Source organism: Haliotis rufescens, unplaced genomic scaffold (assembly GCF_023055435.1).
Source record: "Haliotis rufescens isolate VD_foot unplaced genomic scaffold, xgHalRufe1.0.p SCAF_64, whole genome shotgun sequence".
Classification (NCBI taxonomy): Eukaryota; Metazoa; Mollusca; class Gastropoda; order Lepetellida; family Haliotidae; genus Haliotis; species Haliotis rufescens.
Genome location: NW_025964355.1, coordinates 754,891 through 826,979, shown reverse-complemented (window position 1 = coordinate 826,979; position 72,089 = coordinate 754,891). Strand labels below are relative to the sequence as shown.

The following is a 72,089-nucleotide window of genomic DNA, read 5'->3' as shown; positions in this document are numbered from 1 at the left end:
TTTCAAGCCACACAGTTACCAAAACGAAACATACAAATCATATTCGTGGAATGTTGATGCTAATTTTTTTCAGTAATAAGAGATTCTTCAAAATCGTTTTGCTCTTCTGAGATTTTCGTAATGCAGATCACCCCTGATATTTGTTCATTTTGTTTTTAAAAGAGCTGACAAATATTAGGGGAAAAATATATCTCATTTCGCTAAAGTTAACCGGTCTATATTTTGTAAGAATATACTCTTCCGCATTGAGCGATTATCTCCTTTAGCTATAGGCGTATTTTTGAGCTATATCAAACACTGACCTCGCAATGCTGAACAACGTATCTTATTCAAGCTGTATCACTAAGAGAGAGTGATTATCTATCTCCCTTTCCCTAACAGCTCTATTGCGAACTCCTTTTGCAATGTATCTTCTGTTATTGAGGCAGCAATCGAGAGAAGGTCAAAGGAGGAATTTAGGTCAAGCCTGTCACGCGCACTAATTCTTTCAACTTCACATTGCTATTGCAACATATTATTCAACACGATTAAATACCAGGCTTCTATAAAGTATGACTTTGTTCCATAAACAACACATGTAAAACAACGGGTTTGATATGAGAAATTTGTAATTAGTTGTCTTCATAATCAAATGTATGGCGCTTGCTGTGCACAGTTGAGCACAGTTTTGTTTCAAATAGTTCACTGTATGTAATGTATGATTCATACCGTTTCATGCGGCGGTTTACGGTTCTGCATGGTTTACTGCTTTGATAGTTTTCGTGTTAACATCCGCCAGAGATAATACATCCGTATATGTTGTTTGCTTCTGGATACAAAGGAAATCAACAGATTGGCCTGTTGGTGGCAATTATTTTCCTAAAAGATAATACGGTTGCATGATATCTTCAGGATGTTTGGGTTGAACATAGTAACATTCTTCTAAGCAAACTTCAATTCTAAACCGGAAGCAATCACAACACACACCAAATGGAACCGTACACAAGAGTGAGTAAGTGAGTGGATCACTTGAGAAAACTATATGTTATTAACTTGCTGCTAGATAAATGGGAACCCATTAATGAATACGTGAATTTTTACATTTGAACTGAAGTTTATTTACAGTGGATTCATTACATTTTTTTATGTTTATTATTTAAAAAGTTTGTTTTATTTAACCCAACCAACATTTGGACCAGGAATATTGATATTTGCTGCAAAAGCATTTTTTCAGAATGACATTTGTTGTGTTATCTATATAGGACTTGAAATCATTTTTTATTGGTACTAATAGTGGATATATGTCAAGTTGTGCCTGACAGGCCCAGTTTTCTTGCTTAGGTTTTCTTTGTGCAGACCATTTAAAGACACGGTTTCTTTTATTGTGCTTTCCAAAGTCAACTACATTAATAACAACCAATTTGTACTTAACGCCAAGTCTCTCCTCCCATAGCTTACACTGCCTTCCTCTGCACAGAGAATTATATTGCGGGGAACAATTGATGCTCTTGTATCAATCTTGACTTGTACTCACATGATTTAACGGATTATCAGCAGCAGCCGTATTCATTGTGGTGCACTAGTGAATGTAGGTATATATTGCTGGGGCAGGATATTGTCCCGGCTGGAACTGAGGAGTCAACCTTAGGTCAGGTAACCTAATATAAAGACAAACCACAGGAATGAGATTGATTTGGAATGATTTATTTGTGAGCCCAAAGGGCCCTCATGTGGGCTGCGTGATGACTATTTTAGAAATGCTTAGGAGTAGATGGGAAATCATTTTTTGGAAATTCGGCATTGTCCCCTACTTCTAGTAGATTAAATCAATATTTCTCAGAATTGGGTTTAGTGCAGTATCTTCCTGGAATATATGCAATTTATCTTTGCCCGACAATTTCTCGACAGCGTCTTTCAGCTGCAACGATTATATGTTGTTTTCCGTTCTTCGGGGATGTACCTTCTATTGGGGGGCACGGGTGGCCCAGTCGTCTAAGGCGCCGCGATTTGCTGTGCAGAGTTTCGTCCCATGGGCACGCCAGAAACCTATGATTGTGGGTTCGAATACGGGTTCGTCCCAATTATGTTTCTAGGTTTTTCAGCATCATACCCGTGCTCGTGGGTTTCACCGAAGTGGTAAACGTCTGAGATGAGCATCACTTCGGGCTTTCCTCCCACATTAAGCTGACATGCCGTGATATAACTGAAATACTGTTAAAAGCGGCGTAAAACCCAACTCACTCACCCATCAATCACTGGATTGTCTGGTGCAGACTCGATTATTTACAGACCACCGGCTGGAATATTGCTGGGTGCGGCGTAAAACAAAAAATAAATAAATGGAGTCTCTTTATACATTTTAGTGATTAAGAAACAATCAATGATACCTGTGTCATGATGTAAACGTGCACATTTCAGGTCTAAACAGTGAAGAATACAAAAAGGAAATCCGAGACAATCTGGAAAACAGCCTTAAGTACAGACTGGACAATCACCAGAATCTCATGTACAGAATTCTCGGAGAGTTTCCTATTCAGGTAAGTGACTACCATTGCTGTCTCGATAAGGCTCTGCTTGTCTTGGTCGTTGGTTCAGCTTTGTGTCACTGATTGCCTTGTCCAAGCTCGATTACCTACCATCCGGAATTGTCTGAAAGTGGAAGATTGCATAAAAAACACCCACTCACTCACTTCAATGAATTATCAAAAGCTCACTTTCCAATTCGTGTCTAGTATTTAAGTTGTGCCTTTTAAATGATTGATTGACTATTGATTATGGTTGTTGTTTTCCTTGTCGATTATGTATTTATGGAGGCTGCCGCAATACAGATAAAATGTATTATCATTATTATTTTGCAAATATTGCCAAATGAAGAAATGTCAATAACAAAACACAAACGTAAGTAATTGTTTAGCTGATCACTTGTTTGCAGCTGTTCAATGACCTTCGTTGATCCGTTGCGACTCAGTGGGGCGCACATCGAAAATGATAATATCCTGACATGATTTGAATTTGCTATTGTCCAAATGTTTAGCCAGAAATAGGTATATGATGCTTAAGAACATAGAAACTAGCTGAATAACTTTGACATCACCTGGCAACGCCTGTAAAACTGGTCATCTGTTAGACTAACAATGACATCTCTAAACTTTATAATCAACTTTTAATGCTATCCGTGGTAGAAAGCCATAGCATCGACCCACGCTAGCTCCCAATCATCAAGATTATTGTTACCATTGTTTCCTCTTAGTCGATGTTTACTACAAATATGGGGTACTGGAAGCTCAACAGTCTCAGCTTCATGGATACAGTTTACAAAAACAAAATTGGAGCTATTGTTTGTACGAGGTAAATCCTTTCATATTTTGGAAAAACGATGTAACGTTGCAATGGGATACAAATTTAATTCAAGAATTTGATTGTTTTTCTTAACATTGAAATAAACGTGATTTTGAAATTAATGTAATGAATAGCACAGCGATCAAGCTGAAATTGTATGTAGTGGATAATGATGGTAATTACGTCTCAAGGCATCATCTGTTTTCAGTTTGTCCTGTTACGAACATAGATACATTATATTAAATCTACAAAACTGTTGTGACAAAAGCACGCGCCTCAACTGGTAGCTCAAAATAAGTTGTACCTTTGTACATTGTTGTGTCGGTATTTTATAACATATTTTTGTTGTTCATTTCGGGAAAACTACGAGTATATGGTAAGCTATTCTTGTGAAATGTTAAATTCATCTCAATTAGAAAGGTCTGTTGCAAATTATTTATACTGATTTGGAATTGTTCTAATGATATGGTTTATAAAAATGTCACAGTACCCGTGCTTCATGAACGTTTACTATGAGTAACCATTGAACCAAGGTGGGAAATTGAACTCTTTTTCAGACGAGCGTACGCTTTCGCCTCCTGATAACCTTACTTTCAGCTGTTGGCTATTTTATATTATCCCTTGCGGCGCGATTTGAGGGGGTATTAAATGACACCGTCAATCCCTTCGTCCATCCGTCAATCTATGCAAGATTTCCGGAGCAGATCTTGAAAAACGTATACTATGTCTTCACCAAACTTTGCACGGAGATAGGTCTTGTGGTGAACTGGTGCCTTTTGATAGTTGTGGTTTTCGGGGGAAAATGTTTTCGAGGTTTTAGCGTGAAAATTTTGACGTAGGCTGGATATGGTGGAAGTGCCCTTTTCCGGAAATCTTAAACAACGTTCAATAATTCTTCGCTAAACTTGCAATATAGACAGGTCTAGTGGTGAATCTTTTGATAGTTTCTGATTTTGCGACAGAAATGTTTTTCCATGGCAACAACATTCTGCCATAACGCCAAGAGCACTTTGAAAACGGTGCTTTCTTGGAATGCGTACTTAAACATGGGCAAATAGGCTTACCATTTCAGGAGTCACAGTGACATTCATAACAAACTATTAATATATGCTCAAGCGTTGCTGATACCATACATTATCAAGTCCTGAAACACTGACCAGAATCATGTTTACAAACACGATTACATATTGTTGATGAAATTCGGACGTCAGTACATTTTTGTCTTCATGACATTATGCCAAAGCAGGTTCAATACATCGACCTGGACAAGATCATGTCGATCCTTACAACTATTAACCAATTTTCCTGATTAGCTTCTTCTGCAAGTCCATGGAATGCACGATCATTAATCGATTAGTATGGAAACCAACAACCCAATTATAAAAAAAACCCAGGAGTACCATTGATCGTTACGTTCGTTAAGAGTCATTTTCTTTAAAAAAGGAAATAGTGAGGGGGTTATTTTTTGATGCCCCATCGGCTATATTTCCGCCATATCGCGAGGAAAAATATATAAATAGGCAACATGCAGTGTCTATATTTTTAGATCTAGAAAAGCATAATACACTGTTTGGATAAAATAAATAATGACACGTTTTTATCACACACACACACAAGATAAAGATCATGTGGGTTGTACCCTGTCTGATCATTTAACTGGGATCAGGGTATCCCACAAGGCAGAATTTTGTCTTTCAAGTTGTTTTGTATAAAACATTAATAGCCCCTCTAACGTTTTGAACGACTCTATTGATGGATGTTCTTTGTAGATGTCTTAACACTCCCTGAAGTGGGTACGAATATGAAAATTCGCAAAAGGTTCCGAAAGAAAAGACTATCTGAAATACATAAATGGTAATTAGAAACTGGGATTAGATTAATACGAATACCCTAACCTAGTATTGGATGGCATTCCTTTTAAGATGAAAGGCATTTGAAAGCAAGTTCTTTGGCATTATTTCCCACCATTATTTAACCTTTTTATCACAAAGTAAATATTTAAAGAAACAATGCTTGTGGGCTCTGCAAATGCAGAGTGGGAAGGGCACCCAAAACTCCTCCTCCAATAATACAGAGTTCTTATACGCTCCAAACTGAATTATGGCTTCATCGTTTATGGAGGAGAGTGCAAAGGTAATGTAAAACACCTTGAATCAGTGCCTAAGACTTTGCCGTAGTACCTTCCGAACATCTCCAAATATAGTCTGCATGTGGACGCTGATGAACCTCCCGTTAAAGAACGCCGCCTGAAACTATCTTTCTAATGTATGACAAAACTATATTCAAGTAAATCTAATCCTGCGTATGATTGCGTTTCTAATTCATCTGATAGGACCTATACAATCGAAAACCACACATTCCCTCACTTGGAATAACAATAAAACCTGCCATTCCTGCTGCCCATATCAAACTCGAAACTATAGCTCCGCCTAAGCTTCTGTCTTTTCCTCCATGGCAGTTGGGACAACCATATTTTCTGAATCAAAGAAACCCTAAAAAAATCAAATAATCTACCAACAAGCATATAATCAGCTAAAAACAACACGCGACACTTATAAATCCATGTTTGATTCCATTGGTGGTGTCACATTCGCTAGGACCATTGCCACTGGATCCAGCACTATATCATCGAGATAACCCAATGACAGTTCAATTTTTAAAGCAGAATCCAAGATAATTTTAACGGCTTTAAACGTAATGTTTCATACTCTCTATACTTAATAATTCCAAGCATTAAAAAAATACACGCTCTTTTTGTTGCTGTTGATTTTTAAATATAATAATTATGTGGTGCATTCTGATGAACACAGATAGTAAAGAAATTGGTAGTAAAACAATTATAAACGAGTTTGGTCGTGGCTTTGCCATCGATGGGGAAGTAGTGTACAAATAGTGTCTTCCTGAAAGGGTTTTGTGAAACCATATACATGTATGTTTATTTGTACCACTTATTAGACTAGCGGGATCGGGTGGTCAGGCTCGCTGACTTGGTTGATGCATGTCATCTATCCCAATTGTGTGGATCGATGCTCATGATGTCAATCACTGGATTGTCTCGTCCAGACTCGATTATTTACAGACCGCCGCCATGTAGCTTGAATATTAAACGGCGTTAAACAACCAACAAATAAACATACAAACAGACTACTAATCGACGAATATTTGTTCATTTTAATTTTCAGCTGGAGGGACGGTGTAGGGGAAGTTCGTCCCTGGTATGGTTGCTAAACATTTGCAAACACCTTTTGTCATCGATGTTATTCAGTGATTCGTTTATACCATTTTGACCGTTTATTTTGCCTATTTTTGCTGGTGATCTATATTGTTCTGTCAAATAATAGTCATAACTTTTAACTGCTCTATATACGAGTTTTACATAAAATCTGTGATAATCTAATTTGTATACTGTTCATCGTAGATATTGTTAGTGTACAATTTGTGCTTGTCACTGTACAGCTGGAATATGTAAAAGTTAAACTCACTCACTCAATCAGTAGGATTTGGGTGTATTAATGGGTTAAAGTAGTTTGGGAACATGAATTAATTGTAGTACATAAATTATACAATAACGGTATTTTTTTACAACAGTGCCTTTGCATATTGGCCGATTGCTAAATCTTCAGAGACATACATACACTTTAACTACCTCTCTATAAGTGCTGTTTCCACTCCGTAAGTGGGTAAGGCCTTTGGTATATGTGTAATGGGTTACTTCATTGTTTGCATGTTATATTGTTTGGCAGAGTCATATACACGTATAAAGTATATGTCATCCCCGAGTTAAACTTCTCGTCCCCAAAATCGTCACATTTTCATGTACAATACGTACTAACTGTTTTTTACGTTATCATCAAACATGAAATATCTCTTTTAAAAGTGCTCACTGATTAGCTGCATTGAACTAACTTCAGGGAAGATAATATAGGATGTCAATGTCATTCTTGACAAAGTACCTAGCTAGAAGGAAAATTAATTAAAATGTCAGGATTGGTCCTCTAGATCTGTATGATTAACTACCTTGCAGATTGCAGTTAAACCAGTGGCGTTGTTAATTATATGGTTTACAAAGGACCAATGCTGAAATTTCAATAATGCTCTTGAGACCCATGGGCATTCTGGATTTAGAATACAGTAAAGTACGGTTATAACGAACCCAAGGGGACTACTAATTTGAGTTCGTTATAACCGTAGTTCGTTATAAGCATATATACAGCATAACTACAGCAAATAGTCGGGACCCAAAAAGTAAGATCGTTATATCCGTCAGTTCGTTATAACCGTAGTTTACTGTAGGTCCTTTGCAAACTATGCTGGTCGTAAGAGGCGACTTCATAGATCGGTAGGCTTGGTTACACTCGGTGACATTGTTTCCTCTTGCCAACGAACCCCAGCGACGTGGATCGTTGCTCACAATATCAATCTCAGGATCGTGTGATCCAGATTCGCTTATTTACAGGTCATACAGCTGGAATGTAGCTGTGCATTGTAACCCGTTCCATGGTCTGATGAAGAAACATTGTAAGATTCATTGTAACGCTAAGTGGAAAGAAGATTTTCAGATGTTGAGAGAATGTATCCTGTGTTTTCTGTGGGAGTAACAATTGCCAACTGAAGCTAAATTTACTGTCTGAAACTGACGTCTTTAATGCAAAAGGTACAGATTTCTACTGACAGCCATTAAGATAGACGTCGAGGTTCTGCACCATGGTCGCCTTTGTTGTGTAAATGAGTTTCTGGCGGTTAAAGCGCCAAAGAACAAGCTCAGCATCCTCTGGTTTCTGGACCTCAAAGTACATCATCTACAAAAGAAAAAGAAAAAAACATAATCAGTATTTTTTCACTTTTTAGACGATGACGTGATTACAATATGTTTTCGTTGATAGTGCCTAAATTAATTATGAGTTAATGTGTTCATTAAATACTGGACGCGAGTTGGAAATTGAGCTGATTGAGAAATCTACTTGGGTTCATTGAAGCGAGAGTGGGCGGGTGTTGTTTTATGCAATCTTCTGTTTTTGGCATATTCCGCATGATAGGTAATCGAGTTTGGACCAGGCAATCAGTTAAAGAAACGAGAACAAACGATCCAGACTCAAAGACAAGCAGAGCCTTATCAAGACCGCAATGGTAGTCACTTACCTGAATAGGAAACACTCCTAGAACTCTGTACATGAGATCCTGGTGATTGTCCAGTCTGTACTTAAGGGTGTTTTCCAAATTGTCTCGGATTTCCTCTTTGTATTCTTCACTGCTTAGACCTGAATTATATATGTTAACACAATAACATAGGTATGATTGTTGGTTTAAGCATTAAAATGTATAAATGGCCGCCTAACAAATGAAATAAACCATGACACCAATTATGCCGTAGACGTAAGACCTGATTTGTACCGTTGAAGCACAACAATGCAACCTTGTACAGTGAAACTGGTGTTAAGTTTTACCTTCCATTCTGAATGTGGCATCCCGAAGGTAAATGAAGTCTCCAGTCAGATTGGTTGGAGGTGGGGCACTTGCAATGAGGGTTTTGTTTACCCCCAGATCCTCGGCAAGTTTTTCACCCGGGAAAAAAGAGACTTCACAGTGATGTCCAGATTAGCTGCGAACAACTGCTCCTCGAGAGGACGTAGATCGCACAGAGCGGCAATATTCAGAACTGGAAAATAATTAAAGAGACTTAATAATTTAGTGAGATATGGTCATCTTGACCCCGAAACATGTAATCCCAACTTACAAAAAATCTTGAAATAACAAAAGAGAAACCATGTTTAACTTGCCGACTCGTTTCGATAACCTCTTTTGTTTCTCTCCAACATAAATCAGTTACTTTGTTACAGTTACAACATGGAACAACGATAGAACCAAACATTTCGTCAATATGTACATGCCTATTCACAAAAACCAATAGCCTGCAATGTGTGATACCCACACTATGACACTACTGTCCCAATACCGATCATATTAAAGCATTGTTGCCCTGGCATACCATTCGCCATATGCAAGTTGATCAAAAGTATCCATAAATGTGTCGAGTGTGTATCGCCCAACATGGTGGACACACCAGATATTGACACACAGATAATTTAACACATTCATCCTCATAACACCAGGTCGTTTACTATCATTTCTTCAGTTCCGGTACTTTTTGTCGCATAATATGTAACTTGAAAAGGCATTAATAAGATCAATAATTTAATATTTGTGTCGATGTCAGAATATTTTCGGAACATATGGTCAAAATAGAGAATTGAATCGGACATGATTTTGAGACGAATACATCAAGTTGGAAACACAATCTTACAACGTCAGCAATGGTGTCGTCACATAGAATAGGGCTTACAGTGTCGACAAATCAAAAGCAAACTCTATCTTTATGCTAAAAGTAAACATGATGCATTGTTTTGGACTAAAAAGGTTTTACTTTCCACTACTTTTAGAACTATGGCTTGCCATGCAAAATGTCAATCACACATTCATTCATTCAGTAATTGATCTTGGCGCTAATTTCCGATTGGCTCCACATATGACAATGTGGGGTCAAAAGCTTCCAAATATGTCAAAAAATACTCTTTATGATCTCACCACACTCATTATCAAGCGCACACATCAGAATGTGTCTGTTGTTTAACACTCAGCAATATTTCAGCTATATGAGGCGCTCTGTAACTAATCAAAGCTTGACCAGCATCGATACGTGCAATTAGGATACGATAACATGTATCAACCAAGTCAGCGAGCCTGACCACCCGATCCCGTTTGTCGCCATAGTTGCAAGCATGGGTTGCTAAAGATCTATTCTACCCGGATCTTCACGAGTAAAACACACCAGAAAAGCGAATCAAGGAAGTATGAAGGGGACCCCATTGACTTGTTTTCTGTGAACAACAAAACTTCCAATTTTCTGATAGACTGTCAAGTTTGTACTTACTTACTAATACTCTTGGTTCACCAACCTCCTGCAATAAGAAACGAAGACGCATCATTGTGTATTGTAAAACCTGTTCACCTCTTCAACATGATTTGCAGTGATACATCCATAGATAAATTAAAATGAATTTGAATTTACATTCTTCAAAATTCATACAGTGCATTTTCAGCAAATAAAGTATATCAATTTGAACCAACCTTGAACATGAATTCAACACCCTCTGTTTTGTCCAAGATGCTCTTTACAGTGGCCATGGTGGTCTTCACATCAGCAACACCTCTTGGCTCAACGATGTCAACAAGGAAACGAGTGTGCTCTTCGCATCTGACAGGGCCCAACATAAGCAGTACAGCTAATACGACAAGCCCGAGATTTTCCATCGTTATCTGTTGCAATTGAACAACCGATTCACTGCTTCATCACAGCTAAATCCCCCTTTATGTATAAAATTTATGAATAGGTAGGTCCATTTACAGAAAGGGTGGTTAGGTACGTTGATGTGCAAACAATCAACGTTATTATAGAATCACACGAGGAGATGCCCATGGAAGTTGTAATGAACTCTACCTATCTACATCGAGTATGAGCAACCATTGGTCAGGCCATTGCTTTGCCAATTTGTGACCACAACCAATCACATTTCGAAGTTTACAGTATGTTGCCTGCTCGCGCAATCAAACCCGTGTAACGAAATCGACGTTTGGTTCATAGACTGCAGATTTCTGTCGATTTGCAAGCATGTGTAGCATGTGGCCGTCAACATATATTTTCTAAATGTTTTCATGCTTTTAATGAAGGTGCTCTCCTGATTTAATGAATTTTCATCCATTATCTGCTTGTTATCTATTACTGTTGTTGTCTATGTTCAAGTGCTGCTTATCACAACATGTCATGCACATATAAATCACATCACTTGGTTGTTTTCACTCCAGTTTGATAACGGTGTAAGAATCTACATCGAAATGTTGTTATATGCATGAACCAGAAGTTGTTATCCATAGATTTGTTGTAAATTTTCCATACTTATTTGCCCACTTCTAGAATGCCAATCAAACTGTTAGAATTAACAACCAACCTAAAGAAAAAAGTTTTCCATTCTTTGTACTGGAAATTGTTGATTTTCTTGATTTTTTTAAACGATTTTCCTGCTGATCAATATATTGACCTATATTAAACAACAATATCAATGCAAACATTTCATTATCTTTTCAGATTCGTTGTCTTGACTTCAGGCACTTAAAAGTCTCTCCTCAAATCATCCTATAATCCCAGACATTTCAGAACTTTGCAATGATCTTTCTCCTGGCCTTTCTGACATCGTCCTTAGCTGGTCGCCAAGTCATGTTAGGCATAATAGTTGCGTCACTCTTTATCCCGTACAACGAATTCAAACCGACCATCAAAACATATTACTCAGGAATTCATGCAAAAGAGGTGGGACAATAGACTTCATGAAAATAAATCAATAAATCGTACCTACTTGGGTTGTTAGTCAAGACATGATGAGGTCGTTATTACGACTATGTCGTATTAGCTACAGTCGGTTTACCCACGAATATAGATGCAAACGAACCTACTAAGTGTATCCATTGTGATGAAAGATTCACCATCAAGCATATATTGCTTGACTGTGTGGACCTTGCATTTGCAAGGGTTTTACGTTATCCCACAGTAAATCTGAAACATCTCTTTTCTGGTGTAATCGGGCACCTCATCTTAAGTTACTTGAAAGAAATTGGTGTGTATCATTAACTTTAAAAAATGTATGTGAATAACTTACTGCTTGATTATTTTTTTTAAATCTGGAGTGATGATCAACCAGTGTTTTAAGCCACCTCACTGCGAAGTATTCTTTAATATTGCCTAGTATTGTGCACAACCACCTGAAGCCAAAATGATGACGTAAATCCTGCCAGGGTATCGTGCAGGAAGCTGAGGCACCGTAAGTCTCCATGATCCCCAGCAAGGTTTCCTTGCTTTGGTTACTGGTGGCCTATACCCCGTGTTTTATTCTGCAAAAAATAATATTGTTATGCTGAAATAAAAGTAAATATTTAAAGAAACAATGCTTGTGGGCTCTTCAAATGCAGAGTGTGAAGGGGACCAAACACACCTCTTCCAATAATACAGAGTTCTTATACGCTCCAAACTGAATTATGGCTTCATCGTTTATGGAGGAGAGTGCAAAGGTAATGTAAAACAACTTGACTCAATGCCTAAGACTTTGCCGTAGTACCTTTCGAACATCTCCAAATATAGTCTGCATGTGGACGCTGATGAACCGTCCGTTAAAGAACGCCGCCTGAAACTATCTTTCTAATGTATGACAAAACTATATTCAAGTAAATCTAATCCTGCGTATGACTGCGTTTCTAATTCATCTGATAGGACCTATACAATCGAAAACCACACATTCCCTCACTTGGAATAACAATAAAACCTGCATTCCTGCTGCCCATATCAAACTCGAAACTATAGCTCCGCCTAAGCTTCTGTCTTTTCCTCCATGGCAGTTGGGACAACCATATTTTCTGAATCAAAGAAACCCTAAAAAAATCAAATAATCTACCAACAAGCATATAATCAGCTAAAAACAACACGCGACACTTATAAATCCATGTTTGATTCCATTGGTGGTGTCACATTCGCTAGGACCATTGCCACTGGATCCAGCACTATATCATCGAGATAACCCAATGACAGTTCAATTTTTAAAGCAGAATCCAAGATAATTTTAACGGCTTTAAACGTAATGTTTCATACTCTCTATACTTAATAATTCCAAGCATTAAAAAAATACACGCTCTTTTTGTTGCTGTTGATTTTTAAATATAATAATTATGTGGTGCATTCTGATGAACACAGATAGTAAAGAAATTGGTAGTAAAACAATTATAAACGAGTTTGGTCGTGGCTTTGCCATCGATGGGGAAGTAGTGTACAAATAGTGTCTTCCTGAAAGGGTTTTGTGAAACCATATACATGTATGTTTATTTGTACCACTTATTAGACTAGCGGGATCGGGTGGTCAGGCTCGCTGACTTGGTTGATGCATGTCATCTATCCCAATTGTGTGGATCGATGCTCATGATGTCAATCACTGGATTGTCTCGTCCAGACTCGATTATTTACAGACCGCCGCCATGTAGCTTGAATATTAAACGGCGTTAAACAACCAACAAATAAACAAACAAACAGACTACTAATCGACGAATATTTGTTCATTTTAATTTTCAGCTGGAGGGACGGTGTAGGGGAAGTTCGTCTGGTCCCTGGTATGGTTGCTAAACATTTGCAAACACCTATTGTCATCGATGTTATTCAGTGATTCGTTTATACCATTTTGACCGTTTATTTTGCCTATTTTTGCTTGTGATCTATATTGTTCTGTCAAATAATAGTCATAACTTTTAACTGCTCTATATACGAGTTTTACATAAAATCTGTGATAATCTAATTTGTATACTGTTCATCGTAGATATTGTTAGTGTACAATTTGTGCTTGTCACTGTACAGCTGGAATATGTAAAAGTTAAACTCACTCACTCAATCAGTAGGATTTGGGTGTATTAATGGGTTAAAGTAGTTTGGGAACATAAATTAATTGTAGTACATAAATTATACAATAACGGTATTTTTTTACAACAGTGCCTTTGCATATTGGCCGATTGCTAAATCTTCAGAGACATACATACACTTTAACTACCTCTCTATAAGTGCTGTTTCCACTCCGTAAGTGGGTAAGGCCTTTGGTATATGTGTAATGGGTTACTTCATTGTTTGCATGTTATATTGTTTGGCAGAGTCATATACACGTATAAAGTATATGTCATCCCCGAGTTAAACTTCTCGTCCCCAAAATCGTCACATTTTCATGTACAATACGTACTAACTGTTTTTTACGTTATCATCAAACATGAAATATCTCTTTTAAAAGTGCTCACTGATTAGCTGCATTGAACTAACTTCAGGGAAGATAATATAGGATGTCAATGTCATTCTTGACAAAGTACCTAGCTAGAAGGAAAATTAATTAAAATGTCAGGATTGGTCCTCTAGATCTGTATGATTAACTACCTTGCAGATTGCAGTTAAACCAGTGGCGTTGTTAATTATATGGTTTACAAAGGACCAATGCTGAAATTTCAATAATGCTCTTGAGACCCATGGGCATTCTGGATTTAGAATACAGTAAAGTACGGTTATAACGAACCCAAGGGGACTACTTATTTGAGTTCGTTATAACCTTAGTTCGTTATAAGCATATATACAGCATAACTACAGCAAATAGTCGGGACCCAAAAAGTAAGATCGTTATATCCGTCAGTTCGTTATAACCGTAGTTTACTGTAGGTCCTTTGCAAACTATGCTGGTCGTAAGAGGCGACTTCATAGATCGGTAGGCTTGGTTACACTCGGTGACATTGTTTCCTCTTGCCAACGAACCCCAGCGACGTGGATCGTTGCTCACAATATCAATCTCAGGATCGTGTGATCCAGATTCGCTTATTTACAGGTCATACAGCTGGAATGTAGCTGTGCATTGTAACCCGTTCCATGGTCTGATGAAGAAACATTGTAAGATTCATTGTAACGCTAAGTGGAAAGAAGATTTTCAGATGTTGAGAGAATGTATCCTGTGTTTTCTGTGGGAGTAACAATTGCCAACTGAAGCTAAATTTACTGTCTGAAACTGACGTCTTTAATGCAAAAGGTACAGATTTCTACTGACAGCCATTAAGATAGACGTCGAGGTTCTGCACCATGGTCGCCTTTGTTGTGTAAATGAGTTTCTGGCGGTTAAAGCGCCAAAGAACAAGCTCAGCATCCTCTGGTTTCTGGACCTCAAAGTACATCATCTACAAAAGAAAAAGAAAAAAACATAATCAGTATTTTTTCACTTTTTAGACGATGACGTGATTACAATATGTTTTCGTTGATAGTGCCTAAATTAATTATGAGTTAATGTGTTCATTAAATACTGGACGCGAGTTGGAAATTGAGCTGATTGAGAAATCTACTTGGGTTCATTGAAGCGAGAGTGGGCGGGTGTTGTTTTATGCAATCTTCTGTTTTTGGCATATTCCGCATGATAGGTAATCGAGTTTGGACCAGGCAATCAGTTAAAGAAACGAGAACAAACGATCCAGACTCAAAGACAAGCAGAGCCTTATCAAGACCGCAATGGTAGTCACTTACCTGAATAGGAAACACTCCTAGAACTCTGTACATGAGATCCTGGTGATTGTCCAGTCTGTACTTAAGGGTGTTTTCCAAATTGTCTCGGATTTCCTCTTTGTATTCTTCACTGCTTAGACCTGAATTATATATGTTAACACAATAACATAGGTATGATTGTTGGTTTAAGCATTAAAATGTATAAATGGCCGCCTAACAAATGAAATAAACCATGACACCAATTATGCCGTAGACGTAAGACCTGATTTGTACCGTTGAAGCACAACAATGCAACCTTGTACAGTGAAACTGGTGTTAAGTTTTACCTTCCATTCTGAATGTGGCATCCCGAAGGTAAATGAAGTCTCCAGTCAGATTGGTTGGAGGTGGGGCACTTGCAATGAGGGTTTTGTTTACCCCCAGATCCTCGGCAAGTTTTTCACCCGGGAAAAAAGAGACTTCACAGTGATGTCCAGATTAGCTGCGAACAACTGCTCCTCGAGAGGACGTAGATCGCACAGAGCGGCAATATTCAGAACTGGAAAATAATTAAAGAGACTTAATAATTTAGTGAGATATGGTCATCTTGACCCCGAAACATGTAATCCCAACTTACAAAAAATCTTGAAATAACAAAAGAGAAACCATGTTTAACTTGCCGACTCGTTTCGATAACTTCTTTTGTTTCTCTCCAACATAAATCAGTTACTTTGTTACAGTTACAACATGGAACAACGATAGAACCAAACATTTCGTCAATATGTACATGCCTATTCACAAAAACCAATAGCCTGCAATGTGTGATACCCACACTATGACACTACTGTCCCAATACCGATCATATTAAAGCATTGTTGCCCTGGCATACCATTCGCCATATGCAAGTTGATCAAAAGTATCCATAAATGTGTCGAGTGTGTATCGCCCAACATGGTGGACACACCAGATATTGACACACAGATAATTTAACACATTCATCCTCATAACACCAGGTCGTTTACTATCATTTCTTCAGTTCCGGTACTTTTTGTCGCATAATATGTAACTTGAAAAGGCATTAATAAGATCAATAATTTAATATTTGTGTCGATGTCAGAATATTTTCGGAACATATGGTCAAAATAGAGAATTGAATCGGACATGATTTTGAGACGAATACATCAAGTTGGAAACACAATCTTACAACGTCAGCAATGGTGTCGTCACATAGAATAGGGCTTACAGTGTCGACAAATCAAAAGCAAACTCTATCTTTATGCTAAAAGTAAACATGATGCATTGTTTTGGACTAAAAAGGTTTTACTTTCCACTACTTTTAGAACTATGGCTTGCCATGCAAAATGTCAATCACACATTCATTCATTCAGTAATTGATCTTGGCGCTAATTTCCGATTGGCTCCACATATGACAATGTGGGGTCAAAAGCTTCCAAATATGTCAAAAAATACTCTTTATGATCTCACCACACTCATTATCAAGCGCACACATCAGAATGTGTCTGTTGTTTAACACTCAGCAATATTTCAGCTATATGAGGCGCTCTGTAACTAATCAAAGCTTGACCAGCATCGATACGTGCAATTAGGATACGATAACATGTATCAACCAAGTCAGCGAGCCTGACCACCCGATCCCGTTTGTCGCCATAGTTGCAAGCATGGGTTGCTAAAGATCTATTCTACCCGGATCTTCACGAGTAAAACACACCAGAAAAGCGAATCAAGGAAGTATGAAGGGGACCCCATTGACTTGTTTTCTGTGAACAACAAAACTTCCAATTTTCTGATAGACTGTCAAGTTTGTACTTACTTACTAATACTCTTGGTTCACCAACCTCCTGCAATAAGAAACGAAGACGCATCATTGTGTATTGTAAAACCTGTTCACCTCTTCAACATGATTTGCAGTGATACATCCATAGATAAATTAAAATGAATTTGAATTTACGTTCTTCAAAATTCATACAGTGCATTTTCAGCAAATAAAGTATATCAATTTGAACCAACCTTGAACATGAATTCAACACCCTCTGTTTTGTCCAAGATGCTCTTTACAGTGGCCATGGTGGTCTTCACATCAGCAACACCTCTTGGCTCAACGATGTCAACAAGGAAACGAGTGTGCTCTTCGCATCTGACAGGGCCCAACATAAGCAGTACAGCTAATACGACAAGCCCGAGATTTTCCATCGTTATCTGTTGCAATTGAACAACCGATTCACTGCTTCATCACAGCTAAATCCCCCTTTATGTATAAAATTTATGAATAGGTAGGTCCATTTACAGAAAGGGTGGTTAGGTACGTTGATGTGCAAACAATCAACGTTATTATAGAATCACACGAGGAGATGCCCATGGAAGTTGTAATGAACTCTACCTATCTACATCGAGTATGAGCAACCATTGGTCAGGCCATTGCTTTGCCAATTTGTGACCACAACCAATCACATTTCGAAGTTTACAGTATGTTGCCTGCTCGTCCAATCAAACCCGTGTAACGAAATCGACGTTTGGTTCATAGACTGCAGATTTCTGTCGATTTGCAAGCATGTGTAGCATGTGGCCGTCAACATATATTTTCTAAATGTTTTCATGCTTTTAATGAAGGTGCTCTCCTGATTTAATGAATTTTCATCCATTATCTGCTTGTTATCTATTACTGTTGTTGTCTATGTTCAAGTGCTGCTTATCACAACATGTCATGCACATATAAATCACATCACTTGGTTGTTTTCACTCCAGTTTGATAACGGTGTAAGAATCTACATCGAAATGTTGTTATATGCATGAACCAGAAGTTGTTATCCATAGATTTGTTGTAAATTTTCCATACTTATTTGCCCACTTCTAGAATGCCAATCAAACTGTTAGAATTAACAACCAACCTAAAGAAAAAAGTTTTCCATTCTTTGTACTGGAAATTGTTGATTTTCTTGATTTTTTTAAACGATTTTCCTGCTGATCAATATATTGACCTATATTAAACAACAATATCAATGCAAACATTTCATTATCTTTTCAGATTCGTTGTCTTGACTTCAGGCACTTAAAAGTCTCTCCTCAAATCATCCTATAATCCCAGACATTTCAGAACTTTGCAATGATCTTTCTCCTGGCCTTTCTGACATCGTCCTTAGCTGGTCGCCAAGTCATGTTAGGCATAATAGTTGCGTCACTCTTTATCCCGTACAACGAATTCAAACCGACCATCAAAACATATTACTCAGGAATTCATGCAAAAGAGGTGGGACAATAGACTTCATGAAAATAAATCAATAAATCGTACCTACTTGGGTTGTTAGTCAAGACATGATGAGGTCGTTATTACGACTATGTCGTATTAGCTACAGTCGGTTTACCCACGAATATAGATGCAAACGAACCTACTAAGTGTATCCATTGTGATGAAAGATTCACCATCAAGCATATATTGCTTGACTGTGTGGACCTTGCATTTGCAAGGGTTTTACGTTATCCCACAGTAAATCTGAAACATCTCTTTTCTGGTGTAATCGGGCACCTCATCTTAAGTTACTTGAAAGAAATTGGTGTGTATCATTAACTTTAAAAAATGTATTTGAATAACTTACTGCTTGATTATTTTTTTAAAATCTGGAGTGATGATCAACCAGTGTTTTAAGCCACCTCACTGCGAAGTATTCTTTAATATTGCCTAGTATTGTGCACAACCACCTGAAGCCAAAATGATGACGTAAATCCTGCCAGGGTATCGTGCAGGAAGCTGAGGCACCGTAAGTCTCCATGATCCCCAGCAAGGTTTCCTTGCTTTGGTTACTGGTGGCCTATAGCCCGTGTTTTATTCTGCAAAAAATAATATTGTTATGCTGAAATAAAAGTAAATATTTAAAGAAACAATGCTTGTGGGCTCTTCAAATGCAGAGTGTGAAGGGGACCAAACACACCTCTTCCAATAATACAGAGTTCTTATACGCTCCAAACTGAATTATGGCTTCATCGTTTATGGAGGAGAGTGCAAAGGTAATGTAAAACAACTTGACTCAATGCCTAAGACTTTGCCGTAGTACCTTTCGAACATCTCCAAATATAGTCTGCATGTGGACGCTGATGAACCGTCCGTTAAAGAACGCCGCCTGAAACTATCTTTCTAATGTATGACAAAACTATATTTAAGTAAATCTAATCCTGCGTATGACTGCGTTTCTAATTCATCTGATAGGACCTATACAATCGAAAACCACACATTCCCTCACTTGGAATAACAATAAAACCTGCATTCCTGCTGCCCATGTCAAACTCGAAACTATAGCTCCGCCTAAGCTTCTGTCTTTTCCTCCATGGCAGTTGGGACAACCATATTTTCTGAATCAAAGAAACCCTAAAAAAATCAAATAATCTACCAACAAGCATATAATCAGCTAAAAACAACACGCGACACTTATAAATCCATGTTTGATTCCATTGGTGGTGTCACATTCGCTAGGACCATTGCCACTGGATCCAGCACTATATCATCGAGATAACCCAATGACAGTTCAATTTTTAAAGCAGAATCCAAGATAATTTTAACGGTTTTAAACGTAATGTTTCGTACTCTCTTTTGTGTCTTTATGTCATGTACACATCCACCTTTTACTTGAAATTGTCGAATTATTTAACGATCTTGCTACTGGTCAATACGGTTGTTACCCAGCCATGCTGGAATCATTGGTAATGCAATGACTGATGCTGTTGGACAAACTGCACTTAACATATCAGTGGCATCACGATTCCGATACACTGATATCAAATCTGTTATTAGATAAATCAGAGATTAAATGCAAAATGGGTAGATATAAACAAATTACATGAAATTAACTTTTCCAGGCGAGATGTATAGACTATTCGCGTTTTTCACATGGATATCTTTTGAAAGGAGAGGATCCTCATATGTGTAACCCATGTTATGACAGAATATAAATAATGGTGGGAAATAATGCCAAAGAACTTGCTTTCAAATGCCTTTCATCTTAAAAGGAATGCCATCCAATACTAGGTTAGGGTATTCGTATTAATCTAAACCCAGTTTCTAATTACCATTTATGTATTTCAGTTAGTCTTTACTTTCGGAACCTTTTGCGAATTTTCATATTCGTACCCACTTCAGGGAGTGTTAAGACATCTACAAAGAACATCCATCAATAGAGTCGTTCAAAACGTTAGAGGGGCTATTAATGTTTCATACAAAACAACTTGAAAGACAAAATTCTGCCTTGTGGGATACCCTGATCCCAGTTAAATTATCAGACAGGGTACAACCCACATGATCTTTATCTTTTTTTGTGTGTGTGATAAAAACGTGTCATGTTTATTTTATCCAAACAGTGTATTATGCTTTTCTAGATCTAAAAATATAGACACTGCATGTTGCCTATTTATATATTTTTCCTCGCGATATGGCGGAAATATTGCCGATGGGGCATCAAACAATAACCCCCTCACTATTTCCTTTTTTTAAGAAAATGACTCTTAACGAACGTAACGATCAATGGTACCTCTGTTTTTTTTTATAATTAGGTTGTTGGTTTCCATACTAATCGATTATTGATCGTGCATTCCATGGACTTGCAGAAGCAGCTAGTCAGTAAAATTGGTTAATAGTTGTAAGGATCGACATGATTTTGTCCAGGTCGATGTATTGAACCAGCTATGGCATAATGTCATGAAGACAAAAATGTACTGACGTCCGAATTTCATCAACAATATGTAATCGTGTTTGTAAACATGATTCTGGTCAGTGTTTCAGGACTTGATAATGTATGGTATCAGCAACACTTGAGCATATATTAATAGTTTGTTGTGTATGTCACTGTGACTCCTGAAATGGTAGGCCTATTTGCCCATGTTTAAGTACGCATTCCAAGAAAGCACCGTTTTCAAAGTGCTCTTGGCGTCATGGCAGAATGTTCTTGCCATTGAAAAACATTTCTGTCGCAAAATCCGAAACTATCCAAAGATTCACCACTAGACCTGTCTATGTTGCAAGTTTAGCGAAGAATTATTGAACGTTGTTTAAAGGGCACTTCCACCATATCCAGCCTACGTCAAAATTGTCACCCTAAAACCTCGAAAACATTTCCCCCCGAAAATCCACAACTATCAAAAGGCACCAGTTCACCACAAGACCTATCACCGTGCAAAGTTTGGTGAAGACATAGTATACGTTTTTCAAGATCTGCTCCGGAAATCTTGCATAGATTGACGGATGGACGAAGGGATTGACGGTGTCATTTAATACCCCCTCAAATCGCGCCGCAAGGGATAATATAAAATAGCCAACAGCTGAAAGTAAGGTTATCAGGAGGCGAAAGCGTACGCTCGTCTGAAAGAGTTCAATTTCCAAACCTTGGTTCAATGGTTACTCATAGTAAACGTTCATGAAGCACGGGTACTGTGACATTTTTATAAACCATATCATTAGAACAATTCCAAATCAGTATAAATAATTTGCAACAGACCTTTCTAATTGAGATGAATTTAACATTTCACAAGAATAGCTTACCATATACTCGTAGTTTTCCCGAAATGAACAACAAAAATATGTTATAAAATACCGACACGACAATGTACAAACGTACAACTTATTTTGAGCTACAAGTTGAGGCACGTACTTTTGTCACAACAGTTTTGCAGATGTAATATAATGTATCTATGTTCTTAACAGGACAAACTCAAAACAGATGATGCCTTGAAACGTAATTAACAACATTATCATTACATTAATTTAAAAATCACGTTTATTTCAATGTTAAGAAAAACGATCAAATTCTTGAATAAAATGTGTATCCCATTGCAACGTTACACCGTTCTTCCAAAATATGAAAGGATTTACCTCGTACAAACAATAGCTCCAATTTTGTTTAGTAAACTGTATCCATGAAGCTGAGACTGTTGAGCTTCCAGTACCCCATATTTGTAGTAAACATCGACAAAGAGGAAACAATGGTAAAAATAATCTTGATGATTGGGAGCTAGCGTGGGTCGATGCTATGGCTTTCTACCACGGATAGCATTAAAAGTTGATTATAAAGTTTAGAGATGTCGTTGTTAGTCTAACAGAATGACCAGTTTTACAGGCGTTGCCAGGTGATGTCAAAGTTATTCAGCTAGTTTCTATGTTCTTAACCATCATATACCTATTTCTGGCTAAACATTTGGACAATAGCAAATTCAAATCATGTCAGGATATTATCATTTTCGATGTACGCCCCACTGAGTCGCAACGGATCAACGAAGGTCATTGAACAGCTGCAAACAAGTGATCAGCTAAACAATTACTTACGTTTATATTTTGTTATTGACATTTCTTCATTTGGCAATAATTGCAAAATAATAATGATAATACATTTTATCTGTATTGCGGCAGCCTCCATAAATACATAATCGACAAGGAAAACAACAACCATAATCAATATTTCTTCAGACACTACAAAGTTATTAAAATGTGTTTTTGTTTATATGGCCTGAATTAATTCTAAGTTAATGTGATCATTCAAAAGGCACAACTTAAATACTAGACACGAATTGGAAAGTGAGCTTTTGATAATTCTACTTGGGTTCATTGAAGTGAGTGAGTGGGTGTTTTTTATGCAATCTTCCATTTTCAGGCAATTCCGGATGGTAGGTAATCGAGCTTGGACAAGGCAATCAGTGACACAAAGCTGAGCCAACGACCAAGACAAGCAGAGCCTTATCGAGACAGCAATGGTAGTCACTTACCTGAATAGGAAACTCTCCGAGAATTCTGTACATCAGATTCTGGTGATTGTCCAGTCTGTACTGAAGGCTGTTCCACAGATTGTCTCGGATTTCCTCTTTGTATTCTTCACTGTTTAGACCTGAATTATGCACGTTAACATCATGACACAGGTGTCATTGATTGTTTCTTAATCAATAAAATGTATAAAGAGACTCCATTTATTTTTTGTTTGTTTTACGCCGCACCCAGCAATATTCCAGCCGGCGGTCTGTAAATAATCGAGTCTGCACCGGACAGTCCAGTGATTGATGGGTGAGTGAGTTGGGTTTTACGCCGCTTTTAACAGTATTTCAGTTATATCACGGCGTGTCAGCTTAATGTGGGAGGAAAGCCCGAAGTGATGCTCATCTCAGACGTTTACCACTTCGATGAAACCCACGAGCACGGGTATGGTGCTGAAAAACCTAGAAACATAATTGGGGCGAACCCGGATTCGAACCCACAATCATAGGTTTCTGGCGTGCCCATGGGACGAAACTCTGCACAGCGAATCGCGGCGCCTTAGACGACTGGGCCACCCGTGCCCCCCAATAGAAGGTACATCCCCGAAGAACGGCAAACAACATATAATCGTTGCAGCTGAAAGACGCTGTAGAGAAATTGTCGGGCAAAGATAAATTTCATATATTCCAGGAAGATAGTGCACTAAACCCAATTCTGAGAAATATTGATTTAATCTACCAGAAGTAGGGGACAATGCCGAATTTCCAAAAAATGATTTCCCATCTACTCCGAAGCATATCTAAAGTAGTCATCACGCAGCCCACATGAGGGCCCTTTGGGCTCACAAATAAATCATTCCAAATCAATCCCATTCCTGTGGTTTGTCTTTATATTAGGTTACCAGACCTAAGGTTGACTCCTCAGTTCCAGCCGGGACAATATCCTGCCCCAGCAATATATACCTACATTCACTAGTGCACCACAGCGTTAAATCATGTGAGTACAAGTCAAGATTGCTGCAAGAGCATCAATTGTTCCCCGCAATATAATTCTCTGTGCAGAGGAAGGCAGTGTAAGCTATGGGAGGAGAGACTTGGCGTTAAGTTCAAATTGGTTGTTATTAATGTAGTTGTCTTGGAAAGCACAATAAAAGAAACCGTGTCTTTAAATGGTCTGCACAAAGAAAACCCAAGCAAGAAAACTGGGCCTGTCAGGCAAAACTTGACATATATCCACTATTAGTACCAATAAAAAAAGATTTCAAGTCCTATATAGATAACACAACAAATGTCATTCTGAAAAAATGCTAGGCAGCAAATATCAATATTCCTGGTCAAAATGTTGATTGGGTTAAATAAAACAAACTAACTTTTTAAATAATAAACATAAAAAAATGTAATGAATCCACTGTAAATAAACTTCAGTTCAAATGTAAAAATTCACGTATTCATTAATGGGTTCCCATTTATCTAGCAGCAAGTTAATAACATATAGTTTTCTTAAGTGATCTACAAATATTGAGAATTATCTTACATATTGTAAAAATAAAGGTCATAGGTCATTTTCTCAAAACTTCGATTAAGCAATCATTAACTAAAAATTGAAAAATTGGTAGATATACAAAACCACCAACCCCATTGGAACAACGTCTCTATGAAACATGTGATGTCTCAGAAGTTGAACAACATTACGCACTGTCTAACATCATACAACCAAGAAAGAGAATCACAAATACTCCTCAAACATGATAAAGAATTTGGTGCACTCTGTTAAAAGGAACAGTTCTTAATAATTTTACCAACAGTTATCAAGAAACAACTTCCAAGATCTATTATCATATCAACAAAAACAAAGTCCTTGTATGTACAACATCACCATAGTTTTGCTCTATTCTCATATTGTTTCCATATCATTATATTACACTTGTTTTGAAATAAAATTGTTATTATGTACCTCCTTTGTAAGTTGAATGTTCCTGTGTTTTTTAATTGTCGTTTCTTGTGCACGCATTTTGTAATTTGTGATAGTGTAATATTGCCACTGTTTCTTCATGGAATGTTCCGCAATACATATCTCATCTAAAACATCTTTGTTGTGTGAAAGTTTCTTACAGTTGTGTACGGGGACACGGTTGGCCCAGTCGCTGCAATTCGCTATGCAGAGTTGTGTCCCTTTGGCACGCCAGAAACTCACTTACTCACTCTTGTGTACGGTTCCGTTTGGTGTGTGTTGTGATTGCTTCCGGTTTAGATTTGAAGTTTGCTTAGAAGAATGTTACTATGTTCAACCCAAACATCCTCAAGATATCATGCAACCGTATTATCTTTTAGGAAAATAATTGCCACCAACAGGCCAATCTGTTGATTTCCTATGTATCCAGAAGCAAACAACATATACGGATGTATTATCTCTGGCGGATGTTAACACGAAAACTATCAAAGCAGTAACCATGCAGAACCGTAAACCGCCGCATGAAACGGTATGAATCATACATTACATACAGTGAACTATTTGAAACAAAACTGTGCTCAACTGTGCACAGCAAGCGCCATACATTTGATTATGAAGACAACTAATTACAAATTTCTCATATCAAACCCGTTGTTTTACATGTGTTGTTTATGGAACAAAGTCATACTTTATAGAAGCCTGGTATTTAATCGTGTTGAATAATATGTTGCAATAGCAATGTGAAGTTGAAAGAATTAGTGCGCGTGACAGACTTGACCTAAATTCCTCCCTTGACCTTCTCTCGATTGCTGCCTGAATAACAGAAGATACATTGCAAAGGGAGTTCGCAATAGAGCTGTTAGGGAAAGGGAGATAGATAATCACTCTCTCTCAGTGATACAGCTTGAATAAGATAGGATGTTCAGCATTGCGAGGTCAGTGCTTGATATAGCTCAAAAATACCCCTATAGCTAAAGGAGATAATCGCTCAATGCGGAAAGTATATTCTTACAAAATATAGACCGGTTAACTTTAGCGAAATGAGATATACATTTCCCCTCAAATTTGTCAGCTCTTTTAAAAACAAAATGAACAAATTTCAAGGGTTATCTGCATTACGAAAATCTCAGAAGAGCAAAACGATTTTGAAGTATCTCTTATTGCTGAAAAAAATTAGCATCAACATTTCACGAATATGATTTGTATGTTTCGTTTTGGTAAATGTGTGGCTTGAAATTTCAAAGAAACCAACATGTCGACAAACATGCTATAAAATTAACCTCTCCCGTATACTTCGTCGCCTTAAGGGCGGGAAAGAATAAACATAACACGGCACAACCAGTTTAAAGACCCGTGAAGATCTTCAACAACGCATGCTTGCCGTAAAAGGCGACTAACGGGATCGGGTGGTCATGCTCGCTCACTTGGTTGATGCATGTCATCGTATCCCAATTGCGTGGATCGATGCTCATGGTGTCAATCACTGGATTGTCTGATCCAGAATCGATAATTTACAGACTGTCATATAGCTGGAATATTGCTGAGTGCGGCATTCAACAACAAACAAACAGGAAACCAAACAAGTTTAAAGACATAGATTTATTGAAGGAATCGTAAAATCGCGACACGACTCTAACTAATAATAATCAGTCTGATGAGAGCGATCCAGCTCGAAACTAGTCACTGCTTATTGAGATAACTCTTGTGTGTTAGCTCCACACCTCATCTAATTTATTGAACCGTTATTATACTACCACTAAGTTTGCCGTATCTCCGCCCAGCCGTCTTTCTGTCTGTCCGTACATGCATGAAAATTTGCATGCTTATTAAATAGATAATTGTCAAGACTGTGGTCAAAAATGAGTCCGGGCGGTCGGGTAGACTAGTGGTTAAAGCGTTCGCTCGTAACGCCGAAGACCCGCGTTCGATTTCCGACATCGGTACATTGTGAAAAGCCAGTTTCTGGTGTCCCCCGCCGTGATATTGCTGGAATATTGCTAAAAGCGGTGTTAAATTAAACTCACTCACTAAAAAATGAATCCCCTTTATTATTTATTGCAGAGTAAAAGCCTTGATCCATGTGACCTCACTTGGCGCATGTCAGCAATGGGGACACGTTTTCTCAGAAACTAAGTAAGCTCATCTTAGAGATACATGTGCCCCATGGCATGTGACAACGCTTTTTCTTGTTTTCTTGTTTGTTTTAACTTTGATTTCGTATGTTTTATACCTGTGATATTTACCTTACTTTTTTATTGTAAATAAAATAAATAACCTCTTATCGCGATATGGCTGCAACATGTCAGATATAATGTACAATTGTAACTCACTCACCCACTCACTTTAGGTCAACAGTTCGTCTACATTATGCATTACAGCCAACATGTGCGTGCATACATCTTGAAACCCTTGGATCCACAGACTACCTGTCGCGCAGGAAACAGGAACATGACAAATCCAACTTCGACTGAAGCGTAATTAAATTTTGGTAAGAACAAGCAAAATATGGTCATTGCTCTACAATGACATGATCTGATATAAATGTAATTGAGTATATATTGATATATTTTTTTAGATTGATGCCGTTGGTGTGAAAGTATTTATGATCTGACTGATAGTGGATTATTGAGCGATGATATTATTATTATTTTTCAAGTCTTATTTACAATAGAATAGGTATATATACCACAGTGTATATTGCAAACGTGTATTCAATATCATGTATTGATAAAAACATTAATTATTTTTACCTTATTTGTATTTTCCTTTGTCACAGTGCATGCTTCACACGTGTCATTCTTTATATGTGTTTCATATACAATATTACAAATATAATATATCACGTTATAGTTACAAACATGTTACGCAACCGTGGAGAATTAAGAGAGCGCCAGCGCGAAGAATGGCAGGTCGGTGGTCCGATCTCCTGTCCAGTCACACAATACAATCTTCAATCACATGTTAAAACATAAGCACACTTTTACTTTCTGAACTCAGCATCCTTGACGCATCATGTTGACAAGCAAGTGTCAGATTTAAATCTTGAAGGCTCTGAATGTCTCCCCCAAAATATCTAGAATAAAAGGGGAGTTTAAAATACAGCGTGATATGTCGATCAGCAGGTCCGTACGTCCCTCTGTCCATTTTCCGTTTCCGGAGCAGAACTCCTAAACCGTTGAATATTTCTTGTGGAAACTGGCTATACAGATCAGTGGTGAAGTGGTGCCTTTTGGTGATTTGGGATATTTATTATTTTTTGTTTGTTATCATGACAAGTTGGACTGAAAGTGAGGGTTGTGCTCGTTTACAGAGCGGAAATGCAAAACCTTTGAATATTTGTGGAGGAAACTGGCTAAACAGGTGAAAGTGGTGTCCTTTGATGATTTGGGATATTGACAATACTGAACAGCATTACTTGTTTGTTTACTGAACTGATGGCGAGAGAAGGGTATTAGTAGCCAAACTTGATTTCCAAACTGTACAAGGGGTGTATGATCTCCTGATGACTCTTGTATTATTATTATTATTATTATTATTATTATTATTATTATTATTTACAGATTAAAATAAAAATGCAGCAAAGAGGGTTTGGGTGATCCTGACACAGTCAGGCTGGTTTGGCTCATCATCAGCTTAGGGCCCTTGCCCCCTCTACACGCAGCCCAGACAGCGAATGGGACTTCTCCCAGGAAGCGCTGCCTAGTCAAACCCACAAAGAACTTTTCGGAGAAAATGAAGACTCCCCAACACTGCAGCCTGCTGCACTACCAAGATTGTCAGAAGGGCTGTATTCCTGGTAGCAAACCCGGTTACTCTCCCAATGTCAGTCAACAGATTGGGAGGTACCAAACCTAAGGTACCGAAAGCGAGGTCCACATATTTGCCATATTTTTCCGCAATCTTGTCAATCAAATTCGTGTCAAAAGGGACAGAAAATGCAATGATATAAATGATTTCATTGGATTGATAGACAAGGACAACATCAGGTTTGTTGGCCTTGATGGGTCTGAAGCTGTAAACGGGCCTACTCCAAAGAATTTTGTATTTATCATTTTCCATGACGTCCTCTACATATTCCAGGTCGTATCATGGACCTCTGTGTCAAAACCACAAGCATCGGAAAGACGGTAATAAAATGATCGAGCTACACCATCATGTCGCTTAAGATACTGTGTTTGTGCCAAAGCGGGGCATCCACTGACAATGTGTTGGACAGTCTCATTAAATTCATTGCATAATCTACATTTCATATTTACAGTTTGATGCAAAATCACACATTGACGGTTTCGAGTGGGAAGTGACTTGTCCTGAGCAGCAAACAAAAAGCTTTCTGTTTCACTTTTCAGGCTGACTTCATCCAAGCGAATAGACATAGACATACAAGGTTTGATAAGTGGACTGACATTATAGTATAATCTCACTCTTATGGCATGTGTTTGCATTTTTTAGTTGGTGTATGATGGTGTCTATAGAGGATAGGAGCCTTCAGTTATGTCTTGTTTTTTGACACATACCGACAGTTCTGGTAGATCCAGCTATATGACGACGGTCTGGACAAGACGATTAAATTGTTTGATAAGCAACACTTAGAAGTTGACGGATGAGGTGAGGTGAGGTGAAATGGGGTTTAACGTCCCGTTCAAGATTATTGCACGTATATAGCGTCGTGCATGTACGTGTGTGTGTTTGTGTGGCTGCTTGTACTAGTCCGGACCGATGCCGATTTATAATGCTAGCACACTGAGATACCATGCCGCAGTTTAACATGAATACCCCACTCACACAGCATACTGACTCCGAGCCGACCAGTCCTTGGTTTAGCCCCTTCCTGCCGAGCGCCAGACAGGGTAACAACAAGTACCATCTTTTAACGTCTTTTGGTATGACGCGGCCGGGGATCGAACCCTGGACCTTCCTCTCTCCGGGCGGACGCTCTACCACTAGACCACGGAGGCGGTCGTCTACATTGAGACATGGCAATCAACACTATAAACAACCTCAGACGACTAGAGAAAAAGCACATTCAAACCAGCAATCTTTGCTTGAGCATTGATCCACGCAATTGGGATACGATGATATGCATCAACCTTGTCAGCGAGCCTGACCACCAGATCCCGTTACTCGTCTCTTATGATCAGAATGGGTTGCTGAAGATCTATTTTAATCCGGACCTTCACGGGCTTTACAGCTGTGACTTCAGTATGACACTTACAATAGCTAATTGTCGGGTTAATATTCAAAAAGAGGCCAAAATTATCGATATAGTCGTGAATAGGTCAGCTAGTAAAATCAACTTCCCCTAAAATCCCAAACTATCTTTGTGCGCAGTTTGTTGAAGAAATAGTGTACGGTTTCCAAGATCTGCTCCTGAAACGAGCACAAGCGCCATTACCAGTCTAAGTCAAAGTTGGTGCCATGGAAACTCGAACTGTCTTCTTTAAAAACATCCCAAGCTATCAAAAGGCACCCGCTAACCACTAAACCTATGCATGTGCTAAGTTTGGTGAAGAAATTTTGTACGGTTTTCAAGATCTGTTCTGGAAACGACATTTTCCCGACATTATGTGTCCATTATGTACCAGCTGAAACAAACTAGATTACATTATACTTTTCTATAGTAAAATACTGAGTGAGAGACATAGATAATCAGTAATCCAATAAGTCTAATCTTTTAAAGGTTAGCTTATTTGAACATAATATTCTGATATTTTGGTAAGATTTAGACTCAATCGTTTACAATAATACAAATATATATCACAGCGTATTTTGAAAACGTGTAATTAATATCATGTTTTGTTAATAATATTCATTATCTTATCATTGTTAAGATAGTTCACGCTTCACACATTTAATTCATATATGTGTTTCATATACAATATTACAAATATATATCACTTTATATTCAGAAACGTGCCCCGCCTCCGTGGTGTAGTGAATAGAGCGCCTGTCCAAAAAATGTCAGGGCCCTTGTCCTGGTCATCCAAAAAGATGTTACTTGTTGATACACCGTCTGGCGCTCGGCATTTAGGGGACACATATAAGGACTTGTGTATTCGGTAAAAGGTGTCTGAATTAGTTATCAATTTTAACTGCGACAATGTATTTCATTGTGCTTGCACACTGTCCGGACTATCACCAGCAGCCACAAAACGTGAAATATTTTTGGATGCGACGTTTAAACTTATTACAGATAAAATGATGATAAAAGATAAGATATAAAAATCACATGTGAAACCCTGATTCCTAAACATGAGCACGTTTTACTTTCTGAAAAATGTAGAGGTGATATGTGACCAAGTGAGATTTTGCACGATACATATGACAGAGATTTCATTAAATTCCAAACGTCAGCCGGGGAATATTCAGTCTCGATTATCTGCCGAAACAGATTCCATATAGCGTAAAAGTACATTGTGAATACAAGTATATGAATGGACACTCAAATTGATTGAGTGATGACACCAGGGGTTCAGGTGCTTCCTGCTCTTCTGGATCACCCACACACTTTTTATATAAAAGTATGTGTTAGTATGTTGCCTTACGCCACACTCAGCAATCCAGTGGTCAGTATCATAAACAATGATAAGCGTCATTGTGGTACAACGCCACGTCAACCAGACATGACCACTCGGTCCATTAAAGTAAGTTCCATGAAGAAGGCTTGCTAGGACTCTTTCTGTAGTTTATATTCACAACTGTTTGAACAATGGTAGGTGACAGTTTTTTTAAAACAATCGTGTGACCTATAACTTGAAAACTACTGCATGGATTCTTTTCAAGTTTAAGGAACCATTTCCATAGTAATAGAGGTGCAGTGCAAAGTTTGATTTTGTTACGTGTATTTTCTGTAAAAAAATATGTTTTTAAGTTGTGAACATAGAATATTTTATTAATCAACTTTTGTGCGACCTATTACTTGAGCGAGTTACAATTTAAGTCGCTTCGGCCTTATTTCAGCCATTTAGAGACGAGAACAAATTGATATATACACAAGTGAGTCATGAATGCAAAGTTATATTTAAAAACAGATTTGTGAAACATATTTCAGCATTACAATATTATTTTTTGCAGAATAAAACACGGGCTATAGGCCACCAGTAACCAAAGCAAGGAAACCTTGCTGGGGATCATGGAGACTTACGGTGCCTCAGCTTCCTGCACGATACCCCGGCAGGATTTACGTCATCATTTTGGCTTCAGGTGGTTGTGCACTATACTAGGCAATATTAAAGAATTCTACTACTGAGGTTGCTTAAAACACTTGTTGATCATCACTCCAGATTTAAAAAAAAAATTAAGCAGTAAGTTATTCACATACATTTTTTAAATTAATGATACACACCAATTTCTTTCAAGTAACTTAAGATGAGGTGCCCGATTACACCAGAAAAGAGATGTTTCAGATTTACTGTGGGATAACGTAAAACCCTTGCAAATGCAAGGTCCACACAATCAAGCAAACATATGCTTGATGGTGAATCTTTCAAGACAATGGATACACTTAGTAGGTTCGTTTGCATCTGTATTCGTGGGTAAACCGACTGTAGCTAATACGACATAGTCGTCATAACGACCTCATCATGTCTTGACTAACAACCCAAGTAGGTACGATTTATTGATTTATTTTCATGAAGTCTATTGTCCCACCTCTTTTGCATGAATTCCCGAGTAATATGTTTTGATGGTCGGTTTGAATTCGTTGTACGGGATAAAGAGTGACGCACCTATTATGCCTAACATGACTTGGCGACCAGCAAAGGACGATGTAAGAAAGGCCAGGAGAAAGATCATTGCAAAGTTCTGAAATGTCTGGGATTATAGGGTGATTTGAGGAGAGACTTTTAAGTGTCTGAAGTCAAGACAACGAATCTGAAAAGATAATGAAATGTTTGCATTGATATTGTTGTTTAATATAGGTCAATATATTGATCAGCAGGAAAATCGTTTAAAAAAATCAAGAAAATCAACAATTTCCAGTACAAAGTATGGAAAACTTTTTTGTTTAGGTTGGTTGTTAATTCTAACAGTTTGATTGGCATTCTAGAAGTGGGCAAATAAGTATGGAAAATTTACAACAAATCTATGGATAACAACTTCTGGTTCATGCATATAACAACATTTCGATGTAGATTCTTACACCGTTATCAAACTGGAGTGAAAACAACCAAGTGATGTGATTTATATGTGCATGACATGTTGTGATAAGCAGCACTTGAACATAGACAACAACAGTAATAGATAACAAGCAGATAATGGATGAAAATTCATTCAATCAGGAGAGCACCTTGTTTAAAAGCATGAAAATATTTAGAAAATATATGTTGACGGCCACATGCTACACATGCTTGCAAATCAACAGAAATCTGCAGTCTATGAACCAAACGTCGATTTCGTTACACGGGTTTGATTGGACGAGCAGGCAACATACTGTAAACTTCGAAATGTGATTGGTTGTGGTCACAAATTGGCAAAGCAATGGCCTGACCAATGGTTGCTCATACTGGATGTAGATAGGTAGAGTTCATTACAACTTCCATGGGCATCTCCTCATGTGATTCTATAATAACGTTGATTGTTTGCACATCAACGTACCTAACCACCCTTTCTGTAAATGGACCTATCTATTGATAAATTATATACATATAGGGGGGTTTAGCTGTGCTGAAGCAGTGAATCGGTTGTTCAATTGCAACAGATAACGATGGAAAATCTCGGGCTTGTCGTATTAGCTGGACTGCTTATGTTGGGCCCTGTCAGATGCGAAGAGCACACTCGTTTCCTTGTTGACATCGTTGAGCCAAGAGGTGTTGCTGATGTGAAGACCACCATGGCCACTGTAAAGAGCATCTTGGACAAAACAGAGGGTGTTGAATTCATGTTCAAGGTTGGTTCAAATTGATATACTGTATTTGCTGACAATTCACTGTATGGATTTTGAAGAACGTAAATTCAAATTAATTTTGATTTATCTCTGGAAGTATCACTGCAAATCATCTTGAAGAGGTGAACAGTTTTTACAATACACAATGATGCGTCTTCGCTTCTTATTGCAGGAGGTTGGTGAACCAAGAGTATTAATGAGTAAGTACAAACTTGACAGTCAATCAGAAAATTGGAAGTTTTGTTGTTCTGAGAAAACAAGTCAATAGGGTCCCATTCATACTTCCTTGATTCGCTTTTCTGATGTGTGCTTTTCTGATGTATGCTTTTCTGCTGTGTTTTACTCGTGGAGATCCGGGTAGAATAGATCTTTAGCAACCCATGCTTGCAAATATGGCGACAAACGGGATCGGGTGGTCAGGCTCGCTGACTAAGTTGATGCATGTTATCGTATCCTAATTGCACGTATCGATGCTGGTCAAGACTTAATAAGTTATAGAGCGCTGTTATATAGCTGGAATATTGCTGAGTGTTAAACAACAAACACATTCTGATGTGTGCGCTTGATAATGAGTGTGGTGAGATCATAAAGAGTATTTTTTGACATATTTGGAAGCTTTTGACCCCACATTGTCATATGTGGAGCCAATCGGAAATTAAAGATTAATTACTGAATGAATGAACGTGTGATTGACATTTTGCATGGCAAGCAATAGTTCTAAAAGTAGTGGAAAGTAAAACCTTTTTAGTCCAAAACAATGCATCATGTTTACTTTTTGCATGAAGATAGAGTTTGCTTTTGATTAGTGGACACAATAAGTGCTATTCTAAGTGCCGTCACCACTGCTGACGTTGTAAGATTGTGTTTCCAACTTGATGTATTCGTCTCAAAATCATGTCCGATTCAATTCCCTATTTTGACCATATGTTCCGAAAATATTCTGACATCGACACAAACATTAAATTATTAATCTTATTAATGCCTTTTCAAGTTACATATTATGCTACAAAAAGTACCGGAACTGAAGAAATGATAGTAAACGACCTGGTGTTATGAGGATGAATGTGTTAAATTATCTGTGTATCAATATCTGGTGTGTCCACCATGTTGGGCGATACACACTCGACACATTTATGGATACTTTTGATCAACTTGCATATGGTTGTCCTTTCACTTGCCCGTCCTTTCGCCTGAAGAAGCTACCCCAAGCTGGGCCAAGTTGGTGGGTGCTGGGTCTGTGGTGTACACTCTCCACTCGAAAATATCCCACAGAAGCTCCATAAAGGTCATGTCAGGGATGTCAGGTTCAGAATTGTTACCGATAATCAAACAAATGGAACTACGATAGAATGCAACATGGAACAACGATAGAACCCAACATTTCGTCAATATATGCATGTCCAATCACAATAACCAATAGCCTGCAATGTGTGATACCCACACTATGATACTACTGTCCCAATACCGATCATATTAAAGCATTGTTGCCCTGGCATACCGTTCGCCGCAACGTCACCAGGAACAATTTCAAACATCTGAGAATTGGAGGCAAGACATTAAATCGTCTGTAAACATTTTGTAACGACATTGCCGCACGGTCCGTCCCCGGTGTTGCCTGGCCCACCACATTGGTATATGGTAAGTTGTTAGGGTAACATCCTTTACAGGACGCCTTTCATTCAGGTGGGTTGCATTGACCCAGTTTTTAACGGTTAATGCTTAATGTTCACCTTCCTGTTATTGTATGGAGTTCTCTATCCATAGATTTGAATTATTGCATAGTGGATTCATCCGATGAGACGATCTTCTCTGGCTGTCGGTTGTTAAGGCCTGCCACGCCCAAGTATCATTGCAACACCTCCGTTTCACGGTACTTGCGCCACATACAAGAAATTACACATATTGGTGTGCCAAACATCAAAGTTTTGTTTAGATGCGTTGCCTTGGTATTATCAGTGTTCACCTCAACAATGGCTGCATTCAAATCATTAGTTCCCTAACGTTTTGCCGGAAGTGTTGAACAGTCGACAGCTGCACTGCTCACAGTATACTATTGTATCGGTATCGTTTTCAATTTTATCGTTTTAAAGTTCATCATTGTATGAACATAATAATACACATAGGGGCGTGTGAAAAAACACAAAGGGGTGATAAATGAAGTAACTGATTTATGTTGGAGAGAAACAAAGGAAGTTATCGAAACGAGTCGGCAAGTTAAACATGGTTTCTCTTTTGTTATTTCACGATTTTTTTTGGTAAAATTCTACCAAGTTGGGGTTACATGTTTCGGGTTCATAATGACCATATCACACTATATTATTATGTCTCTATAATTATTTTCCAGTTCTGAATATTGCCGCTCTGTGCGATCTACGTCCTCTCGAGGAGCAGTTGTTCGCAGCTAATCTGGACTTCACTGTGAAGTCTCTTTTCCCGGGTGAAAAACTTGCCGAGGATTTTGGGGTGAACAAAACCCTCATTGCAAGTGCCCCTACTCCAACCAATCTGACTGGAGACTTCATTTACGTTCTGGATGCCACATTCAGAATGGAAGGTAAAACTTATAATCAGTTTCACTGTACAAGGTTGCATTCTTGTGCTTCAACGGTACAAATCAGGTCTTACGTCTACGGCATATTTGGTGTCATGGTTTATTTCATTTGTAAGGCGGCCATTTATACATTTAATGCTTAAACCAACAATCATACCTGTCTAATGGTGTTAACATGTATTATTCAGGTCTAAGCAGTGAAGAATACAAAGAGGAAATCCGAGACAATCTGGAAAACAGCCTTAAGTACAGACTGGACAATCACCAGAATCTCATGTACAGAGTTCTAGGAGTGTTTCCTATTCAGGTAAGTGACTACCATTGCGGTCCTGATAAGGCTCTGCTTGTCTTTGAGTCTGGATCGCTTGTTATCGTTTCTTTAACTGATTGCCTGGTCCAAACTCGATTACCTATCATGCGGAATATGCCAAAAACAGAAGATTGCATAAAACAACACCCGCTCACTCTCACTTCAATGAACCCAAGTAGATTTCTCAATCAGCTAAATTTCCAACGCGCGTCCAGTATTTAATGAACACATTAATTCTTAATTAATTTAGGCACTATCAACAAAAACACATTGTAATCACGTCATCGTCTAAAAAGTGAAAAAATACTGATTTTGTTTTTTTCTTTTTCTTTTGTAGATGATGTACTTTGCGGTCCAGAAACCAGAGGATGCTGAGCTTGTTCTTTGGCGCTTTAACCGCCAGAAACTCATTTACACAACAAAGGCGACCATGGTGCAGAACCTCGACGTCTATCTTAATGGCTGTCAGTAGCACAATCATGTTTTACCAATTCCAGCTTGACTGTGTTGATGTCATCCTCACAAGGGATTAATAATTCCAAGCATTAAAAAAATACAAGCTCTTTTTGTTGTTGTTGATTTTTAAATATAATAATTATGTGGTACATTCTGATGAACACAGATAGTAAAGAAATTGGTAGTAAAACAATTATAAACGAGTTTGGTCGTGGCTTTGCCATCGATGGGGAAGTAGTGTACAATTAGTGTCTTCCTGAAAGGGTTTTGTGAAACCATATACATGTATGCTTATTTGTACCACTTATTAGACTAGCGGGATCGGGTGGTCAGGCTCGCTGACTTGGTTGATGCATGTCATCTATCCCAATTGTGTGGATCGATGCTCATGATTTCAATCACTGGATTGTCTCGTCCAGACTCGATTGTTTACAGACCGCCGCCATGTAGCTTGAATATTAAACGGCGTTAAACAAAAAACAGATAAACAAACAAACAGACTACTTGTTAAATCGACGAATATTTGTTCATTTTAATTTTCAGCTGGAGGGACGGTGTAGGGGAAGTTCGTCTGGTCCCTGGTATGGTTGCTAAACATTTGCAAACACCTACTGTCATCGATGTTATTCAGTGATTCGTTTATACCATTTTGACCGTTTATTTTGCTTATTTTTGCTGGTGATCTATATTGTTCTGTCAAATAATAGTCATAACTTTTAACTGCTCTTTATACGAGTTTTACATAAAATCTGTGATAATCTAATTTGTATACTGTTCATCGTAGACAAGAGTTAAGATATTGTTAGTGTACAATTTGTGCTTGTCACTGTACAGCTGGGATATGTAAAAGTTAAACTCACTCACTGAATCAGTAGGATTTGGGTGTATTAATGGGTTAAAGTAGTTTGGGAACATAAATTAATTGTAGTATATAAATTATACAATAACGGTATCAGTTATTTTTTCACCACAGTGCCTAGGATTGTTGCATTTTGCATATTGGCCGATTGCTAAATCTTCAGAGACATACCTACACTTAAACTCCCTCTCCATAAGTGCTGTTTCCACTTCATAAGTGGGTAAGGCCTTTGGTATATTTGTAATGGGTTACTTCATTGTTTGCATGTTATATTGTTTTACCCACGTTACTACACGGTTTGAAATATTACCACCTGTAGTTTAATTACCTTTCTTGTAGGATGTGTGCATTGTGTGCATTAATCAAAGTATCTACATATCACAATGTCAAATCTACCTATTGTATATTTAGCCACACTGGTTTGGCAGAGTCATATACATGTATAAAGTATATGTCATCCCCGAGTTAAACTTCTCGTCCCCAAAATCGTCACATTTTCATGTACAATACGTACTAACTGTTTTTTACGTTATCAACAAACATGAAATATCTCTTTGAAAAGTGCTCACTGATTAGCTGCATTGAACTAACTTCAGGGAAGATAATATAGGATGTCAATGTCATTCTTGACAAAGTACCTAGCTAGAAGGAAAATTAATTAAAATGTCAGGATTGGTCCTCTAGATCTGTATGATTAACTACCTTGCAGATTTCAGTTAAACCAGTGGCGTTGTTAATTATATGGTTTACAAAGGACCAATGCTGAAATTTCAATAATGCTCTTAAGACCCATGGGCATTCTGGATTTAGAATACAGTAAAGTACGGTTATAACGAACTCAAGGGGACTACTAATTTGAGTTCGTTATAACCTTAGTTCGTTATAAGCATATATACATGTACAGCATAACTACAGCAAATAGTCGGGACCCAAAAAGTAAGTTCGTTATATCCGTCAGTTCGTTATAACCGTAGTTTACTGTAGGTCCTTTGCAAACTATGCTGGTCGTAAGAGGCGACTTAATGGATCGGGAGGCTTGGTTACACTCGGTGACATTGTTTCCTCTTGCCAACGAACCCCAGCGACGTGGATCGTTGCTCACAATATCAATCTCAGGATCGTGTGATCCTGATTCGCTTATTTACAGGTCATACAGCTGGAATGTAGCTGAGTTCAGCGTTAAACATGAAACTTGCATTGTAACCCGTTCCATGGTCTAATGAAGAAACATTGTAAGATTCATTGTAACGCTAAGTGCAAAGAAGATTTTCAGATGTTGAGAGGATGTATCCTGTGTTTTCTGTGGGAGTAACAATTGCCAACTGAAGCTAAATTAACTGTCTGAAACTGACGTCTTTAATGCAATACGTACAGATTTCTACTGACAGCCATTAAGATAGACGTCGAGGTACTCCACCATGGTCGCTTTTGCTGTGTAAATGAGTTTCTGGCGGTTAAAGCGCCAAAGAACAAGCTCAGCATCCTCTGGTTTCTGGACCGCAAAGTACATCATCTTCAAAACAAAAAGAAAAAAACATAATCAGGTTTTTTTTCACTTTTTAGACGATGACGTGATTACAATATGTTTTCGTTAATAGTGCCTAAATTAATTATGAGTTAATTTGTTCATTAAATACTGGACGCGAGTTGGAAATTGAGCTGATAGCGAAATCTACTTGGGTTCACAGAAGTGAGAGTGGGCGGGTGTTGTTTGCATGATAGGTGATCGAGTTTGGACCAGGCAATCAGTTAAAAAAACGAGAACAAACGATCCAGACTCAAAGACAAGCAGAGCCTTATCAAGACCGCAATGGTAGTCACTTACCTGAATAGGAAACACACCTAGAACTCTGTACATGAGATTCTGGTGATTGTCCAGTCTGTACTTAAGGCTGTTTTCCAGATTGTCTCGGATTTCCTCTTTGTATTCTTCACTGCTTAGACCTGAATTATATATGTTAACGCCATTACACAGGTATGATTGTTGGTTTAAGCATTAAAATATATAAAGGGACGCCTTCAAATGAAATAAACCATGACAACAATTATGCCGTAGACGTAAGACCTGATTTGTATCGTTGAAGCACAACAATGCAACCTTGTACAGTGAAACTGGTGATAGCTTTTACCTTCCATTCTGAATGTGGCATCCCGAACGTAAATGAAGTCTCCAGTCAGATTGGTTGGAGGTGGGGCACTTGCAATGAGGGTTTTGTTCACCCCCAGATCCTCGGCAAGTTTTTCACCCGGGAAAAGAGACTTCACACTGATGTCCAGATTAGCTGCGAACAACTGCTCCTCGAGAAGACGTAGATCGCACAGAGCGGCAATATTCAGAACTGGAAAATAATTATAGAGACATAATAATTAAGTGAGATATGGTCATTTTCACCCCGAAACATGTAACCCCAACTTGGTAGAATTTTACAAAAAACTTGAAATAACAAAAGAGAAACCATGTTTAACTTGACGACTCGTTTCGATAACTTCCTTTGTTTCTCTGCAACATAAATCAGTTACTTCATTTATCACCCCTTTGTGTTATTTCACACGCCCCTTTATGTATCATTATGTTCACACAACGATGAACTTTAAAACGATAAAATTGACAAAGATACCGATACAATAGTATACTGTGAGCAGTGCAGCTGTCGACTGTTCTACACTTCCGACAAAACGTTAGGGAACTAATGATTTGAATGCAGCCATTGTTGAGGTGAACACTGATAATACCAAGGCGACGCATCTAAACAAAACTTTGATGTTTGGCACACCAGAGACCATATACCGGTATATGGTCTCTGGGCACACCAATATGTGTAATTTATTGTATGTGACGCAAGTACCGTGAAACGGAGGTGTTGCAATGATACTTGGGCGTGGCAGGCCTTAACAACCGAAAGCAAGACAAGATCGTCTCATCGGATGAATCCACTATGCAATAATTCAAATCTATCGATAGAAAACTCCATACAATAACAGGAAGGTGAACATTAAGCGTTTACCGTTAAAAACCGGGTCAATGCAAACCACCTGAATGAAAGGCGCCCTGTGAAGGATGTTACCCTAACAACTTACCATATACCATAGGCGGCACAGATTGTGGTGGGCCAGGCAACACCGGGGACGGACCGTGCTGCAATGTCGTTACAAAATGTTTACAGACGATTTAATGTCTTGCCTCCAATTCTCAGATGTTTGAAAATGTTGCTGATGACGTAGCGGCGAACGGTATGCCAGGGCAACAATGCTTGAATATGATCAGTATTGGGACAGTAGTGGGTATCACATATGGCAGGCTATTGGATATTGTGAATGGACATGCATATATTGACGAAAAGTTGGGTTCTATCGTTGTTCCATTTGTTTGACTGTCGGTAGAAATGCTGAACCTGACATCCCTGACATGACCTTTATGGAGTTTCTGTGGGATATTTTCGGGTGGAGAGTGTACACCACAGACCAAGCACCCACCAATGTGGCCCAGCTTGGGGTGGCGTTTTCAGGCGAAAGGACGGGCAAGTGAAAGAACAACCATATGCAAGTTAATCAAAAGTATTCACAAAGGTGTCGAGTGTGTATCGCCCAACATGGTGGACACACCAGATATTGATACACACAGATAATTTAACACATTTATCCTCATTACACCAGGTCGTTTACTATCATTTCGTCAGTTCCGGTACTTTTTGTCGCATAATATGTAACTTGAAAAGGCATTAATAAGATCAATAATTTATTGTTTGTGTCGATGTCAGAATATTTTCGGAACATATGGTGAAAATAGGGAATTGAATCGGACATGATTTTGAGACGAATACATCAAGTTGGAAACAATCTTACAACGTCAGCAGTGGTGTCGTTACATAGAATAGCACTTACTGTGTCGACTAATTAAAGGCAAACTCTATCTTCATGTTAAAAGTAAACATGATGCATTGTTTTGGACTAAAAAGGTTTTACTTTGCACTACTTTTAGAACTATTGCTTGCCATGCAAAATGTCAATCACACGTTCATCCATTCAGTAATTGATCTTGGCGCTAATTTTCGACTGGCTGCACATATGACAATCTGGGGTCAGAAAAGCTTCCAAATATGTTAAAAAAAACCTCTTTATGATCTCACCACACTCATTATCAAGCGCACACATCAGAGTTTAGTTGTTGTTTAACACTCAGCAATATTCCAGCTATATGACGGCGCTCTGTAACTTATCGCGTCTTGACCAGCCGATCCAGTGATTGACATCATGAGGATCGATACGTGCAATTGGGATACGATAACATGCATCAACCAAGTCAGCGAGCCTGACCACCCGATCCCGCTAGTCGCCTCTTACGACAAGCATAGTCGCAAGCATGGGTTGCTAAAGATCTATTCTACCCGGATCTTCACGAGTAAAACACAGCAGAAAAGCATACACCAGAAAAGCGAATCAAGGAAGTATGAAGGGGACCCCATTGACTTGTTTTCTGTGAACAACAAAACTTCCAATTTTCTGATAGACTGTCAAGTTTGTACTTACTCACTAATACTCTTGGTTCACCAACCTCCTGCAATAAGAAGCGAAGACGCATCATTGTGTATTGTACAAACTGTTCACCTCTTCAACATGATTTGCAGTGATACTTCCAGAGATAAACTAAGATGAATTTGAATTTACATTCTTCAAAATCCATACAGTGCATTTTGAGCAAATACAGTATATCAATTTTAACCAACCTTGAACATGAATTCAACACCCTCTGTTTTGTCCAAGATACTCTTTACAGTGGCCATGGTAGTCTTGACATCAGCAACACCTCTTGGCTCAACGATGTCAACAAGGAAACGAGTGTGTTCTTCGCATCTGACAGGACCCAACATAAGCATTACAGGTAATACGACAAGCCCGAGATTTTCCATCGCTATCTGTTGCAATTGAACAACCGATTCACTGTTCAGCACAGCTTAACTCCCTATATATATAAGCTATCAATCGGTAGGTCCATTTACAGAACGGGTGGTTAGGTACGTTGATGTGCTAACAAATCCCGTTATTATAGAATCACATAACAAGACGCCAATGTAAGTAGTAATGAACTCTACCTCACCTAGTGTACATCCAGGAAAGGCAACCATTGCTCAGCCCATTGCTTTCCCAATTTATGACCACAACCAATTACATTTCGAAGTTTATAGTATGCTGTGAGTGTGAGGTAGACACGTGTTGACTGACTGACTGGCTTATTGTTCTATGCTTCTATCATTTTCACCTAAGATCCTGCTGAATTTTGCGGAAGCAAAATCCATATTCTGAGGTACATTTTGATAATAAATAAAAGTGACGAAAACGTGTTCATAACAATATAAAATTGCTGCTAAAAGCAAAGTCCATATACGATTTCAACTATATCATAGACATGAAAAATTAATTCAGGCTCTTTTAGTGAAACACATTTTAATCACTCACTCAGTTTGAAATGCACCATTGTCGTTCCCGAATCGTGATTAAAATTGGTTATAAAACCGATTTTCACAGCAAAGGTACAGGGATGCAGTACCTCGACACGTATATTAATGGCTGTCGGTAACAATCAATACCAAAGATACAGGTTTTTACAGGTACTACCCAATACATGTTGTTATTGGGACATATAAATAGAGGTTATCACGCGAGTGTGTTTGGGGATGGTAAATATCCTGTACTAGGAATAAACATTGTATTTAGCCAGCCTTGGCGCGCTAAATATATCGTGTCTATTCCTAACACAGTCGGGGTACGATGACAAGCAGTCAACCATCCCACCAATCCATGTGGCCTCTTACAACCAGCATAGGTTGCTGGGAACTCAAACGCGAATACCCAGCTGGGTGGTAATTCAAATGTGTGTAACTGCAGAGTGAGAGAATTTGAGTGAGTTAAAATCTAACGTCGCATCGGCATTATATACAATTTAATGTGTTACTGTAATTTTCCCCGACATCCACGCTGGAGATTTCGATGAACTATTTAGCGAATAGGACGAGAGATTTTCTGAGAAAGTTTTAGCTTTTTCTGTTAATTACTCAATCTAATCATAATTGATGTTACTTGCTTGCGCCTGACCAAAGGACAAAACATTCGTTTCTAACAGAGTGAAAAAACGTTTATTGTACATGTAACTAATAGTTAAAAATGTCATACACCCACCTCATTTTGTTATTATCATTATTCACAACAATGGTCGAAGCATAAAACGGTTCTGAGACGGCCCATGAACTCGGAAGTACAGCCAGTGTTTCCAGAATGCCCGGCGTCCAAGCGTCCAGTGACTGCTTCGCGTCCCTTGATGTGAAAGCAGTACAGGATATCATGGATGGAAACCTCTCCAAATCTACTGGGCGAAAAACCTCCTGGCGAGTCAAGAAATGTCGATGAAAGACATTGAAACAAAAGAATATACACAAACACATGTCTAAAATTCCTACGCAGAATCGATCAACATCAGCGGGAGTTACCTCCCTCACACCATTGCCATGTAGAGCGTGGTCACCTTGTCATCTCAAAATTGGGCAAGAATACAACGAGCAATATTCCAGCAATATCAAGGTAGGGAACACAAGACATGGGTTTCACTCATTGTACCAATGTGGGGAATCGAGCCCTGGTCTTCGGTGTGACAAGCGAACGCTTTAATCATCAGCTACCCCACCGCTCCCATTCCTTAAGAACTACAGCAGATGAAGATCGTTCTCTACGACAAAGTCAAACAATTTAATAAGACAACTTGTATACACTGCTTTTGTCAGCAGCTACTCAGATCAGGCAGGTTAACTAAGCTAGTGCTCTATAACACTAGTAAATTAGACAGGGTAAATTATATATTTCGTTTTGTAAGATTTGAGTTACCTGTGCTGAGTGGATGTACGAAATTTCATTTGACAACGACGGCATAATAAAAAGCAATCCTTTCACTACCAGAATCGCTTGGTTTCCCAGGTTTTGAACCCAAGTTCGAAGAGCTCCCCGCTTCTCAAATGAATGACAAATTGAGGTTGTGTTATGCGGAAGTCAGAAAAGTTGACTTGTTTGATACTGTACTTGAAGGAGGTCGAAGTTGTTCTGGCATATATAAACCAGACGAGGCGGTTTCACTAGTCACCTTTAACTACCTTTTCTACCTTTGCGTAGTAGTGTTGCCTTCTTCTACTGAAATGTCATACTCCCAAATTTTACAAGGATGTTATCAGTGAGGAAATCCAACATTTCACAAATTGTTTTCTCAGTAATCTTCAGATTGGATTTGCTTTGTATTTTTTACAAACTAAAGAGATACATGTCTCCATACTCTGAAATCAAACAAACAAACATACTAGGTTGCGTCTGTCTGCAGGCAAAATATTTTCGCTGCATTTTATTATTTTGATCTGTAAAATATGGCTAAAAAGACTACGTAAATCATGCTGGGGTATCATGCAGGAAGCAGAGGTACTGTAAGTCTCCATGATCCCCAGCGAGGTGGCCCAGCTTTGGTTATTGGTGGCCTATAGCCCGTGTTTTAAAACTGTATACATGATATTATTATGCTCAAATATGTTTCATGAATGGTTTTTAAAAATAATACGCTCATGTATGTTTCATGAATTGTTTTTAATACAACTTTTGTACAAATGTCTCAATTGTGAATATATTAACTTGGTCTCGTCGCTATATGGCTGAAATAATGCCGATGCAACGTTAAATTTTAACTCACTCACTCATTCTTTCTTTGTTGTTTAACGCCGCACTCCGCCATATTCCAGCTGTATGACGGCGGTCCGTACATAATCGTGTCTGGACCAGACAATCCAGGGATTGACATCTTACGTCGCCTATTACGACAAGCATGGTCGCCTTTTACGGCAAGCATGGTTGCTGACGACCTATTCAACCCAGGTCTTCAATTATATAAATGATTTCGGGGTATTCATGGTGAATTAGTGTTAGGATTGCAGATGCATTGTACACGATGTCACATCTCTTTGGTAGCAACAAACCTGATGCATTGAATGAAGGAAAAAGGGGTCACAAGAACTAAGGCATTGTCTAATGTATTGCCTGCAGACAGACGCAACCTAGTATGTTTGTTTGATTTCAGAGTATCGAGGTTTGACATGTATGTCTTTAATTTCTCAAAAATACAAAGCAAATCCAATCTGAAGTTTACTGAGAATTCAATTTGTGAAATTTTGGACTTCCTCATTGATAAAATCCTTGTAAAATTTGGGAGTATGACATTTTAGTAGAAGTAGGCATCCCTACTACGTAAAGGTAGTAAAGGTAGTTAAAGGTGACTAGTGAAACCGCCTCGTCTGGTTTATTTATGCCATAACAACTTCGACCTCCTTCAAGTACAGTATCAAACAAGTCAACTTTTCTGACTTCCGCAACACAACCTCAATTTGTCATTCATTTGAGAAGCGGGGAGCTCTTCGAACTTGGGTTCAAAACCTGGGAAACCAAGCGATTCTGGTAGTGAAAGGTTTGCTTTATGCCGTCGTGTTCAAATGAAATTTCGTACATCCACTCAGCATAAGATAACTCAAATCTTACAAAACGAAATATATAATTTACCCTGTCTAATTTACTAGTGTTATGGAGCACTAGCTTAGTTCACCTGCCTGATCTGAGTAGCTGCTGACAAAAGCAGTGTATACAAGTTGTCTTATTAAATGGTTTGACTTTGTCGTAGAGAACGATCTTCATCTGCTGTAGTTCTTAAGGAATGGGAGCGGTGGGGTAGCTGATGGTTAAAGCGTTCGCTTGTCAAACCGAAGACCAGGACTCGATTCCCCACATTGGTACAATGAGTGTAACCCATGCCTGGTGTTCCCCACCTTGATATTGCTGGAATATTGCTAAAAGCGGCGTAAAACCATAACTCACTCACTCAGGTCTTAACAACGACCCCCACGGTGTCTCCTACCAACGTTGCCAAACATTTGCTATCTGTTCCGGGGTTTGGGAAAACAGTATGACTCACGTGTCATTATTGTGAGACCAAATGTGTGGCAATTGTATGCCGTATTGTGCAAAACATGGGCGGCTATGACACGCCATATTGCGTTAGACATGTGGCCACATGTGCGTCAATGACATGACTTAGTGAGTCAAAGAGGTGGCCACTTGTGTGGCAATGGCATGCCGTATTGCGTAAAACATGTGATCACATATGCGCCAATTACACGTCACATTGCGTTAGACACGTATCAACATGTTTAGCAATCACATGCCATATTGTGTCAAAGATATGACCACATATGTGGCAAAGATGTGCAAAGATAGGTTGCGTACGGTTGCGTTGTTCTGTGTTGCTCACACAGCTGTCCCTGAACATCCACAAATCATTAATTTGAAACTAACACAACTTGAATAGGTATCTTTCTGATAAAACCTCTGATCCTTAGCTGATGTTGAGTGGTATATTTTACATTGAAAAATACCCTTGTCACACCACTTTAATAAGCGTTTATTGTCATTCGTGTTTTGTTCATTTGCTTGTCGTTTCCTTTGCTCTCCAGGTAGCCGATCTTCAACTGTTTCCGTCTCATCGGTATATTCTACCTTGCTACCCTGCCTAATTATTTGCAGCACGCCTCCGTGGTGTAGTGGATAGAGCGTCTCCCCGAAGAGCGGATGGTCGGTAGTTCGATTCCCGGTGGCGTCATACCAAACGACCGTGACAAATGTAATTTGTTACCTTGCCTGGCACGTACGCGTGTGTGTGTGTGTGACTGCTTGTACTGTCCAGACTAATGCCGATTTCATACAGCTAGAACACTGAAAAACCCTGCTGCAGTTAAACATGGATGCCCAACTCAGTTACGTGATACTGACTCCGTGTCGACCAATCCTTGTTTTATCCCCTTAAATCCTTCAATGCTCTCCGGACAGACACTATATCCACTCTTTCTACAGACGGAATAATGCAGTTTGCGACGTCAAACATCATTAACATACTACACACCCGCAGTAATTTATAGCCCCACTTTCATCAAAGTTATAGAAATTGTAGAGTCGACTATTGGGAAACAATGATACCGCGATCGATACATTATAAACATCAACGCCAGGTGACACTAACGCATCCCTGTTACTTGGTTGATAGTGTCACTTGAGTGTTTGGTCTATACTCGATTATGTACAGGCCACCGTCATATTCATGAGTGCAGTGTTTAACAACAAACAAATATAACCGTCCAAACACAATAATAAATTGATTTTAGAACGAGCGCAAAAATCTGAGGGGGACAAAAGTTGGAGCGCACGTAAAATGTTACAGTTTATTAATATTTGGGTCGTCGTTCAGACGGTTTCGTAGTTTTTACATGTATGTGTGATGGTTCATTATTGCTGTAAAAGTTTAACTTGTATACCCTTTTATGATGAATGGATATCTGGTTAGGGTGAGGACTGTCAGTGGCGAGTCTCAGCGGGTCTCTAACGCCTCTCGGAGTCACTGCTGGTCTGAGGATGGTTTACATGGGACGATGGTGAATTTCTGAAGTAGCTTCTGTTCGAGGGCTTTGTTAGATTAAGTGGTTTTATGCTGTGTCTACGTAGGCCTAGGATGTGTTTCAGTGGATAGTATGTCGTTTCTCTTTCCGATTCTGTCGTGTTGGACCAGCCTGTTGGTATATGATGTGTGTCTGTGGTCCCCTGTTGAGTCTTTTGGGGTCTGTGGTGTCTTTATAGGTCTCCCCCCCCCCCCCCCCCGCGTGTCCTTGAGTTGCTCGTAGTCACGAGGGTCTTCCGTGTCGTAAATTTCTGTCGCGCCTCCTTTCGATCGTGTCAGTTTGGGTCTCTCTCGCGTCTGTTTGTTTGTTGTTTAACGCCACCGTCATCAATATTCCAGGTATATGACGGCTGTAAACAATCCAGTGAGTATCCAGAGTATCGATACACGCAATTGGGATCGACGACATGCTTCAACCAAGTCAGCGCGCGGTCCTGTCCACCCGAGTCGCCTTTTACGGCTAGCATGGGTTGCTGAAGACCTATTCTACTCCGGATCTTCACGGGTCGCATCTGTTTGACTCGGTGTGATATTACTGGAATGCTGTACTTAACGTTAACTAAAAACAAACAAAAATAAAAAAGGTCTCAACAGACTCAACAGAGGCCCCCAGACACACATCATATACCAACAGGCTAGTCCAACACGACAGAATCGGAGAGTGAAACGACGTAATATCCACTGAAACACATCCAAGGCCTACATAGACACAGCATAAAACCACTTAATCTAACATAGCCCTCGAACAGAAGCCAAATGAGACACGTTATAGGCTAATAAACATATCTTGAACACGCTGACACGTCACAGACTCCCAAGTACACGCCAAGAACTATTAAGCTACTTCAGAAATTCACCATCGTCCCATGTAGACCATCCTCAGTCCAGCAGTGACATGAATGAGACTCCGAGAGGCGTTAGAGACCCGCTGAGACTCGCCACTGACAGTCCTCCCCCTAACCAGATATCCATTCATCATATAAGGGTATACAAGTTAAACTTTTACAGCAGGCTGGTCCAACACGACAGAATCGGAAAGAGAAACGACATACTATCCACTGAAACACATCCTAGGCCTACGTAGACACAGCATAAAACCACTTAATCTAACAAAGCCCTCGAACAGAAGCTACTTCAGAAATTCACCATCGTCCCATGTAAACCATCCTCAGACCAGCAGTGACTCCGAGAGGCGTTAGAGACCCGCTGAGACTCGCCACTGACAGTCCTCACCCTAACCAGATATCCATTCATCATAAAAGGGTATACAAGTTAAACTTTTACAGCAATAATGAACCATCACACATACATGTAAAAACTACGAAACCGTCTGAACGACGACCCAAATATTAATGAACTGTAACATTTTACGTGCGCTTCAACTTTTGTCCCCCTCAGATTTTTGCGCTCGTTCTAAAATCAATTTATTATTGTGTTTGGACGGTTATATTTGTTTGTTGTTAAACGCTGCACTCATGAATATGACGGTGGCCTGTACATAATCGAGTATAGACCAAACACTCAAGTGACACTATCAACCAAGTTACAGGGATGCGTTAGTGTCACCTGGCGTTGATGTTTAAAATGTATCGATCGCGGTATCATTGTTTCCCAATAGTCAACTCTACATTTTCTATAACTTTGATGAAAGTGGGGCTATACATTACTGCGGGTGTGTATTATGTGAATGATGTTTAACGTCGCAAACTGCATTATTCCGTCTGTAGAAGACCCGTGAAGATCCGGGATAGAATAGGTCTTCAGCAACCCATGTTTGCCGTAAATGGCGACTATGCTTGTCGTAAAAGGCGACTAACGGGATCGGGTGGTCAGGCTCGCTGACTTGGTTGATGCATGTCATCGATCCAAAATGCGTGGATTGATGCGCATGATATTTATCACTGGATTGTCTGGTCCAGAATCGATTATTTACAGACCGCCGTCATATACCTGGAATATTGCTGAGTGCGGCGTTAAACAACAAACTAACCAACCAACCGTCTGTAGAAAGAGTGAATATAGTGTCTGTCCTGAGAGCATTGAAGGATTTAAGGGGATAAAACAAGGATTGGTCGATACGGAGTCAGTATCACGTAACTGAGTGGGGCATCCATGTTAAACTGCAGCAGGGTTTTTCAGTGTGCTAGCTGTATAAAATCGGCATTAGTCCGGACAGTATTAGCAGTCACACACACACACACGCGTACGTGCCAGGCAAAGTAACAACATACATTTGTCACGGTCGTTTGGTATGACGCCACCGGGAATCGAACTACCGACCATCCGCTCTTCGGGGAGACGCTCTCTCCACTACACCACGGAGGCGTTCTGCAAATAATTAGGCAGGGTAGCAGGGTAGAATATTCTGATGAGACGGAACTAGTTGAAGATCGGCTACCTGGAGTGCAAAGAACACGAATGATAATAAATCGGTGTCGATGCAAACGCTTTTTAAAGTTGTGTGACAAGGGTATTTTTCAATGTAAAATAATACCACTCAACATTAGCTAAGGACCAAAGGTTTTATTAGAAAGATACCTATTCAAGTTGTGTTAGTTTCAAATTAATGATTTGTGGATGTTCAGGGACAGCTGTGTGAGCAACACAGAACAACGCAACCGTACGCAACCTATATTTGCACATCTTTGCCACATATGTGGTCATATCTTTGACACAATATGGCATGTGATTGCCAAACATGTTGATACGTGTCTAACGCAATGTGACGTGTAATTGGCGCATATGTGATCACATGTTTTACGCAATACGGCATGCCATTGCCACACAAGTGGCCACCTCTTTGACGCACTATGGCGTGTCATTGCCGCACATGTTTTACGCAAAACGGCATGCGATTGCCACACCAGTGGCCACCCTTTTGACTCGCTAAGTCATGTCATTGACGCACATGTTGCCACATGTCAAACGCAATATGGCGTACGTGTCATAGCCGCCAATGTTTTAAGCAATATGCCATGTCATTGCCACACATTTGGCCTCACAATAATGACATGTAATCGCCGCACGTGAGTAATACTGTTGTGCCCAAACCCTGGAACAGATAGCAAATGTTTGGCAACGTTGGTAGGAGACACCGTTGGGGTCGTTGTTAAGACCTGAGTGAGTGAGTTATGGTTTTACGCCGCTTTTAGCAATATTCCAGCAATATCAAAGCAGGGAACACCAGACATGGATTTCACTCATTGTACCAATGTGGGGAATCGAGCCCTGGTCTTCGGTGTGACAAGCGACCGCTTTAACCATCAGCTACCCCACCGCTTCCATTCCTTAAGAACTACACCAGATGAGATGTTTCTGTTAAACTCTCCTTTCAGAAACGCTAATTATTGCATGTGTTTTACGCAATACGGCATGCCATTGCCACACAAGTTGCCACCTCTTTGCCGCACTATGGCGTGTCATAGCCGCACTTGTTTTACGCAATACGGCATGCCATTGGTACCAAAGTTATGATTGTTTTGTTGTTTAACGCTGATTCAGAGGAGCAAGAGATAGTGTGAGTGTATGTGTGTGTGTGAATAATCTGAACCATTTCTTTTGTTTGTACATATTTAAATGCATAGTCAGTCACAAAAAGTCTATTTTGATTTGCCCCATACATTTGTATGTTCCCGCGTTTCTACGGTTGATCAATTGACATGCCTTTGCATGTGATTGTGAATGGTGCTACCGATGGGGCGGGATACGCTCACCTTTTCACTAACACCTATCATCACTATTTGACATTGGTTCATAAACATATGGTCTTTATGTAGTCGGAATCGTACAATCGACTGGAGATTACTGATGAATATGGAAAGAGTTTTGTCGCTTTTACTTTTTATATATTAGGACCTTCCTTCTATTTATAAGTGTTATGTGGCAGTATACTGGGATATATTGTAACTTTCATTCTGATGAGTGTGAGGGGCAGCAAATTAAATGAGGCGCTCATAAAATATGTTCTGGTGATAATACAATGACCGCTTCTTACACACATGTAGAATGATTTCATGGAGTATGTCCAATTTCGGGTGTCCCCTGCCGTGATATTGATGGAATATTGCTAAAAGCGGCGTAAAATCAAACTTACTTACTCAGTCACTCATGGAGTATTTCCAGTTTAAACTCCGTCCCGTCGGTATAGATGGTTCCACTTTTATCAAACCACATTATTCTCGACACTTCCAGGTAGCAGTTTATAGAAGGCTAGCTGTACCTATATAAATGCTAGAGGAGGGCCATTCGAGACTTTCTTTCTACGACCCGGCTTTTGCTTTATCTACTTGCTCAGTGCGAACGGGATAACTGTCGGAAAACACCGTAGTTTCTGCCTGCTTCCAACATTGTATATTCAAGATATTCAACTGTGACAATCACTGGACATTCGTACGTGCACAAACTTCTATTTTAGGGCCTGTAGTTTATTGCAGCTGCCGCATCGCGTGACCAATTGTGTTGCATTCTGTAATTGTGAACCAAATACTGAATTTTTCAAGCAAATGTGTAATTGGTTTATTGTGTGGTCATTAAATGATTTGATAACATGCATTGCTAACCAGTGTGTGCCCTTCAGAGTACTCCTGTCGGTATTCATGTTTGTTTGTCCCATTATATGACGGCGGAAATATAATCGAGTCTGGACCAGACAACCCAGTGATTGAAATCATAAGCATCAATCAGGGCACTTGAGATATGATGACATGCATCAACAAAGTCAACGAGCCTGACCACCCGATCCCGTTAGTCGCCACTTACGACAAGCATAGTTGCCTTTTACAGCAAGCATGGGTTGATTGATAATGCGACCCTTTTTAGTAACCATGTTGTGCGAAATTTAATTTTATATATCACACCCTTAAGTCATACGTTTATGCCTCATAAGTATTCATGGTAATTTAATGACAGGATAGTTGGTGCATTTAACACGATGTCACATCACTGAGACATAGTTACGTGCTTTTATGTGATCATTGTCTAATATTTTGCCAACAGATACACGTAACCTAGTGTGATGTGACAATGTAAATTCATTTACGACATCAAAGAACACATATTATCAAACAATTGGAGCAAACATGATGACCAAACTCATATTCAGAGTAATAAAAATGTTGTTACGGTTTAAACGTTTCATTTGCAGAATAATTAGAATGACTAAGGTGTATGAAGAAACATGTACATGAATGAACGCATTAACACTGTCGGTGAGTTTTAATGCCTAAAGGCATGACAAGGAATCGAATAGAGGATATATCATTTGCTTGTGGACTGATGTATTTACCCATGGCTGTTGGAAAAGACTTGGCATAAGCAGGGAAAATATATTGTCTGGTAATGTGGATAATAGTAGGATCGAAACGTTGCCAACCTCCAGCAAACATTGATCGATAAGAAACATACTTTGTTTCACATTTTTCATCATCTGACAGTACCTATATCATCATCAGTATTTATTCATTATGTCATTAACTCAGACTTGTTCTTGGTGTTTAGAGTGAGTGAGTGAGTTTGGTTTAACGCCGCTTTTAACAGTATTCCAGTTATATCACGGCGATGGTGTTTAGAAACAATATTGGTAATAAATGAAACATATTTAAAACCAAATCATATTAAAGAAAATTATCAGTACTTTGACTTTGACAAAATATCTGAAACATCATTACACACATGCAAAATGTGAAATATATTATAATTCAATCTTTGACTCTTTTGTCTGAATACAGATGTGACTTAATCTCTGCAACGTTAACTCATGACCGACATGATCATGATCTCAGTATTCGCTGACCTCGCAAAGAAATCAAGGCGTTGCACTCGGTCCGAGGGCAGAATTTGATTCTGTGTCAGAGAGCATACAGAGATATTCCTCATGCCGATCTTCACTTCACTCGCTTCTGCAGCCCAAAAACATCTGTGTACCCATGAAAAGGTTCGGTTTATGGGGCTCGCAGTGACCTCACTACCAACTCAGTGTATGTATATAAAACTGTTTGTACTGTATTCTTTTAAAATTAGAAACCTGAGAAATTTACTTTCCATGCTTAATAAATTCTGCTCTAAAATAAATTGAATGTTTTCACTATTTGATATCTTTGACGGCTCGGGGTTTCAAGGTCAGAATAGTCTCCAATGGCTCATACGTGTCATGAGAGCCGACTACAGTTGGGATCAGGCACACACTCACACTCTTATATTTGCAGTCTCCACTTATCAGCATTTGCATTGCCAAGTGTCTTTTCATATTGACATACTTGTATATGCAATGTGATGTATTTGGCTATAATCTATAAAGTTTAATAATAAGTTCATAATTTTTATTTAGTTAGTTAGTTTAATAATAAGTTCATAATTTTTATTCAGTTAGTGCTAAATTGGGTTCAATTATTCCAGCTCGGACACAAAGCTGCTTTGAAGCTGTCAACAAACAGACAACCCCCACAGGTAAAATTAGAAAATACATTATAAAATTGAGATCCAGGGGCAGGTTATAGTAAACATATTGAAATACTGGAGGTTGCAAGAATTTATCGCAACTATGAGTGTGTGGGGAAATGGGGGCATAAGAAAATGACAGTTCTATTTTTTTAAAATTTAAATCTCTAAATTTCTACATTATTTAGGGGCTGCTCATTAAAAAGGGGAAAAATATGATAATCCTACGACCAATTTGACCGGTCCCACTTCTCCTGTAGTAAATTAAGTTCCTTCATTAGAAAGTAAGAATGTCTAGAACTAATATTTTGACCAAGGAGTTTAGTGTCTCTTTTAAGAACACCAGGAAGTCAACGTAAATCTGTGTGCATAGTAAGAAGATTGTTTAATCAATAAAGCCATATGTACCATAGCGTTTTAAACCATCAAATTGCAGTTATCCGTATGACTTATAGTAGCTTTTGCCTTGAAGATATATTGCTTTGGTTTATTTACTAATTAATCTTTTATGTTACAGATTATCAAACTGGCGAAGCTCAACCAGTGTGGTCGAATCCTAGATTCGTAACACCGAAGGACAAAGAAGCCACTAATACTTTGATTGAGATATATGGCAGTTCTGAAATTAGAAAGTTGATTGGAGATAAGAAAACTAAGTCAAAATATAGTTTTGATATAATAGCGCAACAGATGGAAGTTCAGACATGGCTCAAAAGGCTTGGGAACAATGTGCCCAAAAACGGAATAAACCTTGAGAGATCGTTTAAAGACTATATTTTCCATCAAACCATGACAGGGCCGGAAAGAAAAAAAGCCAGATTTTTTCAATGAAATGTATTCCATCATTAAACAGAAACACACTGTGGCACTTAGTGACACATCTGTATCTGGTGACCCATCTGAACAGATGAACTTTGACATCTCATCGAACAGCTCGTCACTTTTGAGAAAAGCTGTCACAGATGATAATCAGGGCAAGGATGCTGACAGCAAAGAAACACCATCAACAGGAAAAGCTGAAGCAAAGAAGAGGAAGTTGACAGTTGTTACCGAGCTGCTCCATCGGTATGTGTCATGCTGTACTCAACCTGTCAATTTAGCACGCTGTGTCATGATATATTCAACCTGTCAATTTAGCATGCTGTGTCATGCTGTACTCAACCTGTCAATTTAGCACGCTGTGTCATGCTGTACTCAACCAGTCAGTTTAGCATGCTGTCATGCTGTACTAAACCTGTCAATTTAGCGAACTGTGTCATGCTATACTCAACCTGTTAATTTAGTTCGCTGTGTCATGCTATAATCAACCTGTCAATTTAGCATGATGTCATGCTGTACTAAACCTGTCAATTTAGCAAACTGTGTCATGCTATACTCAACCTGTTAATTTAGTTCGCTGTGTCATGCTAACTCAACCAGTCAGTTAAGCACGCTGTGTCATGATATATTCAACCAGGCAATTTGGCATGCTGTGTCATGCTATATTCAAACTGTCAATTTAGCATGCTGTGTCATGCTGTACTCAACCTGTCAATTTAGTACACTGTGTCATGCTGTACTCAATCTGTCAATTTAGCATGCTGTGTCATGCTATATTCAAACTGTCAATTTAGCACGCTGTGTCATGTTGTACTCACCTGTAAAATTAGCATGCTGTGTCATGCTGTACTCAGCCTGTCAATTTAGTACACTGTGTCATGCTATACTCAACCAGTCAATTTAGCACGCTGTGTCATGCTGTACTCACCTGTAAAATTAGCATGCTCTCTCATGCTCTACTCAACCTGTCAATTTAGCATGCTGTGTCATGCTGTACTCAACCTGTCAGTTTAGCATGCTGTGTCACGCTATACTCAACCTCTCAAATTAGTACGCTGTGTCATGCTATATTCAACCAGTCAATTTAGCACGCTGTGTCATGTTATACTCAACCTGTTAATTTAGCATGCTGTGTCATGCTATATTCAACCTGTCAATTTAGCATGCTGTGTCATGCTGTACTCAACCAGTCAGTTTAGCACGCTGTGTCATGTTGTACTCAACCTGTCAATTCAGTATTATTGGATATGATTAAGCCTTAATAGATTTTTTTTCCAAATAACAGAATATTACTTTTCTGTATTAGATGAGACTAATCAGATTCCTATTTATCAGATTGCTCTACGTCTGTCATGTTTAACATTATGCTAATGAACAACTTCATGTAATCTACTTTTTTCAGCTGTTACCACTCACGTTTTCTCAATTATGTTCTAAAACATGAAGAAACGTCAGCATATCACAATTGTATGGTCGAAAGGTATCACAACAAAAGAGAGCTGGTATCTTTGCTATCCACCGCCACGCGTTTAGCGGGTGGTATTACAATGGACACCGTTCGTCCGTGCGTCCGTACAAGATGTCGTTTCCAGAGCAGATCTTAAAAACCGCGCCCATGGGGACCCGGGGTAGAATAGAATGTGTTTTAAGCACCCCATTGCTGGTCGTAGGAAGCGACCGAATTGGGCAACCCGTTTGTCGTGGGTTGCGCCCCTGTGTCAGTGGAGTGGAGAACGGGAGTGACTGGAATAAATATCTAAAAGGTTATTGTTTTAATATTTCATGTCGAGGTAAAAATATACACACCCTTGAAAGACAATTACAGTTGTGTCTTAATAAATGTTGTCTTAAGAGTGACCAATTGTATACCATAAAGACCCCGAACTATTTTTAGATGGCACGCCAATTAAGATTAAAAAAGAAACACAATTTGGGGCTTAATTATCGAACACCATTTGACATTTTTTGCAACAAATTAAATATCTAAAGACAAAATGCCTGAAGGCCCTAGATGTGTTGAAAGTCGCCTAAAATTCAAAGTGGGGAGGGGATCAGACAGCTCTCCTTCACCTTTATAGATCATTAATCCGTTCTAAATTGGACAAGGGTATTGTGTATGCTGGAGCTTGCAAGAGTAATTTTAAAAAGCTAGATTCAATCCAATATCAAGAACTAAAACTATGCCTTGGTGCTTTTAGAACTTCTCCTGTTGACAACCCATATGTCAAAGCTGATTAACCTTCTTCGAAACAACGCCGTATTAAAATCTAAATTATACGCCAATCCTTCTAATCCTTCCTATGACACCGTTTTTTCATCCGCTCTATGTTTGTTTGTTTGTTTGTTTGTTTGTTGTTTAACGCCGCACTCAGTTATAGTTATATGACGTCGGTCTGTAAATACCATGGACTTCCTCACATCAAGGAATGTTTTTTTTTCGCTTTCATTCGTATACTCAATACATACACATACCTGTTCAAGGTAACAATCCATCTACATCACTGCATACATGTGCAAGTTCGCTTGATGTTTAAAACAGCACTCAGCTGTATGATCTGTAAATAAGCGAATCTGGACCACACGATCCTGAGAATAATATTGTGGGCAATGATCCAAGCCACTGGGGTACATTGGCTAGCGGAAACAAAGTCACCGAGTGTGACCATGTAACCCGATCCGTTAAGTCGCCTCTTACAACCAGCATATACTTTATTCGTGTATATGACTCTGCCAAACCAGTGTGGATAAATATACTTTAGATATATTTGATATTCTGATTAATACTTAATTTAATTAAGATTTAATTATGTACTCCATTCAACACAATGCAATCATGCTAACACAATGCCAACATCCTACATGAAAGGTTATAAAACTATCTTTGATGATCGTTAAATGTGGGTGGTAATGTGGGTAAAACAATGTTACATGGGGAAAAAGAAGGAGCCCGTTGCAAATATACTTAAGGCCCTGCCAACTAAAAGAGTGGAAACAACACTTATGCAGTGATAGTTTAAGTGTACATGTATGTATATCCCTGAAGATTTAGCAGAAAGGCGATATGCAAAGTTCAACAAACCTGAGCACTGTGGTAATAAAATAACTTCTACCGTTATTGTATAGTTTATACACTACAATTAATGAATATCACCAAACTTCTTTTAACCCATTTGTACACCTGATTCATACTAATTGAGTGAGAGACGGTAATTTTTACCTATTTCAGCCGTACAGTGACTAGCACAAATCGTACACTAACAATGTCTAACCCCTTGTCAACGATGAACAGTATAGTCACTAGATTATCGCCTTTTTTATGTAAAACTCGTATATGGAGCAGTTAATAGTTATGACTTTTATTTGACGGTACAAACTACATCACAAGCAACCAAATACAAAACGAGAGACAATAATCAGACTCCATTAAGATGCAAAAGGCAAAACAGCGGTGGAAATGATATTTACGGGATCACTGAATAGCAGTCATTACACCAGGCGTTTGCAAATGTGAGGCCACCACACTAAGGATCATACGAACGTCTGTTACACCATCCCTTCAGCTGAAAATTGGAATGAGCAAATATTCAAAAACGTGGTACAAATAAACATACAGGGTCTTGCAAAACCCTCCCAAGGAGACATTAACTTACACTACTTCAACCCCCATCGATGGCACAGCCACTACCAATCTCAGTTCAATCTCTATTAATCATTCTAGTGATCCATTTGTAAAATTGAATTCACTGGGTTTTTTACGCCCAATGAAATATGTTTCGGCAATCGAGACTTAATATTTTCCGGCGCTGATGTTTTTGCATTTTTCGGACAAGCGTTGCCTTCACTGCACCACGGAGGCGGTACACGTTTGTCACTATAACGTGATACATATTAGTGATATTGTTACAATGACAAAATAATGAATATTATTAACAATACATGACATTAATTACACTTTTGCAAAAAACGCTGTTTTAGATTATGTATTATTGGATATGATTAAGCCTTATTAGCACTTTTTCAAAATAAGAGAATATTACTTTTCTTTATTAGATGAGACTAATCAGATTCCTGTTTATCAGATTGTTCTACGTTGTGTCACGTTTACTATTATGCTATTGAACAACTTCACGTAATCTACGTTTTTCAGCTGTTGCCACTCACGTTTTCTCAATTATGTTCTAAAACATGATGAAACGTTAGCATATCACAACTGTATGGTCGAAAGGTATTAGACAAAAGAGAGCTGGTATCTTTGCTATCCACCGCCACGCGTTTAGCGGGTGGTATTACAATGGACACCGTTCGTCCGTCAGTGCGTCCGCACAAGATGTCGTTTCCAGAGCAGATCTTGAAAACTGCCCCCATGGGGACCCGGGGTAGAATAGAATGTGTCCTCAGCACCCCATTGCTGGTCGTAAGAAGCGACCGAATTGGGCAACCCGTTTGTCGTGGGTTGCGCGACTGTGTCAGTGGAGAACGGGAGTATCCTGAATAAATAGCTAAAAGGTCATTGTTTGTGGCTGATTTTAATATTTCATGTCCAGGTAAAAATATACACACCCTTAAAAGACAATTACAGTTGTGTCTTAATAAATGTTGTCTTAAGAGTGGCCTTAAGTTTTCACAGACCAAGACCAATTGTATACATTTCTGTTGCAAATATAAACCCCATAAAGACCCTGAACTATTTAAGATGGCACACCAATTAAGATTAAAAAAGAAACACAATTTTGGGGCTTAATTATCGACCACCATTTGACGTTTTGTCACATATTAAATATCTAAAGACAAACTGCCTGAAGGCCCTAGATTTGTTGAAAGTCGTCTGAAATTCAAAGTGGGGAGGGGATCAGACAACTCTCCTTCACCTATATAGATCATTAATCCGTTCTAAATTGGACAAGGGCATTGTGTATGCAGAAGCTTGCAAGAGTAATTTAAAAAAACTAGATTCAATCCAATATCAAGAACTAAAACTATGCCTTGGTGCTTTTAGAACTTCTCCTGTTGACAACTCCTATGTCAAAGCTGATGAACCTTCTTCGAAACAACGCTAAATTAAACTGTCTCTTTAATATATGACTAAATTATACTCCAATCCTTCTAATCCTGCCTATGACTCAGTTTTTCATCCTCCCTATGTTTGTTTGTTAGTTTGTTGTTTAAAGCCGCACTCAGCAATATTATAGCTATATGACGTCGGTCTGAAAATACCAAGGACATCTTCACATCATGGAATGTTTTTTTTGTTGCTTTCATTCATGTACTCAATACATACACATACCTGTTCAAGGCAACAAGACATCTACATCACTACATACATGTGCAAGTTCGCTTGATGTTTAAAACGGCATTCAGCTGAATGACCTCTAAATAAGCGAATCCGGACCACACGATCCTGAGAATAATATTGTGGGCAATGATCCAAGCCACTGGGGTACATTGGCTAGCGGAAACAAAGTCACCGTGTGTGACCATGTAACCCGATCCATTAAGTCGCCTCTTACGACCGGCAATGGTTTCTGAGGACCTATGCTAAATCCAGAATCTCCATCGGTCCCAACGGCACATTATTGATAAGTCAGCTTTGGTCCTTTTTATACCATATAACTAACCAAACCACTGGTTTAACTAAAAACATTCATAAATATCAGTGATGTAAATAATTATATCGTGTACAGATCAAGAAGGATAATCATGATATTTTAATTAACTTTGCTTCTATCTAAGTAAAATTGAATTCTTACTGCATACGTTCAATGCATTTAATCAGTGAGCACTTTCTCAAAACAACAGAAAGTACGTATCTAACATAAAAATGTGACCGCTTTAGGGGTGAGAAGTTCAACTCGAGGATGAAATATACTTTATACGTGTATATGGCTCTGCCAAACCAGTGTGGCTAAATATACCATAGACATATTTGATATTGTGATTAATAGTTTCTTTAATTAAAATTTAATTATGTACTCCATTCAACACAATGCAATCAAGCTCACACAACGCAAACATCCTACATGAAAGGTAATTAAACTATCTATTGTGATAGTTAAATGTTGGTAGTAATGTGGGTAAAACAATGTAACATGGGGAAAAAGAAGGAGCCTGTGGAGCCGCTGGGGTACATTGGCTAGCGGAAACAAAGTCACTGAGTGTGACCATGTAACCCGATCCATTAAGTCGCCTCTTACGACCAGCAATGGTTCCTGAGGACCTATTCTAAATCCAAAAAGAAAGGAGCTTGTTGCAAATATACTAAAGACCTTGCCCACTAAAAGAGTGGAAACAGCACTTATGCAGTGGTAGTTTAAGTGTATGTATATCCCTGAAGATTTAGCAGAAAGGCGATATGCAAAGTTCAACAGACCTGAGCACTGACGTAAAAAATAACTCGTCCCGTTATTAGTTTATAATTCATGAATGTTACCAAACTACTTTTTACCCCATTAATACACCTAATTCATACTAATTGAGTGGGTGAGTTTAAGTTTTAACTATTCCAGCCTTACAGTGACTAGCACAAATCGTACACTAACAAACCCTTGTCTAAACCCTTGGCAACGATGAACAGTATACTAGATTATAACAGATCCTATGTAAAACTTGTATATAGAGTAGTTAATAGTTATGGCAAAACAGCGGTGGAAATGATATGAACGGATCACTGAATAGCAGTGATGACACCAGGCGTTTGCAAATGTGAGGCCACCCCACTAGGGATCATACAGACTTCTGTAACACCATCCCGTCAGCTGAAAATTGGAATGAGCTAATATTCTACGATTTAAAACGTGGTACAAATAAACATACGTGGTTTTGCAAAACCCTCCCAAGGAGACTCTAATTGTACGCTTCTTCAACCCCCATCGATGGCACAGCCACTACCAATCTGAGTTTATAATTATTTTACTACCAATTTGTTAACTTAAAAGAACAACGTTGTTCAATGTAAGAAGAACTAATAGTTTTCAAAAAATCTTTAAGAGATGATGCTTGGAATTATTAATCCCTTGTGAGTAAGGGATCACCAGCCTAGCTGATCATGCTTAATCGTGACTATGATTCTTTCAACAAATATTCATGTGTAAAACGCGAACGGCCAATACATCCCGACTGGAAATCTAGTTAGGTGTTTCCAAAAGTTAATTTCATGTAATCTGTTGATATCCACTTATGTTTCATTTCATCTTTGATGTACCTAGTAAAAAGGTTTGATATCACTGTATGATTTGTTGAGTACCTTACATCATGCAACACGAGCTTTTGTGTTATTATTGAGTCCAGCATGGCTGGGTAACCATCTGAAGACAATGTCATATTGACCAGTAGCAAAATATTTTAACAATTCAACAATTGCAAGTAAAAACGTTGATGTGTACATGACAGAGACACATGAAAGAGAGAACGAAAACATTCATTGGTTTTAGAGCCCTTAAATTGCTTTGGACTGCTGTAAAAATGTAACTATCATTTGGTAATCGCGATCATAAAGCTACCTTTGCACTCTCCTCCATACACGACGAAGCCATAATTCAGTTTATAGCGTATAGGAGCTCTGTATTATTGGAGGAGGTTTTTCAGATCCCCTTCCAACTCTGCATTTGAAGAGACCTCAAGCATTTTTCTCTAAATATTTACTATGTGATAAAAAGCTTAAATGATGGCACGAAATAATGCCAAAGAACTTGCTGTCCTTTTCATTTGCATTTAATTTTAAAAGGAATGCCATCCAATACAAGTGAGGGTTAAGAGATGATGCTGGCAATCCATGCAGGTGTTACCAAAAGTTAATTTGTTTATCTTCAATTATTTTGCATTTGATCTCAATTTACACGCAGTAACAGGTTTGATATCACTAAATTAGAAAAATAGTTGTCACAGATGTTTTGAGTGCAGTTTGTTCTGCAGCGCCAGCCATTGTGTTATCAATGATTGCAGTATGGCAGGGTAACCAGCAAAGGACAATGTCATATTGATCAGCAGGAAAATCATTAACAAAAATCAACAAAATCAACAATTTCAAATAAAAAGTGTGGAAAACATTACTAACATTTTTGTTTAGTTTGGATATTATTTTTAACTGTTTGATTGGCATTCTAGAAGTGGGCAAATAAGAATGGAAAATTTTACAACTTTATGGATAACAACTTCTGGTTCATGCAAATGGCAACGTTTTGATGTAGATTCTTACACCGTTATGAAACTTGAGTGACAACAACCAAGTGATGCGATTTATATGTGCATGACGTTGTGATAAGCAGCAGATTAACATAGACAGTAACAGTAATAGATAACAAGCAGATAATGGATGAAAATTCGCGAAGTGCATTAAATCACGAGAGCCCCTTCATTAAAAACATGAAAAGATTTAGAAAATATATGTCGACGTCCAGTTGATGGTACACATGCTTGCAAATCAACAGAAATCTGCAGTCTAAGAACCAAACGTCCATTACACAGGTTTGATTGGACCAGCAGGAAACATACTATGTACATCGAAATGTGATTGGTTGTGGTCACAAATTGGCAAAGCAATGGCCTGACCAATGGTTGCTCATAGGTAGAGTTCATTACAACTTACATGGGCATCTCCTCATGTGATTCTATAATAACGTTGATTGTTTGCACGTCAACGTACCTAACCACCCTTTCTGTAAATGGACCTAACTATTGAAAAATTAAATACATATAGGGAGTTCAGCTGTGCTGAAGCAGTGAATCGGTTGTTCTGTTCCAACAGATAGCGATGGAAAGTCTCGGGTTTGGCGTATTAGCTGTAATGCTTATGTTGGGCTTTGCCAGATGCGATGACTACGCTCGTTTCCTTGTTGAAATCGTTGAGCCAAAAGGTGTTACTGACGTGAAGACCACCATGGCCACTGTAAAGGGGATCTTGGACGAAACAGAGGGTGTTGAATTCATGTTCAAGGTTGGTTCAAATTGATATTCTGTGTTTGGTCAAAATGCATTGAAGGGATTTGGAAGAATTTAAATTGATATTTACTTTACTTTATCTTTTGAAATATTAATGCAAAAATCATGTTGAAGGGGTAAACAGTTTTAACAAAACACAATGATGCGTTTTTGTGTCTTTTTTGCAGGAAGTTGGCGAACCAAGAGTATTAGTGAGTAAGTACAAACTTGACAGTCATTCAGAGTTCCAGAATTCGTGTTTTGATATGTGCGCTTGATAATGAGTGTGATGAGATCATGAAGAAAGTTTTAAAGATCTTGAATACATTTTGAAGCCTTTGATCAAATATTGGCATATGTGCAACCAATCAAAAACTAGCGCCAAGTTCAATTACTGAATGATTTAATGTGTAAGTGACAATTTGCATGACAATCAATAGTTCAGAAAATAGTAGACAGTAACAACCTCTTCAGGCCGAAACAATGCATCATGTTTACCTTTAGCATGAAGATAGAGTTTGCTTTTAATTAGTCGACACACTAAGTGTTACTATAACCCATAAAGGCTCAAATATTCAGTGTAAGAACTTTTTGATATTTGCACAGTGTGCAATTAGTGATTCTCGACCAGATGCGAGACCTGTCAAAGTAAATGACATCGTTAAAGCAGACGGAGATCTGACTGACATGAAAATTTATTCGTATAATTCAACCTCTGAACACATTTAATGTCTTTGTCGTCAAAACTGCATATGGCCAGATTGAAGTTCCAAGATTCAGATTTTGATGTTGCCAGAAACTGTTTCTAGGGCGCCAAGATCATCACCACCAAGTCCTAATTTGCGTCTGTGTTAGAGGACTTGCTGTTTGATGAATTTTTCGACCACTCGAATTCAAAAACCGGACTTTGTATAGACAGGTTTGCCTTTGTGAACGATGATGACATCGATAACTGCAAATGAAAATGAAAACACAATGAAAAAGAATAAACTTGACAAGTTGACATGAACTTATTTCACTTTGCTGAACTCGGAGAGGTTTTGAAATCAAAACAAAAATAATTAAAAATACAAGGAAAAGAAAACTTACCCTAGCGAGCTGATCCTGTGTCCGATATTGAACTAAATGAACTCCGTGAATGCGGACAGCTTAGCACCAAGTCTCCAGATACCGTGTTTGTCTATCAACAGGTATTCGACCATTATGAATCACATCAAAATGTGAACAAACTCCCGTCATCTGACTGTTTCCACTTGCCTTGTGACAAATCCTGTTGAAATCCCACATGCACATGTCTCCCATCAGTGACACTTGTCTCAAATCACACACGATGTTCATTAAATTTGTTGTCCGGATTAAACTGTAACGCTGGTTCTGTTGTCATTCCTGGTTTCGGCTGTCTCATATCTGAGTCAAGTCGGGTCATTCATTCCGACACTGTGACAGCAATCGTACTTTTCAAAGTTTACCTTCTTTTCGTAACTTTTCTCTAACAAACAAGACTTTTGTACATTCCGTCTATGTTGCTGTTATAGTTTTTGGCATTTTTGTCAAATGACACATAAAAAAATTGACATGTTTTCCGTGTTTCCTCTTCTCAATGTGAAATGCATGTATCTGCCGATGCACGACGGGGGCTGTCTGTCACTGACGTGATCTTGTCAAAACAAGCTTTGATTAAAAATCCTGATGAACCCTTTCATCTTTATCAATGCTAGATAGTGTACGCTGTGTAAATCGGACAGAAATATAACTGCAATAATGTGATCTTTACATTTTTTTAACAGAACTATATTTTTCACGCATAACAACACGTTAATTGAGTTATGCGGTTGGAATGAGTTGACAGCGTTTTTTCACACGCGGATTGATACAAAACAGCTGATTCTTGATCGGCGACAGTTGATTGTTTTTTTCTTGAAACATGTCTTTAATATGAGATGGGTAATAAATAGAATAACCCACTCCGTACGAGTGATTACGGAAAATATGTCACTCGTGAAATTAATGTTTTAAGTTCCTTGCTAAAGCTCGGAACTTAAAACATTAATTTCATCATTCGTGACATATTTTCCGTAAAGACTCGTACCTCGTGGGTTATTCTATAATTCTATGTACCGACACCACTGCTGACGTTGTAAGATTGTGTTTCCAACTTGATGAATTCGTAACAAAAATCATGTCCTATCCATTTCCTTAGTTTGACCATATATTCCCATAATATTTTCTGACATTGCCACAAACTATAAATTATTTATCTTTTTAATGCCTCTTCCAGTTACATATAGAACTGACGAAAAATAGCGGAACTTATGAAATGATAGTGAACGACATGGTGCAATGAGGATAAATGTCTACATTCCTGAGCTGTAGATCAATATCTGGTGTGTCCACCATGTTGGGCGATATATGCACGATACCTTGATGCATAATTTTGATTGACTTGCATATGATTGCTCTTTCTAATGCCCGCCCTTCTGCCAGAAACGCTATCCCAAACTGAGCAACGTTGGTGACTGCTTGGTCTGTGGCGTATACTACACGCCCGAGGACGTCCCACAGAAACTTCATTGAGGACATGCCAGGGACCGTATTCCTCATCACGATTTGGTCTGGCATTGTCATCAAACAGTATACAATTTCTACCGACAATACTAGCATATGGAACAACGACAGGGCGCAAAATTTCGTCAACATATGATTGACCATGCACAATAACAAATAAGTTCGCCTGCAATGTGTGATACCCACACCATGAAACTTCTGCTCAAATACCGAAAGTGGTCAAGCATTGTTGTCCCAGCATACCGCTCGACGCTACATCCCCAGAAACATTTTCTGCCATCTGTGACTCGGTGGTAAATTATTGAAGCATTATTGTTCCTGGTGTCGCATGGCCCAACCCAATCTGTGCCGCCTACGTTATGTTGTAAGGGTCACACCCTTCACAGGACGCCATCTTCTCTGGTGGGCTGCCTAGACCCAGTTTGTAGTGGTAGACGTTGAAAAGACCTTCCTGTTATTGTACGGAACTCTCTATTGATAGATTTGAATCTCTTGTACTGTGCAATGTTATTAAGTGATGAGACGATCTTGTCTAGGTCTCGTTTATTGATCCCCATGGGGATCAACAAGATAAACAAGAATGTTTGCAGTGGGCTGCGACCCTGTGTCGGCAGAGAAAGGGGTTCTGGTGGTTGAGGGCGACGGAGCCGGCAATAGTGCTCCTTAGTCCAACACATCACTTCGACCCTAACTTTGCCTAGACGGGCGGTAGAATGGGCCAGATTCTATCAATCGGCTGGTCATGTCATGTCACGCACACTTTTGATATTTAATTTTTTTTTTAACCTGAATGTATATCATATCTAACAAGCTATAAAACTTGCTTAGAGCCCAAAGCCCAGAAGGCGGTGGCTCATGGGCCCATCTGCTGGGGCTGACCTCCGAATTCTGTACTTCTACAATTGATTGTCATGGGCCGAACCAGCCTGACCTTTCATTTGGTAGAATGCTTTAGCTCTTCGTGTCAAATTTGCTGGAGTATACCACCCCTTTATCCCCGGTCTTTGTAGCTTGGAGATCCGCTGCAGCATAAGACTGTCCTTGTTGACACTCCATGGTGGGTGGGGAAAACGGGTGCCGAATTACTTTCCTTTCGACATGGCTTCCCAACACCCTGGTTCAAAAAGACGTCACATTGAATCTGATGAGACCCTTACGCCCACACGATCCGACTATTGGCCAGGTTTGTTGGTTTTAGAAGATGAAGACAAAGAACCAATCAAATTGAATCCATTTGCTATCTCCAAAGGTATCATTGGTATCTGCGGAGAGGTTACAAATGTCACAACGCTTCGTTCTGGCTCTCTCCTTGCAGAATGTGGATGGATATATCAATCTGTCAATCTTCTCAAAATAAATGAGTTTGTCAATATCAAGGTTGTTGTCTCAGTGCACAAGACACTGAACTCGTGTAAGGGCATTGTCCGTGACAGACCACATTGCCTGTCCGGCATGTCCAAAGACGATATAGTCAAGGAACTTGACCAACAGTCTGTCATATCTATTAACCGATTCACAGTGAAGAAAGATGGTGTGGTCCAACCGACCAACACCTACCTCTTCACTTTCGCACGAACATCTATCCCTCAATTGATTAAGGCTGGTTACTGTAGCATTGGAGTGGAGGTGTATATCCCCAATCCACTTCATTGCTACACCTGCCAAGCGTTTGGACATGGATGCCTCTGCCATGCCTCTGCTGTTTGTTACCGCTACGGTGCTCAAAGTGATGACGTAAATCCTGATGGGATATCATGCAGGTAGCAGAGGTACTGTCAGTCCCCATGATCCCCATAGAGGTGGCCTAGCTTTGGTTACTGGTGGCTTATAGTCCGTGTTTTAAAACTGTATATATAATATTGTTATGCTCAAATATGTTTCATAAATTGTTTCTAAATATAATATTCTCAAATATTTCACAACATGTTTTTAAATAAAAAAATGCATTAATAACTAAATTGTGTATATATTCACTTGGTCTCGTCACTTTATGGCTGAAATAATGCCGATGCGACGTTAAATTTTAACTCACTCACTCACACACTCTAGGACTCCCATAAGCAACGGTGTAATAAGCGAAATTCTTAAAATAACCATAAATATAACCACGTTGGTCTTTTTTGAGTGCTCAATAAGCGCCAGTATACACTACTGCCTAAAAGTTCATTCCCCTAACACGCGTTGAGAACTGAGTTTTGAACATTAGATCACGCTTGTCCCTTCTAATTTTTGTTCGGGGGATTTGAATATACATCGTGCACGAGGTTTAAAACACAATCTGGGATCCCTTCCCCGTTTTGTCCACACCAATCCTTCATCTGCTGCAACGTTAAATATCCGTTTCTTCAAGTCCGAGTATCTACGATCGCTCCAAACACTTCATTTATTTAGCTCAGTCCAGAAGTTTTGGCAACGCTGTTTTCGAATCGACGAATTTCTGCAACATGGTGGCCTCACCATTCCCAAACTGCGACCGTCTGTGCTGTGCTGTGTCACGCATGGTTGACAAAAGAAGTGTGAACATACAAATTCGGCTTCATCTGTTTCCACAATGAAATATCGCCGTGACACTGATTCACTGGTCCCAAGAATCGGAACTGAATTTGTCAAAGTTTCTGTTGCACTTGCAAGGGCGGGAAGAGAGGCGCCATATTGTCGATTGGAGTTGACGATCGGAATTATGTCGTCTTGAATTGGAACTTTCTCCACGACAAAGTCACCAATGTCATAATCGAAATAACCAAAGGCTATCTAGAACAACTCTCCGTTAAATTACGTGTCACATGGAAATGTTTTGTTGCTCATATCAAAGACAAGCGAACTTGCAAAGTTCTTGAAGTCATAAGCGGATGCGCTTATGGGGCGTGGTTGATATGAGATCGCGTGGTCAGAAAGGGGGAAAACAAAAAGTTTTAGAAAATAATAAAAGAAATCCGCAGTGCAATCAAAAAGTAACATGTACAGGATGTTTTTTAATAATTGTATTCACGATAACATTTCTTTTCTAAAAATGCAAATTAATTTATCAATTCATCCCAAGGTCGTAACCCTGATCACGTGGTGGGTATTTTGGAAGGAATCTTGGGATGAGGCCTTGTGTATTACATTGTTGAATTCAACTGACGAGGAAGATTGTCGAGGCATTGACATTATGACAGATGCTCGTTATGAAGAAATGCATCTGAGAGAAACATTGTTGCTTTGAGATATAGATAAAACATGTGTTCATGCCGAAGTAGTTTACAAGAGAGGATGACCTGTGAATCCAGCGACCTGAATAAGCTTGATGAAAATAATGTTGAAATCCATTTTAACGCACATGACAGAATTATTGTGAACATATATTTATCTGAACATCGATTCGAAGTATACACATGCACGAAGGTTAAGTGCCACCCATCATATTTGTGAGCTGTTACTTCTGGCACTTAATGATGACTATTATAACTATTATGTATGATTGTTGTAAGCCGTATATGTAAACCTCATGTGATGCAAAAGTTGTCCCAAAGCAAATTTATCTTGTGTTCCCAAAGAATATGAGCAGAAAGGATTTTTACCGAAGACCAGAAATTGAAGAAATTATTGAAAAACTTTTTTGTCATGTTACTGTTATGATATCATCAGACCATATCAGGTGTCACATAGACACCCTAGGGAGTGCAGAGTCTATTGCAAGACAGAAACGTCAGTAACGTGTGTATGATCCACGGACATTGACCACAGCTTCAACCCTACGCCTCATACTCATTACAAGTCGTTCAATGCTTCTCTGAGGCAAACGGATCCATTCTTCATGAAGTGCGGCTTCAAGCCCAGCGAGATTTTGAACTGGCGGATCACGATGTCTGATTTTCCGGCCAAGAATGTCCCAGAGATGCTCAATCGGATTACGATCCGGACTACAGGCCGGCCAAGGAAGAGTGGCAATAGCTTCTTGACGCAAATAAGCCAAAACTGCCCGAGATCTGTGTGGTCTAGTAATGTCATCCATGTAAACAGGTCTTGTCTGAAGAGGATGGTTGTCAAAACGAGGGACTACCACTGGACGAAGAATGGCATCTTGGTATCGTTTTCCATTCAGGTTTCAAACAAATTGTCACCAGCGAAAAGCAGCCGAAGGAAACACAACCCCATATCACGACGGAACCCCTGCCACATGCTAAGGTCTTCTGGATGTTCCTTGGTGCAAAATGAGTGTTACGTTGCCTCCAAACACGTATTCGACCATCAACAGTTCATAGCAGCATTCGACACTCGTCAGACCAATGGATCCTTCTCCAGTTGGCCAAGTTCCATCGACTACGGGCACGTCACCATATCAGACGATTCCGCATGTGCCTCTCAGTCAGTTGAGGACGTTTTACTGGTCTTCTGGCGTTATAACCAGCCGCTCTGAGTCTCTGATGGGTAATCCACTGCAGTCTTAAATCTGTTCAAGTGGCAAATGGATTTCGTCTGACTATCCTGAAAAGACGTCTATCCTCTCTGTTAGAGGTCTTTCTTGGCCTACCAGACCTATGCCTGTCATTGACATCATTGGTGTGACCATGTTTGGCAATCAAACGAGTGTTAACACTGTGATGACGACCCATTTTTCTTGCAATGGCCCTGCATGACATGCCAGCATTTTTCATGCCTATCACTTGCCATCTTTCAGCGTTCGTTAACTTTCTCCTCACCATGG

At 38.9% G+C, this 72,089-nt stretch overlaps 3 protein-coding genes across 3 annotated transcripts in view; 2 read left to right on the top strand and 1 right to left on the bottom strand.

Moving 5' to 3' along the window:
* The first annotated feature begins 33,777 nt into the window (after positions 1-33,777).
* On the top strand, positions 33,778-37,399 carry LOC125375973. Its single transcript, XM_048387081.1, has 5 exons — positions 33,778-33,978; positions 34,148-34,175; positions 36,320-36,529; positions 36,715-36,833; positions 37,174-37,399. The coding sequence occupies exons 1-5, from the start codon at positions 33,796-33,798 to the stop codon at positions 37,306-37,308; spliced, it is 675 nt and encodes a 224-aa protein (XP_048243038.1). The 5' UTR covers positions 33,778-33,795; the 3' UTR covers positions 37,309-37,399.
* A 2,130-nt stretch (positions 37,400-39,529) lies between these two features.
* On the bottom strand, positions 39,530-44,330 carry LOC125375964. Its single transcript, XM_048387062.1, has 6 exons — positions 44,326-44,330; positions 42,876-43,002; positions 42,679-42,706; positions 40,281-40,490; positions 39,977-40,095; positions 39,530-39,664 (listed from the first exon to the last, which is right to left on the bottom strand). Exons 1-6 carry the CDS (start codon positions 44,328-44,330, stop codon positions 39,530-39,532), a joined length of 624 nt encoding a protein of 207 aa, XP_048243019.1.
* A 20,310-nt stretch (positions 44,331-64,640) lies between these two features.
* Positions 64,641-72,089, top strand: part of LOC124127337 — an 11,268-nt gene continuing 3,819 nt past the window's right edge. The window contains exons 1-2 of the mRNA XM_048387088.1: positions 64,641-64,853; positions 65,026-65,053. Of these exons, the coding sequence (XP_048243045.1) occupies positions 64,671-64,853; positions 65,026-65,053 (211 nt within the window). The 5' untranslated portion in view covers positions 64,641-64,670. The remainder of the gene's footprint in view (positions 64,854-65,025; positions 65,054-72,089) is intronic.

Excerpts from the sequence above, each read along its gene's own strand:
- LOC125375964 (XM_048387062.1), bottom strand. Across the intron at positions 40,491-42,678 it reads TGAACCAAGAGTATTAGTGA|TTCTGAATATTGCCGCTCTG; the intron begins GTAAGTACAAAC and ends ATTATTTTCCAG. Across the intron at positions 39,665-39,976 it reads TAGGTGTGTTTCCTATTCAG|ATGATGTACTTTGCGGTCCA; the intron begins GTAAGTGACTAC and ends TTTGTTTTGAAG.
- LOC125375973 (XM_048387081.1), top strand. The coding sequence starts at position 33,796 with ATGGAAAATCTCGGGCTTGTCGTATTAGCTGGACTGCTTATGTTGGGC. Across the intron at positions 36,530-36,714 it reads TGCCACATTCAGAATGGAAG|GTCTAAGCAGTGAAGAATAC; the intron begins GTAAAACTTATA and ends TGTATTATTCAG. Across the intron at positions 36,834-37,173 it reads TAGGAGTGTTTCCTATTCAG|ATGATGTACTTTGCGGTCCA; the intron begins GTAAGTGACTAC and ends TTTCTTTTGTAG.